The sequence below is a fragment of the Bos taurus genome, chromosome 5 (assembly GCF_002263795.3).
Source record: "Bos taurus isolate L1 Dominette 01449 registration number 42190680 breed Hereford chromosome 5, ARS-UCD2.0, whole genome shotgun sequence".
Classification (NCBI taxonomy): domain Eukaryota; kingdom Metazoa; phylum Chordata; class Mammalia; order Artiodactyla; family Bovidae; genus Bos; species Bos taurus.
In genome coordinates this window covers 81,725,161-81,797,249 of record NC_037332.1, presented here as the reverse complement: position 1 = coordinate 81,797,249, position 72,089 = coordinate 81,725,161, and positions in this window count along the sequence as shown.

Below are 72,089 nucleotides of genomic sequence, written 5' to 3'. Positions count from 1 at the left end.
ATGAACTATGGAATGAGGTTCGTGACACTGTACAGGAGACAGGGATTAAGACCATTCCTGTGGAAAAGAAATGCAAAAAAGCAAAATCGCTGTCTGGGGGAGGCCTTACAAATAGCTGTGAAAAGAAGAGAAGCAAAAGGCAAAGGAGAAAAGGAAAGATATAAGCATCTGAATGCAGAGTTCCAAAGAATAGCAAGAAGAGATAAGAAAGCCTTCCTCAGTGATCAATGCAAAGAAATAGAGGAAAACAACAGAATGGGAAAGACTAGAGATCTCTTCAAGAAAATTAGAGATACCAAAGGAACATTTCATGCAAAGATGGGCTCGATAAAGGACAGAAATGGTATGGACCTAACAGAAGCAGAAGATATTAAGAAGAGATGGCAAGAATACACAGAAGAATTATACAAAAAAGATCTTCACGACCAAGATAATCATGATGGTGTGATCACTGACCTAGAGCCAGACATCCTGGAATGTGAAGTCAAGTGGGCCTTAGAAAGCATCACTACGAACAAAGCTAGTGGAGGTGATGGAATTCCAGTTGAGCTCTTTCAAATCCTGAAAGATGATGCTGTGAAAGTGCTGCACTCAATATGTCAACAAATTTGGAAAACTCAGCAGTGGCCACAGGACTGGAAAAGGTCAGTTTTCATTCCAATCCCAAAGAAAGGCAATGTCAAAGAATGCTCAAACTACTGTACAATTGCACTCATCTCACACGCTAGTAAAGTAATGGTCAAAATTCTCCAAGCCAGGCTTCAGCAATATGTGAACCGTGAACTTCCTGATGTTCAAGCTGGTTTTAGAAAAGGCAGAGGAACCAGAGATCAAATTGCCAACATCCGCTGGATCATGGAAAAAGCAAGAGAGTTCCAGAAAAACATCTATTTCTGCTTTGTTGACTATGCCAAAGCCTTTGACTGTGTGGATCACAATAAACTGTGGAAAATTCTGAAAGAGATGGGAATACCAGACCACCTGATCTGCCTTTTGAGAAATCTATATGCAGGCCAGGAAGCAACAGTTAGAACTGGACATGGAGCAACAGACTGATTCCAAATTGGAAAAGAAGTACGTCAAGGCTGTATATTGTCACCCTGCTTATTTAACTTATATGCAGAGTACATCATGAGAAACGCTAGACTGGAAGAAACACAAGCTGGAATCAAGATTTCTGGGAGAAATATCAATAACCTCAGATATGCAGATAACACCACCCTTATGGCAGAAAATGAAGAGGAACTAAAAAGCCTCTTGATGAAAGTGAAAGTGGAGAGTGAAGAAGTTGGCTTAAAACTCAACATTCAGAAAACGAAGATCATGGCATCTGGTCCCATCACTTCAAGGGAAATAGATGGGGAAACAGTGGAAACAGTGTCAGACTTTATTTTTGGGGGCTCCAAAATCACTGCAGATGGTGACTGCAGCCATGAAATTAAAAGACGCTTACTCCTTGGAAGGAAAATTATGACCAACCTAGATAGCATATTCAAAAGCAGAGACATTACTTTGCCATCAAAGGTTCGTCTAGTCAAGGCTATGGCTTTTCCTGTGGTCACGTATGGATGTGAGAGTTGGACTGTGAAGAAGGCTGAGCGCCAAAGAATTGATGCTTTTGAACTGTGGTGTTGGAGAAGACTCTTGAGGGTCCCTTGGACTGCAAAGAGATCCAACCAGTCCATTCTGAAGATCAGCCCTGGGATTTCTTTGGAAGGAATGATGCTAAAGCTGAAACTTCAGTATTTTGGCCACCTCATTCAAAGAGTTGACTCATTGGAAAAGACTCTGATTCTGGGAGGGATTGGGGGCAGGAGGAGAAGAGGACGACAGAGGATGAGATGGCTGGATGGCACCACTGACTCGATGGACGTGAGTCTAGGTGAACTCCGGGAGTTGGTGATGGACAGGGAGGCCTGGCGTGCTGCGATTCATGGGGTCGCAAAGAGTCGGACATGACTGAGCGACTGAACTGAACTGATGGGACCTGATACCATGATCTTAATTTTCTGAATGTTGAGTTTTAAGCCAGGTTTTTCACTCTCCTCTTTCACTTTCAACAAGAGGCTCTTTGGTTCTTTGCTTTCTGCCTTAAGGGTGGTGTCATCTGAGTATCTGAGGTTATTGATATTTCTCCCAGCAATCTTGATTCCAGCTTGTGTTTCATCCAGCCTGGTATTTCACATGATGTATAAGTTAAATAAGCAGAGTGACAATATACAGCCTTGATGTACTTCTTTCCCAATTTGGAACCAGTCTGCTGCTCCATGTACAATTCTAACTGTTGCTTCTTGACCTGCATACAGATTTCTCAAGTGGCAGTCAGGTGGTCTGGTATTCCCATCTCTTTCAGAATTTCCCAGTTTATTGTGATCTACACAGTCGAAGGCTTTGGATTAGTCAATAAAGCAGAAATAGATGTTTTTCTGGACCTCTCTTCCTTTCTCGATCATCCGGTGGATGTTGGCAATTTGATCTCTGGTTCCCTTGCCTTTTCTAAATTCAGCTTGAACATTTGGAAGTTCACCATTTATGTACTGTTGAAGCCTGGCTTGGAGAATTTTGAGTATTATTTTACTAGCATGTGAGATGAGTGTAATTGTGCGGTAGTTTAAGCATTCTTTGGCATTGCCTTTTCTGGGGATTGGAATGAAAGCTGATCTTTTCCAGTCCTGTGGCCACTGCTGAGTTTTCCAAATTTGCTGGCATATTGAGTGCAGCACTTTCACAGTATCATCTTTCAGGATCTGAAATAGCTCAACTGGAATTTCATCACCTCCACTAGCTTTGTTTGTAGTGATGCTTCCTAAGGCCCACTTGAATTCTCATTCCAGGATGTCTGGCTCTAGGTGAGTGATCACACCATCGTGATTATCTTGGTCGTGAAGATCTTTTTTGTATAATTCTTCCATATATTCTTTCCACCTCTTCTTAATACCTTCTGCTTCTGTTAGGTCCCTACCATTTCTGTCCTTTATTGTGCCCATCTTTGCATGAAATATTCCCTTGGTATCTCTAATTTTCTTAAAGAGATCTCTAGTCTTTCCCATTCTATTGTTTTCCTCTATTTCTTTGCACTGATCACTGAGGAAGGCTTTCTTATCTCTCCTTGCTATTCTTTGGAACTCTGCATTCAGATGCTTATGTCTTTCCTTTTCTCCTTTGCCTTTTGCTTCTCTTCTTTTCACAGCTATTTGTAAGGCCTCCTCAGACAACCATTTTGTCTTTTTGCATTTCTTTTTCTTGGGGATGGTCTTGATCACTTCCTCCTGTACAATGTCACAAACCTCTGTCCATAGTTCTTCAGGTACTCTATCAGATCTAATCCCTTGAATCTATTTGTCACTTCCACTATATAATCATAAGGGATTTGATTAAGTCAAACCTGAATGGTCTAGTGGCTTTCCCTACTTTCTTCAATTTCAGTCTGAATTTGGCAATAAAGAGTTCAATATCTGAGCCACAGTTAGCTCCCGGTCTTGTTTTTGCTGACTGTATAGAGCTTCTCCATCTTTGGCTGCAAAGAATATAACCAATCTGATTTTGCTATTTACCATCTAGTGATGATGGCAACCCACTCCAGTACTCTTGCCTGGAAAATCCCATAGATGGAGGAGCCTGGTAGGCTGCAGTCCATGGGGTCGCTAAGAGTCAGACATGACTGAGCGACTTCACTTTCACTCTTCACTTTCCTGCATTGGAGAAGGAAATGGCAACCCACTCCAGTGTTCTTGTCTGGAGAATCCCAGGGACAGCGGAGCCTTGTGGGCTGCCATCTATGGGGTCGCCCAGAGTCAGACAAGACTGAAGCAACTTAGCAGCAGCAGCAGCTGCAGCAGATGTCCATGTGTAGAGTCTTCTCTTGTGTTGTTGGAGGAGGGTATTTGCTATGACCAGTGCGTTCTCTCTGCAAAACTCTGTCAGCCTTTGTTCTGCTTCATTTTGTACTCCAAAATCAAATCTGCCTGTTACTCCAGGTATCTCTTGACTTCCTTCTTTTGCATTCCAGTTCCCTATAATGAAAAGGACATCTGTTTTGGGTGCTAGTTCTAGAAGGTCTTGTAGGTCTTCATAGAACCGTTCAACTTCAGCTTTACTGGTTGGAGCATAGACTTGGATTATTGTGATATTGAATGTTTGCCTTGGAAACAGACAGAGATCATTCTATCATTTTTGAGATTGCACCCAAGTACTGCATTTCAGACTCTTCTGTTGACTATGAGGGCTACTCCATTTCTTCTTAGGGATTCTTGCCCACAGTAATAGATATAATGGTCATTTGAGTTAAATTTGCCTACTCCAGTCCATTTTAGTTCACTGATTCCTAAAATATCAATGTTCATTCTTGCTATCTCCTCTTTGACCACTTCTAATTTACCTTAGATTCATGTCCATCACATCAATGATGCCATCCAACCATCTCATCCTCTGTTGTCCCCTTCTCCCGCCTTCAATCTTTCCAAGCATCAGGGTCTTTTCCAATGAGTCAGTTCTTTGCATCAGGTGGCCAAAGTATTGGAGTTTCAGCTTCAGCACCAGTCCCTCCAATGAATATTCAGGACTGATTTTCTTTAGGATTGACTAGTTGGATATCCTTGCAGTCCAAGGGACACTTAAGAGTCTTCTTCAATACCACAGTTCAAAAGCATCAATTCTTCAACACTCAGCTTTCTTCATAGTCCAACTCTCACATCCATACATGACCATCAGAAAAACTGTAGCTTTGACTAGGCAGACCCTGTTGGCAAAGTAATGTCTCTGCTTTTTAGTATGCTGTTTATGTTGGTCATAGCTTTTCTTCCAAGGAGCAAGCATCTTTTAATTTCATGGCTGCAGTCACTATCTGCAATGATTTTGGAACCGCAAAAAATAAAGTCTGTCACAGCCTTGACGTACTCCTTTCCTGATTTGGAACCAGTCCCTTGTTCCAAGTCCAGTTCTGTTCTAGCAATTTCTAACCAGTTCTAGCAAGACGGTAGGAGGGGCGAAATCACATTTAGAATCAAACTCCATACCCACCAGAGATACTCAGAGAGCTCAAACAAAACCTTGTGCACACCAGGAAACCCCACAGAGACTGAGCCAGACCTGCCTTTGAGTGTTTGAGTGTCTGCTGAGGAGGTACCAGTCAGTAGTGGCCTGCCACAAGGGCAGGGGCTCTGGGTACAGCAGACCTGGGTTTGGCATAAGCCCTCTTGGAAAATGTCACCGTTAACCCCACCAGGGAGCTGCCAGAACATGCACAGGGCTGGAGAAACAGACTCTTGGAGGGCACAAAGAAAACCTTGTGCACTCCAGGACCCAGGAGAAAGGAGCAGTGACCTCACAAGAGACTGACCAAGACATGCCTGTGAGTGTCCAGGAGTCTCCAGCAGAGGCGTGGGTTGACAGTGGTCTACTATAAGGTCGGGGACAGTGAGTGCACCAGTGTGTGCACGGACCTTCTGAAGATGGTTGCCATTATCTTCATTACCTCCACCATAGTTTGGTTTCAAGTCAACAACAGGGAGGGAACACAGCCCTGCCCATCAACAGAGAATTGGATATCCTCATTAGTAATCTATTTTATATATAGTATCAATAGGGTATATGTGTTAATCTCAATCTCCCATTCCTCCCGTCCCTACTGCTTTCCCCCTTGGTATCCAAACATTTGTTCTCTACTTTTGCATCTCTATTGCTGCCTTGCAAATAAGATCATCTATACCATTTTTCTAGATTCTACATATATGCATGAATATATGATATTTGGTTTTCTCTGACTTCACTCTATGTCACTCTCCAGGCTGACTTTATTTAGGTTACATTTCTTTTAAAGGAAAGTGCATGAATATCAGTGTTAACAAACCTTGAAAAAAACGTGATGTATTCACATGTACTTTTTTATTAGTTAAGTTTAAGAGCTGTGCCAAAATGAGGCACTGCCGCACTCAGTGCCCCCGACCCTGTAGTAGACCACTGCCGACCACGCCTCTGCTGGAGACTCCTGGACACTCACAAACAAAATCTTTGAGTGGAGTGGCTTATAAACTGAACAATTGAATTATGTGAGTCTTGATTTTAGTAAATGACAAAGCAGCTAAAATTACAAAGCATCAAAATGGAGCAAGAAGGATTAAAGTACAGGTCATATCCTGAGAGCAAAAAGGTTGTGGGGGAGGAAGGGGGTGGTGTACTGGAAGGGAGTGGGTGGGGGTAATGTCCAGCTGGAAGCAAATGATGCCATGTGGTTCAGCTGGTCATTCATAGAGTACATCCTGTGCTGAGGTAGTTACTCCTGTTATAAGTTTAAAACAAAAAGACATCATGGGTAAGTAATGCAGTAGAGTGTAGTGGAAGGCTGTTAGTACTTGTAGGGGGGAGGGAGGGAAGTAGAAGATTGAAAGAGTAAAGAGACAGCTTTATTAGCTTTCAGATGGTTTTTCTAGATGGCTAGTGGCATCTACCTAATTTCTTGAATAATGCCATAGCATTATGCACGGCTTCCTTATTCTATGGCAACCTTTACTGTTATTTGTTTATACGTCTTCTACTTCCAACAAGGATTTGAAGCAGCTTATAATAAAAGACACAGATAAAATAAACCCCTCAAATAATTAACAGCACAGTAGAAGATAAGGATTAAGTATTAATAATGGTGGAGGTGGGGGGGATAATTATTTTAGAAACAAATGACTAAAGAAGTTATTACAGCTCTGAGCTTCATAATGGTCAAAATAGAAAGTTTTAGTAACTTGGAAAAAATTTTCTCATCCTCCATATAATCTTATGAGCAATTTAGGTCATGTTTTAGGATGAATATAAGCAATAATAAAGTACATTTAGAATGTTGTGAGAAAAGATTAAAGAAAATCTATTCTTACCACTCTCACAGAATCATTAACTTTATTTTTTAAAACACACTAATAGCTAGTTTTTGTGCTTATGCAAACTTTTATTTTTTATTTTTTTTGCCATGACACACAGTTTGCAGGATCTTAGTTCCGCAACCAGGGTTGAACCTGAGCCCTTGACAGTGAGAGAATAGAGTCCTAACCACTGGACAGCCAAGGAAGCCCCCAAATATATTTCACTATTAGCTGTATTTTGTACTTAGTTTTTATTTCCATAATGGCTAAATATTTTTTCAGTCTTCACTGATGACTTTACATTACTGTTTTTTTAGACTATGAAATAGTCAATCATATTTTTATAAAGTCCTTTGCTTAACCACTTCAGTTTTATTGGCCAGGTTTCTCATATTTCACTAGTGTAAAGAATACCTTTGTGGGTATAACTTATTTTTCTTCTTCTGAAGAGTTCTTTCTTCGTTCAGTCAATAAGTATGTATTGACACTTTTGTGTGTGTGCCAGTCACTATTTATGCACTGGGGACACTGAGATCAGTATTTTCCAAACACAGAGGAAAATATGGTGCTCTGTCTGGGCAAGGAGATGCCAGGATGGTCTTCACAGAGGAACTAAGTATCAAGATAGTCCTTAAGAATAAAGGCAACCCACTCCGGTACTCTTGCCTTGAGAATCCCATGGATGGAGGAGCCTGGTAGGCTATAATCCATGGGGTCGCTAAGAGTCGGACACAACTGAGCGACTTCACTTTCACTTTTCACTTTCATGCATTGGAGAAGGAAATGGCAACCCACTCCAGTGTTCTTGCCTGGAGAATCCCAGGGATGGGGGAGCCTGGTGGGCTATAATCCATGGGGTCACTAAGAGTTGGACATGACTGAGCGACTTCACTTTCACTTAAGAATAAAAAAAAGTGCTTGTCAAATTTTCATATAGGTTTTGTCAAATCATAATGTTGATATTGTTAAAGGTTTTCTTCTTTCCTACATTTTCAAACCTATACCAGTATTTGTGTTATTATTAAATTAAAAATTTTTTTTTCTCAGTTTGTTTTCATTGACTTAGATTATAGTTGAAGATAATATCGTATCTATCTATAGATTCTGTTCATGGTCTTCAAGTTTTCACTTGTATGGCAGGGAAAGGAAGGAAAAAAATGAGACTTTGGAGTCACATTTATAAGATGGCTTTGCCATTTATTAGTGAGGTAAACTAATTAGGTGATGTAAATTAGTGATGTAAACGAATTAGTAAGGTAAATTACTTAATCTTGCTAAACTACAGTTTTTCCAACAATAAAGTTAGAGTAACAATACTTAACCTTGTATGATCATGGAAAAGATTGAACCAGAGAAAGAATAAATCATCTGTAATATAGGAGGCATTTTTGTTGTTTTTCAGTCACTAAGTTGTGTCCAACTCTTTGAGACCCCATGAACTGCAGCACACCAGGCTTCCCTGTCCTTCACTCATTCCTGGAGTTTGCCCAAACTCATGTCCATTGAGTTGGTGGTGCCATCCCACCATCTCATCCTCTGTTGTCCCAGTCTCCTCCTGTCTGCATTCCTTCCCAGCATCAGGGTCTTTTTCAATGAGTCAGTTCTTTGCATCAGGTGGCCAAGCTATTGGAGCTTCAGCTTTGGCACCAGTCCTTCTGATAAATATTCCACGTTGATTTCCTTTGGGATTGACTGCTTTGATCTCCTTGCTTTCCAAGGGCATTTAAGAGTAACTATTATTGCTTTTTGGAATATTGATGCTCCCTTTAAGATTCAGGAGTTCTTTACACATGTAAACCCTGTGTCCTATTTGTTGAAAATGACTTCTTTTCTGTTTTCACTTTACAGTTTAAGAATTTCATATTTTAAAATTAAAGTTGGTTAAGTTATTGTTCTGTTAAATATCAGGGTTTCTGATAGTTACTCTATTTTAGGATTATATGCAAGTCACTAAACCATCTGGGATCTATTTGAGCATATAGAAATTTAATGTTTGACATAGCAAATATCAATTGAACTTTTATACAATTTTTTTTACAATAAAATCTGTCTCAAAGCATGAGATTGCTCGTTGAGAAAATACATTGCCAATATTTTCTTTTCACTATCTAAAATCACAGATTCCCCAATAGACCTGCAGTTTGTTGAGACTGCCTTTTAAGATGAAACTGAATACTTGATGTGAGATCAATAAAATCATAAGGACTGAGATAATATTTACAGAATTATTCATGTTGACAAACACTTAGCTCTGTTCATTGTGTATTTACTCGTCATAGAGCATTACAGAAAAGAGTAAATATTTGTTGGAATGGTCACTATTATAGTCTGAGTTTAAAACCTGAAACAAAAATTCTGGGCAATTTCAAAGTCTAACTCCTGTATCCTGTAAACTTAAATTTTATTTTTGACCTGATTCTGAAATGAAATCTTATTATTTACATTTTAGAGATAAAAGATAAAGGGATTGTTTTGTTTAACAGAAGAAAACCCTTTTGTATCCTGGCCTTATTGATTCATCTAGCTTCTGCTCCCAACAGCGTAGAAACTTATACCAGAAGTTCTCAAATTTGAGGAACTTTTTCTACTCTGTATACCTTTGCTCGTTAGTCTTTCTGTCTGCAACACAGTTTTGATTTTTCAAAGTTGATCAGGTTCTTATCCTTGAAGATTCAACATAAATACAATGACTTCTCTGAAACCTTCAGCATCATTACTAACTCTCTGCCTTGATACCCTCTGGAATTTTTATATATTTTTGTTGTTGTGTGAAACTCATGGCCTGCACCTGAGAGGCAATATTCATTGGCTTTAAATGAAGGACTTTTAAATGGGACATGGGCTTTAGTCCTAGCTCTTCCATTTCCTAGCAATGTAGCCATAAGCATGTCAGATGACCTCTCTATGCTCTCTCTCTGTCTTAGTTTTCTCACCTGTAAAATGGGGTTAACAATAGTATTTCACAGAATTATTGTGAGAAACAAATGAAATAATGTGTGTCAAACATTTAGTCTAGTTTCTGACACATAATAAAGATAATGCATTTTCTTGTTACTTTTTGGTAATTATTTCCACACCCTTCTTATCTCTTGCTTCGCGTTTACCCCAATATGTGGCGGCATAAAACAATGAACATCTATTATTTCAGTTTCTGTGGGTCTGGAATCTGGGTACAGCTTAGTTGGGTGTCTATGGCTCAGGGTTTCCCACAGACTGCACTTAAGATATCAGCTGGGAATGGATAACCAACTAGGACCTACTGTATAGCAAGGGAACCTTGCTCAATGTTATGTGGTAGCCTGGATGGGAGAGGAGTTTGGGCGTGAATGGATACAAGTATATGTATGGCTGAGTCCCTTTGCTGTCCACCTGAAACTATCACAACTTTGTTAATTGGCTATATCCCCAGTACAAAATAAAAAGTTTAAAAAAGCTATTTAGAAAAGAAGATATCAGCTGGGGCTACAGTCACTGAAGTTTTGACTGGGGAGGTTACACAGTTAGACCCTTGCTGCTTATGGGACTTAACTTTCCTCAGAGCCAGTGAGAGAATGAGAGGGGATGCCCAAGACAGAAGCTATAGCTTTTTGGTCACTAATTTGGATGTTACAGCCCATCGTTAGGTCTGGCCCATGTGTGCATGGGTGCTAAGTTGCTTCAGTCCTGTCTGACTCTTTTCAACTCTATGGACTGTAGCCTGCCAAGCTCCTCTGTCCATGGGATTCTCTAGGCAAGAATACTGGAAGTGGTTGCCATGTCCTTCTCCAGGGGATCTTTCTGACCCAGGGATTGAACCCTTGTCTCCTGCATTTCCCTCATTCTGGGTGGATTCTTTACCACTGAGCCACCAGGGAAGCCCAGATCTGGCCCATACTCCAGGTGAAAAATAATCCCACAGAGGCCTGACTACCCGCAGGAGGAAACCACTGGAAACCATCTCAAGGGCTGCCTAGCACCAGGGGTGTTGCAGCTTACTTACTGGTTTTTGTATTTTCAACGTTATTGTTGTTGTCTTTGTTTAGTTGCTATGTCATGTCCTACTCTCTTGCGATCCTGTGAACTGTAGCCCACCACGCTCCTCTGTCCATGGGATTTCCCAGGCAGGAATACTGGAACGGGTTGCCGTTTCCTTTTCCATTTTCAATGGAATCTGTCTCCATAAACCCTTACCTCTATGGCTAAGAACTTTTTCTTAGTTCTGGAAAGTATGAGAGATTCTTACTTATCAGCTGTTCATGCAGTGTTGTTTTTGTTGTTCTTCCTTAGGGGAAAAGCTATTAGCAAAGCATGACACCCACGAAAGGTGGAAGAATGTTGGCAGCAGCTTGTTCCATTCTGGTGTTATAGGAAGGATGGAATGCCAGGTAGTATGTGTGAAGAAGGATAAAAAATGGGGGGAATTTGCACATATCAGTTATTTATCTAAAATTTTTTTTCACTCCCATAACCTAGTCCATCTTTAGATTATGGAAAGAAGAGAATGTGCTTTGTGTTCTTTCTAAAAATTATTAGATGCTGCTGCATTTAAGGGAAAGAGAAATCAAATGATAATTAACCAAGTAAGACAAATATCTTTTATAGTATAGCACCTGGTTGTATACATCTGATTGTAACCATGGTTTGTGTTGATCAACATCCTACCAGCTGGCTAAGTAAATTCCCAACATGCCAGGCTTCTGGGATGAACCTCCTTTGGAGAAACCATAGGTTCCATGCTCCTAAGCAGGAATCTTTTTCCCTCTGATGTCACTGAGTGTAGCCAGATGTTGCCAGAAAGATTGTGGTTAGCGGCCACTTATTATTTTTTTATTTTTATTTTAGTCTTCTTAAATGTAACCCCAAACACTTATGCAGGCCACTAAGAAAAACAGGCCTCCAGTCTCAGCAATTTCCATTTTCCCCCATGTTCTTTTGAACATCTTTCATGTTGATGGCTGGAAGTTATTCAAGCATCTCCTGATTGCTGTTTTCAAATCTTTTGCCATTGGTAGGTAGAATTCTTTTACAATCTTAGGCATAGGAATGGTACACAATAGATCTCCAATGAATGGAAGCTACTGAAATAATATTATTATCACACTTTTCTCAAAATGATCCTCCCATAGGATTGTTTCAATGCAGCTAATGATCATGCCATTATTTCTGTGTTTGTGTGGCCAGAGTACCCCAGAGTAATAAGCAGGATACATGAAAACCCCTCCGTAAATAGGTACCCAGTCTGTGGTGCAGTCTTTTTTTACTGTGCACAATTCTGTTTTCTTCTGTTCTTCTCCATACCTAGTCTCCCATCATTGTGCAAGGACTCGCCAACTGGCAATTCATGTAGCTTTTTACCATCAACCTCCCCTTACTGTTCCAGAATGCTTTCATTGCTCTTACATTGTCACTTCAGATGCAAGGCTGCAAAACTCTTTCTTCCCTTTTGGAGTCTTGGAGCACCTATTGCCATCCACACGCCTATCTCTTGGTACATCCAATTTTTATTTTAAAGCAACAAAGATATTGGGTTCAAAGAGCTTGCAGTCTAGCAGGGATGATAAGACCTGGCATGAATAATGGTAGCACAGAGCAGGAGGGGAGAGGCAGTGTGTGGGAAGAGTCCATGCCCTAGGGTTTGGGGAGGGAAGGTCATTGACACCCAAACTGATCAGGAAAGATGTCGTGGAGACTGTGTGGTAGAGAGGATCCCGACTGCTGGAAATGGTGAGGGAGACATTCCACTGGGTGAGGAGAATATGAAAAGAAGTGTGGAGATGATGGGAATAAGTCATGAGAGGAAGGTGGGGAAGAGTCCAGTTGGCCTGGGAGCAGAGAGTGGGGGCAAGACCACTGGGTCTGAGGCATGCAGGCTGGCTTTGGGTCCCAGCCCTGCTGGATGAGGAATATAAACTGGTGTCAAACTGGGAGACAGATGCTGAACATATGACTTGATCTTTCCAAATCTGTTTCTTCACCTGAAAAGTGAGGTTGTTTACCTCGCAGAAGTGTGAGAATCAAAGCAGACAATGAACGTATTGTGGTGAGATAATTAAAAGAATATTAATTTATTATGTCCACTCCCACTTGGCATTACAATTTTCCCTTCTCTGTCCCTCCCTTGGCTCTGTGCCTTGGGGCAAGAATGCAGCAGATCGGAAAGAGAAGGAAAAAAAAAAGAAGAAGAAACATCTTCCTATTTCAGCCTGCAGGCAATGGAAAGGACTGGAATGGGATGGAAAACATGGAGTTATCCAAATTGCTGAGAAGCTGATGAATGTTAGGATTCTTCATGTTGTCACCTGCATCCCCCCTGGGAGAGAAAGGCTGGGGATAATGAGGCACAGGGTCACGGGGAGCAGGTCTCTGCACCACCTCCTTGACTGGTGAGCTGCCAAGCCTAAGCGGACTTTAGAGCTCCCTGAGGCCATATGGCCTTAGAAGGAATGGTTCTGCAGCGAGTCCTGGCAAACAGGGCCAGAGCCCCACAGAGAGTCCTACAGTCCACCCTAGTAAGAAAGCCATTATTCCATGGCTTTCTTTCTAGGGTAGACTGTGCTGCTCCAGAATGGCACCAGAAGTGGCGTGGAGACAGGAGCTAGAGCTGTCTCAGGGCTGAGCCCAAGATCAGTGCTTGAAGGTTCACAGATTGCTCAGCAAAGACAGAGCGCATGGAGAACCCGGTTTATCCTCAGACCCCACAATAGCTTGATAATGTGGGGACTCTCAGATCTCCCATAAAACCTCGTAGAGAAGTGAATTCCAACTGAACCAATAATTAAATTTCTGCAGCCCCCAGGAAATAGGAACTCATAATAGAAATTAAGTTGTTGTAGGGAAAAGAAAAACTAAGTATTTTCCTTGCTCCTCAAGGTTATGGATTGAGAAGTATATCCATTATAGTAACTTTAAAAACTTTAAATTGACCTGCCACATTAAGAACTAAAATGAAGAGAAAGCTGGAAAGGCCGCCACGTACTGGAGTATGAGTGGCCCTGGAATAGCATCCTGGGAGGGTTCTGAAATGGAGTTATTCACATTCTTTAATTCCCTATTCTCAGCCCCAGAACAGTCAAAACTGTGACACAGCTGTTCTGGTTGTAAAGGGCAGCTATGTAGGGCAGTATTCCCAGAAGCTTTCTTTGCTCCCAAATCAGCTCCATAAAAAAGTAAGCATTCTAAATATCAGGCACGTTGATACAACAACCACAGCAAATTCAGTGCCAAATGTTTTTATCTTTGTGGCAGATGGTGGCCTGTTTGTGAAGCAGCACTTCATAGGGAAAGGATGCCCTTCAACACTTGAAATGGCTGAGCCTGCTTCTAATCCTTCAACTCAGAAGAAGCATCAAACTCTGAAGAAAACCTCCAGGGCAACTTAACTCTTAAAACCAGCTGCCAGGTGGTAGCAGGCCATTGTTCCGTGTCTGGCCCTTTCTGTCATTCTGTAGCTGAGCATTGTTCATTGATTCCATTAATTAATATTTGTTGAACACCCTCTCAGCTGGACAACACGAGAGGTCCTTCTTACACCAGTAAGAAGGCAGGACACCTTTCCTCCAGGAACTTAAATAATTACAACAATACGTGCTAGTCACAATGGATCTCTAAGGTAAGTGGTAGAAGCCCCCTCAGTCTACAGATAGAGGAGCCGAGATTTAGATAAATGAGAGAACTAGCCCAAGAGCACATAGCTAGGAAAGGGAAGACCAGAATTTAGATAATTCTGGATTCAAGATTCATGCTTCTAACCAGCATATTCTGGTGTCCAGGGAGGAATGAAGGAGAACAGGTTGGGAATTATGTACAAGGCAGTGTGATGGGAGCTCTGATCAGGTGTTTTGTGGGAACTAGAGAACCCCCTTCCCTGCCACAGCAGATGGGGAGGGTTCCCAGAGGAAGCCCCATCAACCTAAGGATTGTCAAACTGACTCCTCAATCAAAGGATTTGCTGTGGGCCCTAGTCATGGACATTAGAATCAGTTCCTCATCCTCCTATCTACAAAATTTTCACCCAAAGCACACATTTTCTCATATTCTTTTCCTCTTTGGAACAAGGATAGTAGGTTTTCATCAAGCCTGGGTTCTTTATTGCCCCTCTTTTAAGATTTTTTTTTTTTTTTAATGTGCACCATTTTTAAAGTCTTTATTGAATTTGTTACCATATTGCTTCTGTTTTATGTTTTGGTTTTTTGGGGCATGAAGCGTGTGGGATCCTAGCTCCCTGACCCAGGGGTCGAACACATATCCCCTACATTAGAAGGTGAAATCTTAACTACCCACTGCCAGGGGAGTCCCATTACCCCTCTTCTTAGGTTGCAAATCTACAGATGGGCTGTTTTCGCTGATTGGCTATGGATACAACCTAAGGAGTAAGTCAGTGGAGGGGCCTGCACGACCAGGGCCACGACGAGGTGCCAAGGCCGCACTGTGGCTGTGCCTGGAACAGAACTCTGAGTGGGAGGACCAGCCATCCTGGTGGGCCAGCCTTCAGCTGAGTCATGTGAGGCCATGCTGACCTGGTAATTCTGGGCCAGCAAGTGACCTCACTGAGTGTTTGTGGGGACACAGCAAGGGAGGAAATGTGCTAGAAGAAAGCAAAGTAAAGCAGTAAATGGCTGTCATTAGCGCTGTACCTCTGAGAGGGAGAAGGAGTGCCTATGTTTAAGGTAATGTTTGACAAAGACCTGGGCTTCTCTGGTGGCTCAGATGGTAAAGAATTGGCCTGCAGTGCAAGAGACCTGGGTTTGATCCCTGGGTTGGGAAGATCCCCTGGAGGAGGGAACGGCTACCCATTCCAGTATTCTTGCCTGGAGAATTCCACGGACAGACAAGCCTGGCGGACTTGAGGTCCATGGAGTCACAAAAAGCTGGACATGACTGAGCGACTAGCAATTTCACGTTCTAGTCTTAAGTCCTGGAAAGGGTTCATTCAGCATTATTATTGCCACCCACCATCTTATCTTCTAAGCTCTGTTTTTCCTCAGGCACCAAAATTTAAGATAACGAGGACCAGTTATTAATACTTGACTACATTATCAACATTGTTTCATTACAAATATCCTGACACATTGCAGAAATGACTACGTATACTTATTTTTTTTAAGTATAGTTGTAAGGTAGAGGTTTAAATACACATCTAACATTTTAAAGGCAATTTATGGTACAATATCGTTTTATCTTTTTGATTGCTAATAGTATTTCAGCTACAGGGAGACTGAATACATTTGGGAAAGAAGATAGTCTGGGAATATCACCACTATTTGTAATGTTTCCTTGGAAAATATTAGAAATTAAAGTAACCACTTTATAATCAAATTTTAGTAACACATTAAGGAAGGAATGGCATGCATATGCTAAAATGGCTATGATTTAACACCAGCCTGCTTTGTTTGGTATATGTGACAAGTAATCCAGTGACATGGCACCAGATTGACAGTAGTTCTTCCTCTGTAGCTACTGATGAAAAAAGGACCCACTCTAGCTCCCTAGACATGAACAGAGTCGTTTAATGCTCGGAGAGGAATGGGGCCACCCTCTGGGCCTTTGCGGCTTGCTTATGATGTTTTAAAGCAGCCTGCCAGGAACAACACAGGCAATATTTGCGTAATTGTAAACAGATCCTTAGATCTTTTATAGCTGGGATAATCTGTACAAGGAAAGGGGCTGCCTTTAGTCTTTATAATAGAACCAGCACCTTGTCCGCTCCCTCTGTAACTGCCCACTGAGGCTGTGCCCGTGCAGCCCTGTGTTCTGCAGAGCAAATGGTAGTAAAGCAATAAGCCTCTAATCAGCAAAGTCTTCCTGAACCAGCAGCATGAGGCAGGTATCCCAGTAAACTGAAAGGAGTATGTCTTGGGTCAGGCAGGGTCTCTGCGGGAGGTCAAGGTGGGGCCCGGAGAATTTGGAGGCGGCCTCAAGAAGGCAGGTTCCAGACCTTTCACACTTTACAAATGGCTCGGCTTGGCCTAATCCCTTCATTTTTTAAGGAGCACATTTCCTGGGTCTATAAAGTATATTAGAACAGCCTTTTACAACTGAGGTGGTTGGTAATATAGTTTGGTGGCTAGGAAAACAGACTCCAGAATTTGCCCTCTGGAGCTCCGGCCTGGCTGTCACCCACAACTTTGGGACCTTCCGCATACCTCTTATCAGTTTAAGTAAAGCAGGGCCGCAGGCTATGTCAGCCGGCAGCTCTGAGGGTTGAATGAGTTAATACAGAGAGTTTAGCACACAGTCAATTGTTTATAAAGAGACGTTCCCTATTATGGTTACTGTTGTGCTTTCAGGAGCCCGATTCTACAAACACAAAATTTGAATGTCACGTTACAGTATATTTTTGATTAGTAAAAATAACATGCGAACAAAAATAAGTGTCATGCTCACGTGTAGCTCTGATGACAATCTTTCAATTTGGGCTGCTTGTTTAATTTTTCTAGGTGTAATCATTGGGACAAAGATTCTCTTGCTAGAACTAGTGACTGTAATAATATCGATGAAGAATCCTGGTGTTTCTTAATACTTGGGTCTGCACATGGACCCCCGGGCAGGGTTGTCCAGCATACTGCACTGTGGCAGCATGCGTGGCAGAATCTCAGTTAAATGGAAAAAAAAAAAAAGCCAGCCAGGTCTGGGCACTTCAGGGTGGTTGAGGAAAAGAAAGTGGACCTCTGACAAGTCACACTGTAAACCAGATGGTATGATGGAGAGTTTATGCCTTTTATGCTTCTGACTTCCGTGTTTGTCATAAATCAAGGTGTTAGATATGGTTAGTGATTTGAAGTGAAAAACAAATGCTCTGCTTTTCTTCTATAAGCTTCTGCATCAGTTAGAAAGAATCCTGACCTTCTAAGCAGATCTACTACAATCCCAGTAACAATAAACTATCATTTGCAACTCTTTACTGATTGGAATCAGAATTTCCTCAGTACTGTGAAACCAAAACAAGTTCAAAATAAACTGGACTCTGAGGCTCATCTAAGCATGCAACTCTCACTCTCAATATTATTTTTTTCTTTTTATGTGATCACTGAAAGGGCTTTATTTTTTTCATTGCCTTGCTTAGTGATAAATGAAAGTTATGAATTTGTACTAGTAAAGTGCATTTACAGTGGCAAAACAGAGCTTTTATTATTTTTCGTAGTCCCAATTTGTCTGGGACTGTCCCAGTTTTAGAACTGAAAGTTCTTCATCCTAAATTCTTCCTTTATCCTGGTCAAACTGGGATCATATTGTCACTCTGTCTATATATCAGAACCCGGTGTAAGACTTGGTTTTTAAAAAGGATTCTGCTGCTAAAATTGTTTGAAAATCACTGTGATAGATGAAGTAGCATGGTGAATAAATGGTTTGTTATCCATCCTGGACACCCTTGAGAGTGAAAGGCTCACAGATTGGACAGTAAGCAAACCCTATCCTAAAATACCTCTTATTCTGAAAGGCTAATACTCTGTTTAATTGCAAATAAATAAAAACCTTTTGGTAGCAATTGTCCGAATATCTCATACCACTCTTTGCTTAAGGATCATGGATTTGGGCATATGTTCATATTTTTCATTTGATCATAAATATAAAAGGTGAATGAGATGAGCCAGAAGAGATCTTTACTAATACCTGGTTATACCTTGGGATCAGTTGGCTAAAAAAATTAATCCCGCATGTCAAAGTACTTGTGATTCACTTTACTTCCCATCAAAGCCAATGCAAAAGAAAAAATGTTAATTAAAGGTTGTAGTAAGTTAGACTGCAGTTGACTAATGCTTTATTTTGTCTAAAACAGTCTCTAGGGTGAATAAACATTAACCATTTCATGAGTGAACAAAATTCATGTGATCTGTGACCTCTGGAAAATCTCAAGGAAAAAATACTTTAAAAATCCAGCAACTTTCAAACTTCCTGTCCTGAGAAGGATTGATGGTGGGAGGGACCTTTAGGGGCAAGCCAGCCCTGCTCCCTGTGCCCAGACCAGCTGCTTACAATGCAGTAGGCAGGATCCAGTCTTCCAGCAAATGTGCTTTGTCCGATCCTATCCACACACACTTGGCTCTTCATTGACTTTTCTCACACTGCTTTATTTCAGTAATTATTACCAACTTCCTTAGCTCCACATCAGCAAGTTCCCCCACCCCCTGTTTTTCTGGAAGGATGCTCAAAGATCATCCATGTTAAGGTACAAATAACGCATGGTGGCAGTGGCACTGATGCTATCACTTCAAAGCAGATGAGATGCCCTTGATGATTCTGGAACATGTAGTCTCTCTCACTCTCAATCTTTTACCCTAACTATGATTAAGGCACTTTTCAGTAATGGGAAGACCTTGTTCAGTACTACTCAACAATTTATACTCTACTTCTTTTTTTTATATAGCTGTATCTACTTATTTTCTTTAAATATTTTTAGGAACAAGGGGTCTTTTCTGGTGAATTACACATTCATGTGATAATTTGGGGATATGCTTTACATTTTTAATCTTTTTATGTTGAACATCAGAAAGTTCCATAAATGACGACAAACGAGCATCACATGCAAATCCTTTCCTTGGTGCTTCATTGCTGTCAGCATTCGCATAGATCTGCATCCTCACTCTGATTCATTGGCTGATTGATCTATTCTGTATTTGTTCTCTTTCCCCCATCTTTTCAACAACCCACTCAGGACTGTTTTAGGTAATTTTAAGACTCGTATTCTCTGACGGGAATCACTTTCATAAAATTCCTGAAGAACGGTGAGTTTGAAGAACGTATGTGCAGTTTATATGTGGAATTAGATTAATATCAAAATGGATAAAGCCATTTTTTGTAGGGCTAATAATTCAGCTATTGGTAGGACCATAATGTAACAGGGAGGAACTTGTTTTAAGTGGTTGAAAATAAGCACACACATAGATCTACTATGTCTAAGGTCACATTGATGACTGAGTAGAGCTTGATCACAGATAACAAAAACCCCTCATGATTACTGAGTGACCAATAAACTGTGGAAAATTCTGAAAGAGATGGGAATACCAGACCACCTGACCTGCCTCTTGAGAAATTTGTATGCAGGTCAGCAAGCAACAGTTAGAACTGGACATGGAACAACAGACTGGTTCCAAATAGGAAAAGGAGGATGTCAAGGCTGTATATTGTCACCCTGCTTATTTAACTTAGATGCAGAGTACATCATGAGAAACACCGGGCTGGAAGAAGCACAAGCTGGAATCAAGATTGCTGGGAGAAATATCAATAACCTCAGATATGCAGATGACACCACCCTTATGGCAGAAAGTGAAGAGGAACTAAAAAGCCTCTTGATGAAGGTGAAAGAGGAGAGTGAAAAAGTTGGCTTAAAACTCAACATTCAAAAGATGAAGATCATGGCATCTGGTCCCATCACTTCATGGCAAATAGATGGGGAAACAGTGGAAACAGTGTCAGACTTTATTTTTTTGGGCTCCAAAATCACTGCAGATGGTGACTGCTGGAAGAAAAGTTATGACCAACCTAGACAGCATATTCAAAAGCAGAGACATTACTTTGCCAACAAGGGTCTGTCTAGTCAAGGCTATGGTTTTTCCAGTGGTCATGTATGGATGTGAGAGTTGAACTGTGAAGAAAGCTGAGCGCTGAAGAACTGATGCTTTTGAACTGTAGTGTTGGAGAAGACTCTTGAGAGTCCCTTGGACTGCAAGGAGATCCAACCAGTCCATTCTAAAGGAGATCAGTTCTGGGTATTCTTTGGAAGGAATGATGCTAAAGCTGAAACTCCAGTACTTTGGCCACCTCATGCGAAGAGTTGACTCATTGGAAAAGACTCTGATGCTGGGAGGGATTGGGGGCAGGAGGAAAAGGGGACGACGGAGGATGAGATGGCTGGATGGCATCACTGACTCGATGGACTTGAGTTCGAGTGAACTCTGGGAGTTGGTGATGGACAGGGAGACCTGGCGTGCTGTGATTCATGGGATCGCAAAGAGTCGGACACGACTGAGTGACTGAACTGAACTGAACTGATGTAGACACTGATCTGCATATTGTGCTTTATATTGTGCTTTTTATCTTCATACCATTATTGAGGTAGGTATGCTATGGTCCCACAGAAATAAGTACCTTACATGAGTTTTCCCAGCTGACAAGTTGTAAAGCTAGGGTAACCAAATGTCCTGGTTTTCGTGGAACTGAGGGTACTCTCGGTAAATGGAATTTCCAGTACTAAAATCAGAGAAGTCTCCAAAGTGGTCTCATTTTTGATATGGCCAAGAACTGAACTCAGGAAACTGGTCTTCAGAGTGCACACTTCTAACTCTCACCTTATGACACCTCTCTTGGGTAAGTTCAGTAGCAAGTCAGAGTTTGCAATGGGCATGCCTAAACTTTTTCCAAAGTAAATATTTAAGAACTTAAATAAGCCATTGATTCTAGGGTAGACTTGGGGGCATCCTCAGTGACGAGGGTTCCCTGCTTCTCTTTGTAGTTGCATAAACTTGAACCTGTAAAATGTTCTTATGCAAGTCAACTCAAAACTATTATTTTCCCTTTTCATGGTATAATTTTTTTGAATCCTTTCTCTTGTTTTTCCTTCTTTACAAACCCCAATTCCTAAAGCTTAGTGCTTCCAAGCACCACTTTATCCCTGCATAAAGAGGGAGCTTTTCTAAAGTTGCCCTGCGCTATAGAGCTCTGCTGGGTATAGTGGAGTGTTTTGGCTCTGTGTGATTTTAATCTCCTGGCTTACGTGACTAAGCATGCAGAAAATTCCAGGGTTTTCTCACAAATCCCTAAAAGAAGAGGGCCAAAATGCTTGCTTTCTTCTCAAAGTGCTGTTCCTCCTTGAATTCTGAACTCTAAATTGGAGTTAATTTTCCCTTTTCCAAAGGAAGAGTTCATTGTACAGAGATCCTTACAGACACACCCTTTGCTAAATATCGCCCATGTTCAGGTCTTCAGGAGTTTTAGAGGCAACCCTTTACTTTATTTTTAAAAGAACTAATTGTGGCAAGTTTTTCTTATATTGTGCTGAGATTTGTCCATCTGTAGTCAACATTCAGAGAATGAAGATCATGGCATCTGGTTCCATCACTTCATGGCAAATAGATGGGGAAACAGTGGAAACAGTGTCAGACTTTATTTTTGGGGGCTCCAAAATCACTGCAGATGGTGACTGAAGCCATGAAATGAAAAGACGCTTACTCCTTGGAAGGAAAGTTATGACCAACCTAGATAGCACGTTCAAAAGCAGAGACATTACTTTGCCAACAAACGTTCGTCTAGTCAAGGATATGGTTTTTCCAGTGGTCATGTATGGATGTGAGAGTTGGACTGTGAAGAAAGCTGAGAGCTGAAGAATCGATGCTTTTGAACTGTGGTGTTGGAGAAGACTCTTGAGAGTCCCTTGGACTGCAAGGAGATCCAACCAGTCCATTCTGAAGGAGATCATCTCTGGGATTTCTTTGGAAGGAATGATGCTAACGCTGAAACTCCAGTACTTTGGCCACCTCATGCGAAGAGTTGACTCATTGGAAAAGACTCTGATGCTGGGAGGGATTGGGGGCAGGAGGAGAAGGGGACGACAGAGGATGAGATGGCTGGATGGCATCACTGACTCGATGGACATGAGTTCGAGTGAACTCCGGGAGTTGGTGATGGACAGGGAGGCCTGGCGTGCTGCAATTCATGGGGTCGCAAAGAGTTGGACACAACTGAGTGACTGAACTGAACTGAACTGAGTGTTATTAATCCTATCTCCTATGTTCTGAAGCAACCAGCATAAACTACTTCAGGTTCAGATGTATGAAGGCAGCATGAATGTCTCCCTCTAACTTTCTTCTCCAGACCAAAGATCTTGGTTTCAATTACTCCTTCACATCAGTGATTTTCACATATTTTTTCAAATGAAATCTTATGTTGAAATGAAGGATAAAACCATTCATGTGTTTAATCAGTATATAATTATTCTATACACTTACATTTATGTTTCCTTACTATCAAGTCAGTTAAGAATAGTAATGGGACTATACATTTTTTTAAATTAGAAATCTAGCATTTTATTCATATGAAGTCAAACAAGTGGAATCAAGATGTCATACATTTTTTAGCTAGGCAAAAATTCAAAAGTTTTCTAAAATATTAATACAAATTACATTGTACATACTGTATATACAATAAATGTATATAAAAGCTTTTCTACTATACTTGATAAAGGCCTGAGAAAGAACAAAGAACAAAAAAAGGGATGGAGAAAATGGAAAACATAAGCTAAATGAAATGGCAGCATTGAATATGAAATAGAAAAGGCAAAACAAACTAGATAAAAGTAGAAGATCATCATATAATCCAGTCTTTTTTTTTTTTTTAAACATGGCTGCTCACTAGAAGCACCTCTGGGGAAAAAAAGAAATACATCTGGAGCTTAGGAGAAAAAAAGTAATGCCTGAGCATTTGTATATTAAAAAAAAAATCCAAGATAGTTCTGATATGCATCTGGATTTTAAAATGTGATTACAGAGTTTTCTATTAAAAGGCAGTTATAATGATATATAATTATATTGTTTTCTGTTGACCAGTCATGATACAATGGTATTAAGCAAATTACAGTTACGTAATCACAATAGAAAAGATGTTTATCAGTTTCCACAATCAATAGCCAGACAGAAATGGGACTATACATTTAAAACTGAAAAATACACCCAATGTTTTGCAATATCTATAAGGAAAAAGAATCTGAAAAAAGAATATATATATATTTGTATATGTATAACTGAATCATTTTGCTGTATACCTGAAACTAACACAACCTTGTAAATCAACTAAACCTCAATTAAAAAAAATAAAATCTTTGGTGATGTTAAACAAACAAAGCAAAACAAAACAAGTAAAACCAAACACCATCCCTCCCCAAATTGAAATGGAGGCTTATAGATTATTGCTACGAATTTGCATCAGTGATGAGGAGTTCCTGAATTGCAAATAGTTTTTAAATACAGTTCTCCTTGTAATCTGAGGATTTTCTTTAATTAAATTGATGCAAATATTTGAAAGAGGATTAAGATGACAATTCTGTTTCAAAATTTAACAGCTAATAGTATCTATCAGCTGCTTGCTTTTCTTATGATGCATACATAAGTCATATAGAAAGCTTACAGTATGTGCCAAAACTCTCTCTCACATGATATCACCATGACTCAATAGATCATGGTAGTCACTTCCTTTTATACAAATCATATTATATACACCCTGACAAGGGCGTACACTGAATGGGTGTGCCGGAGCCTTACCTGACATTTAAGTATTGCATACCTGTGTACTCCTTTCTATACAAGAGTAATGTACTCCTAGAGTAATGTAATGTACTCCTTATATCTAAGCAGATATATGCAGAATTGCATTTTGTGTGCGTATTTGTGGTCAGGGGTTCTAAGGGATTTTTATTCTATCATTTTCTGAATTTTTTGAATGTTTCAGTAAGCATATTACATATTACTTTACTCTCAGAAAGTATATATTTCTTATTTTTAGTTATCAAGTTATGGCTGTTTCAGTACTCTAATAATGTAAAAAAACTACAGAACAAGAAACTATAGAGAAATCATTAATATAACAATGGGGTAAGAAAGAATGTTTCTTCCTACTACTTTTCAAGTTTTTTTTTTACAAGAATATGTAATATCTTTGGTGATAGTGTATTCATCTTTGTTTAATGGGATACAGGCAAAGAATTGCTATTAAACTTAGACATTTTATTCAGGACTGCAGTAAGGAAAAAAGACTAGTAAAAGCTTCAGCATTTCTGGTAATATTTGCAGATAATCAATATATATGTGCAGTGATGTGAGAAGTTTTGTTCTGAGAAGCACACAGTGATGACATTAATGCAAATTAATGGAATGAGGGTCTGTAAGGGTCAGATTTTGATACCTAATATATTTGATTATTGTCATGATAGCATTGAAATATTTAAAATATAATTTACAGTCAAATTCAAATTAGGCAATTGCAGAACCCCCAAATATCACCATATAACCTAAGTAAAAAAACCCATGATCTGTCAATACAGTACAAAATGGCTATTACATCAAGAAACCCAAATTATATTTTATATCTCTAGACATCATTTGAGATTATGGAGTGAATTCACTTGTTAAAGCTGCCGCAACAAAGTACCACAGTCTGGGTAAAAAACAGAAATTTATTTTCTCAGAATTCTGGAACTAGAAGTCTATTAAGGTGTTGATGGTGTTGGTTTCTCCTGGGGCCTCTGTCCTTGGCTTGTAGATACCCTCCTTTCCTGTGCATCTTCACGTGGTCTGTGTGTATGTGTGTCTGTGTCCACAATTCTTCTTCATATAAGGACATCAGTCATATTGGATTAGGGCCCACTCTAATGATTTCGTTTGAACTCAGTCATCTCTTCATAGCCTCTGTCTCTAATCACAGCCACATTCTGAGGCATTGGGGAGTAGGACTTCATCACATAAATTGTGTGAGGGACACAATTTAGTTCGTAACGTGGAGTTTCATGATTTTCTACACTCTTGTTAAAGAAACTTCTTCCCATTACAACAAGCAATATACAACTTCCCAGTATTTAGTCATGTATTTGTGTGTAGACACATTTATAGAAATAAAATATAAATGTATTTATGCACCACTTACTTTGCACTCACACAAAATTGCTAAATGTCTTTGAAGAATCATTTGACATTTTAAGGGGAAAAAAAAGCTGTTTTGGGGGTTCTGGAATGATTTCTCCTTTGGCTATTTGCAATTATCACACGGACTTGTGTAAACCAACCAGTATCAAGTTAAAAGAAAATCAGATCAATGGTTAGAAAAATCAAAACAGATGCTCATTAGATTCGTCTAAGTCAGAATTAACTCCACCTTTCAAATTTTGTGGGAATCGTGCTTAACATCTGCAGAACAAAGCAAATACATTTAATTCACCACAGCCTTGAGTTTATAGTTCAAATTTGGCCTCTCTGATCTATTATATTTGTGCTAAAAAGCTAAGGAAGTAAGTTATAAAAACAGAGAAACTAGAAATATTAACTTTTCTACTCCAAGATCATCATCCCCCCTAGGTTTCATTTTGTGTAACTCGGGGAAGTTTTTGGTATTAAAATAGAATATTGTCCATTCTCAACTTATAAACCAGATACGTTCCAAAAGTTCATTTGAAAGTCAGTTATTAGAGACTTTCAAGAAATTTTCCCATAGACATAATGTTATTTATGATAATTACACTCTGAGGCCAGCCCATAAAACCTTGTTTAACTCCCATCACACAAAGTATGGTATTGACAGTATAGTGCTATGAAAACTCCTAACCACCTGAAACACTGCCTTGATGGAAAAAGAAATAGTGTCATGAGGATAAGATATACTTTAAAATCTATCAGTGTGCTCTTCTTGTTTCTCCTTCCCTCTGATTTGCCAGAAACATCCATTTGTATCAAGGGGAGTTAGGATTGTTGCCACAGGAATGCCAAGAGTCTGTATTCAGCTTTGGACAACGGGCATAGAATATTTGAGACTAGAGTCATGAAATCCAGGATTTATCCAGAGAAGAAGAGTTTTTAAATTTCTTGCCACTCATTACATAGCCACACATCTCTGAAGAGTTAGACCTTGAAGGCAGTATGAGCCAGGGCTGGAGTGAGCTCAGAGTACCACAGGAGACACCTTCCTGCTAGAGGAAGGGCAGGGGACAGGGCAGGAAAGACAGGAGGAAGGCAAGCTGTGAGCCTAGAATGTAAAATACCGAGGAGGGATTTAGAGGAATGGAAGGCAAAGCCAGAGGAAGGGACACAGTTTCATTTCACCTGCCATTTTGAATTCCAGACAGGAGATGATGATACAGTGGTCCTCCATCAGGACCAACTGGGCTGAGAGAGGTCAGACCTCAGGCTCAGCAGACTCCATTCAGCCTGCCGGCTCCAGGGTCTCGCCTAGACATTTTGCAATAGACAGCTGTGAAAGCCAGGCTCTGGGCACAGATCTAAGACCTCTATAAGGCACAAAGTTACTGTTTCTTGACATTCGTGTTTGATTCATTTTTCTTCATTGCACCTCACCTCCAGCAGGGTGGGGACTCATTTGGGATGTTAGACTAGTCCATAGAAATAAAGAAGCTTCATTTTCTTTGCATATCATTGTACATTTTATATATTTTAAATCATTTATCATTTTAAAAGCAAAGGTGTGCTTAACTTGAATTAATCATGAGAAGAGTCCTATGAGATAATTATTATACCTCTACCATTGAGGACATTGAAGTAATCTTGTCCCAAATGACACAGCTTTTGAATGGAACAGTGAGGGTGTGAATCAAGATGAGTCAAGCTCTGGAAAGTCATGCTTTCCCAAAGAATTCACTTATAGTTTGGAGTGTCTGGATCACATATTCCCTTTGTCTCTCTCTCTCTCTCTTTTTTTTTTTTTTTTTCTGGGTTGGGGAAAGAGTGGCTGGAGACGGCAGCTCTCAGGACCTGGGGCTGAGAACAAATAAAAATCAGAGCCTCTTGATGAAGGTGAAAGAAGTGAAAAAACTGGCTTAAAACTCAACATTCAAAAGACTGAGATCATGGCATCTGGTCCCATCACTTCATGGCAAATAGAGGGGAAGAAAATGGAAACAGTGGCAGATTTTTTTTTTTCTTGGGCTCCAGAATCACTGTAGACAGGGCCTGCATCCATGAAATTTAGACACTTGCTCCTTGGAAGGAAAGCTATGACAAACCTAGACAGCGTATTAAAAAGCAGCGACATCATTTTGCTGATAAAAGGCCGGATAGTCAAAGCAATGTTTTTTTCAGTAGTCATCCACGGATGTGAGAGTTGGATCATAAAGAAGGCTGAGTGCTAAAGAGTTGATGCTTTCAAACTGTGGTGCTAGAGAAGACTCTTGAGAGTCCCTTGGACATCAAGGAGATCAAATCAGTTCATCCTAAACGAAATCAATCCTGAATATTCACTGGAAGGACTAATGCTGAAGCACCAATACTTTCGCCACCTGATTTGAAGAGCTGACTCCTTGGAAAAGAATTTGATGCTGAGAAAGATTGAGGGCAGGAGGAGAAGGGGGCCACAGAGGATGAAACGGTTGGATGGCACCGCTGACTCCATGGACATGGGTTTGAGCAAAGTCCAGGAGCCAGTGAAGGACAGGAAAGTCTGGTGTGCTGTAGTCCCCGGGGTCACAAAGAGTTGGACATGCCTGGGTGACTGAACAACAACAACAAGGCAAATATAGAGTGAAGAGCAAGACCGACCACACCTTGTGTATGATATACTCTCCTAACGATGTCTTCGAGTCTAGGCTGCTCTCTTATTTCTTCAGGGATTCACTTATTTGCTTTTTGTTTTCATTGCCATCACCTGACCAGGGCCTCTTTCTTCTGTTATTCCTAAACTCATTTCATTTAATCTGCTTTTGCCATGTGGCAGTATTCTGAAGGGTGCACAATTCATAGGACATTTGATATATCTTTCCGGAGATTCAAGTTTACTCAGTGATAATTGACACTCTTTTAAAAATATTCTAATCAGGCACCAAAATAATGAGGGGGAAAGCAAGTTTGGTGTGAAACTTTGAGGTATAGACAAGATTGCTAGTGAGAGATGCCTGGCCTACAGCTCCAGACCCCTGGGGTATACACTTAATTAACTCTGCTGTTTACACTAGTGTATTTTGATTTAAAAAAAAAAAAAAAACTTTGAGAATCAGAGTGTTAATGGAAGCATTTTGAATTTTTCTTAGAGACTTATCTGCTAACAATAGTAGGCAAGCCAGGATCGTCCCAGGAGAGTAACTAGGGCAGGGATTTACCCCAAGAAACCAAAATGTAGAGGGAGGGTGACAAAAAAAATTTAGCAATAATTTTAAAAGCTTAATACCAAGTTTCTAAATTAGCTAAAACAGAAATAATTAGCCAACACAGGAAGTTACCAGATGGCCCAGCCTTGTTATTAAAACCCATCTGTGAGCCACATTATAAATCTAACTGCTCATTTGAGGAAGTTTTGTTCTCACATCATCTGCAGAACTGCCAGTGAAGACCCTGTTCCCCTGATCCCTCTGGTCCTAGAGCCCATCTTTTCTCCTCTACCCTCCCCAAACCTGGTTTGCTTCAGAAGGTTTTTGACGAAAGGCTAAACTTAGGACTTTGTATACACAAAAGAGGGCTTCCCTGGTGCCTCAGTGGTAACAAATCCACCTGCCAGTGCAGGAGACTTGGGTTCAGTCCCTGGGTGAGAGCTCCTGGAGAAGGGAATGGCAATTCACTTCAGTATTCTTGCCTGGAGAATCCCATGGACAGAGGAGCCTGGCGGGCTACAGTCCACAAGGTTGTGAAGAGTTGGACATGACTGAAGCGACTTAGCATGTAGGGTTGCTATTAACTAGACACACCGGATCCTCCTTAACTTGTATGGGGCCAACATCCTGCTATGGATGTTGCTGTTGTTGTTGCGTTAGTCACTCAGTAGTGTCTGATTCTTTGCGAGCCCATGGACAGGAGCCTGACAGGTGTCCCTGTCTGTGGAATTCTCCAGGCAAGAATGCTGAAGTGGGTTGCCATTTACTTCTCCAGAGTATCTGCCTGACCCAGGGATCAAACCCAGGTCTCTTACACTGCAGGCAGATTCTTTACCATCTGAGCCACCAGGAAGCCCACTATGGATCTACATGTGTTAATTTGTCAACATGAAAACCAGGATTATAGGAATTTCTTGGCAATTTTATTCCACAAATTTGATAACTCCTAGAGCTTCAGGCTAATGTGTCTATGCTTACTGGAATGGGTATCTGTCACATTCCTGTCATCTTTTTTTTGGTTGTTGTTTCCTTTGTAATAGCATATCCATTGTGGTTCAGAGAACAGCCCTATCCCCATGAGATTCAGCCTTGCTGGCATAATTAAAATGTTTTAATTCCCCTGGTCAACAGAGAAATACCTTTAATGTCTGCTTCCTGGAGTCAAAGAGCTATCCTGGTTCCTGTTGATTCAGAGATCTGGTTTTTCAACTTCCCTTTTAATTCTGAGTTATTTAATATCCTTCTAACAAATTTCCATCTTTGTTTATGTTAGCCAGATTTCCTCCACTAGTACATTTAGATGTCCTGTTTTCTAAGAATCTGTTTCAGTATTCTCAAGGCTGTTCATGCAGAAGATAACATAAGCGCCCTAATATAGTTGGAAAAATTAGCAAGTAGACATTGCTCCAAATCTTTGAAGCAGTAACTTCAGCTTTAAATATCAAGAGGCTATCTATTACCTAAGGTGAAGTGTGGTTGTTTTTTTTTTTTTTTTTTGCCAAAAAGACAGTCTACCTGGCGAGGCATATGAGCTGAGTTCAAACCCAGCTTCTGCAACTTAATACATGAGTAACCTTGGGAAAGTTCTCAAATGTCTCTTTGCTTCTGCGACGTTGATAATAGCACGTACTACAGAGGCTGTTTTCAGGAGTATAAAAGAAGACATGTAAAGTGCCGAGAACAGGGCTGGGCACATAGTAAGTATAATCAGTCAAGAAAATATCAGCTCGTGTAGTTTAAATAAAAGTTCCCTTAACTTGGAATTTTATAAAAACTATGTGGTTTAGATACTCTTCTAATGACTCATCAGAAAATTAATGTGCAAGATAATAAAATTTTGCTTGGTATAGTAATGATTATTTTTGTATCTTATTCTTATTTGATTATAAACTCCCTAAGAGTAAGTCCTTGGTGTTGTAGAAGACACCTGCATGCCTAAAGTGTCTTGCACATATATTGTGCTTGCTTGCTAAGTCACTTCAGTTGTGTCTGACTCTTTATGACCTTATGGACTATATCCCACCAGGATCCTCTGTCCATGGGATTCTCTAGGCAAGAATACTGGAGTAGGTTGCCATTTCTTTCTCCAAGGGATCTTCTTGACCCAGGGATTGAACCTGAGTCTCTTAGCAAGCAACTGTATTAGTCATTTGATGATATTTACTGAATGAATTAGTTTACATCCTTCACTTGGGTACTCACCATGCACTAGACATTGTGCAAGGAATGGAGGACCCTGAGAGCAGAGCAAGTCCCTGTGAACAAGGAGCTTAATTCTGGTGGGGATGATACACACATACTGAATGGTCTCGCAAATTAGATTCTGGCAAGTGCCACCATGCAAATGTGTTCACTCACTTCATCACAATCAATCGTTCAGCAAATGATCATGTAGTGCTGACCTGGTACCAGGCCCTGTGCTTGGAAAGGAAATAGTGAACAGAGGGATGAGGCCCTGGTCTTTACTTTCTAGAAGCTAAGTGCTATGGGAGTACAGGTAAGAGAGTCTTCTGTTCCGACTTTGATGTCAGAGAAAGTTTCCCAAAGGAGATTGTGTTGAGAAGTAGAGTTTTCTGTTGGCAGTGGTAAGGAGAAAAGAGCACTGCAGGAAGGGAGAACAGTCCCCAGTGCTGTGAGAATCGATGACCTTTGAGAATCAGTTAAAAGTTGGTGTTGCTAACAGTCAGGACAGCTTCCCTGGTGGCTCAAACGGTAAAGCATCTGCCTGCCATTCAGGAGACCCGGGTTCATTCCCTGGGTCGGGAAGATCCCCTGGAGAAGGAAAAGGCAACCAGCTCCAGTATTCTTGCCTGGAAAATCCCATGGTTGGAGGAGCCTGATAGGTTACAGCCAATGGAGTCAGACATGACTAAGCAACTTCACTTTTCACAGCACTCAGGACACTTGAAAAGAGCTCTTATGAGGTTTCTACAGTTCGAGAGACTATGTTTCTTCCTTCCTGTGGCGGTGGCATTTAGAGTGCTCAGTACATATACGGATTCAATATATTTGTTGAATAAATGGCTGAAGTAGGAAAACAGAAAATTTGAGTGAAAAAAAAAATGAGGTGTAGATCACAAGTTTCTGAGAATACTGTACTCAGGCTGTTGGATTTATTCTGAAGCCACTATTAGGGGATCAGAGTCTTGAGTAGGAGAGTAAAAGTCTCAGATGAAAATAGACAGACAACTGTATGTTGAAAAACAGAAATGAGCCATTTTCCATAACATGGGTTGTGTGTGTTATACACTGAAAATGTTAAAGCGGAGATGAGCCATCTGTTGGGGACAAGGCATAGAAGATGCTCGCTCCACTGAGTGGGAGTTTGGATCAGATGGCATTCCTATACCTCACGCTAAGAAGTTCGGTTGGCTTCTGAAGAACGAACTCTTTTCTTAGACTCATTGGAAACAATCTCATTGTTCTGTACCTGTTTGCACCTTCCTATTTTCTGATGCAATCAAAAGGCAATAACCTTTTTAAAGGGGCAGAGTCCTTTAAAAATAACATGAGTAATGAACTCAGGGAAAAATTTGGACAGTAGCACCTCACTTGGTACTGTTTTATGCAAAGTACTAGAAAGGCCTGTGACAACTGAATGCTGTATTTGGGCAGTGATTGGTTCATTTTTCAGCTTACCAGGAAATGGGATGATCTTGGCTCTAAGGATGATGCTTTTGTATCAGGAGCCTTGGGTGAGGGCTGGCCAGGTAGAAGGGTTGAGCAATGAACTTTACGGAGCCTCAGTTTTAAGTCTTATAGTGCCTCACCAGTGCAGGGCTTAGGCCAGATATTCTGAGCTTGAGGTGTCAGCAGTGGCCACAGATTCTCCACTTTCCCCTTTTCTTTCTCTCTGTCCCAACTTCCATTTCTTCCAATTAACAATAAAACATGGATCGAAGGATAGAAACTGTCATATCCACATACCATTTTTGTGCCCAGTTAGACTAGAAATTCACAATGGATGTCATTGTAGATATCAGCTTTTCACTCAAGACACACAATGCCTATCATCTCTCCCAAGGAGAAGAGCTGACAGAGACCACACAGTCCATTCAAAACAGAAGATGAATACAACTCTGACAGGGCACGCTTGCTAGCCAAGAAAGACATCTCATCTAATACTGATGAATTTGTTCCCATGGGAATTGTGAAAATGAACTTCAACTCCCCATTTCAAATTTTCTCTAGAAATTGTATAAAGGAAGCACATTTATACCAGTGGGGTAGGAAAGGTAAATAGCAATGAAAACAGATTACAGACAGGAAAAAAAAAAAAAAAACTTCAAAAAACATAACAAATTTCCCTAATTTAATTTTACTTTATGGCAATGAAAAAGAGGTAGACAAATGTGAAACTAGAAATAAATTGTGGAGCTTTCCAGTTTAAAACTAAAAAAGACCCTCACATTTTCTCCCCAAGTTATATCCTTCAATTTTATCAGCGTGCGTAGTATGCAGAGATACACAATAGATAGAAAATTCAGCTTTAGAAATGTCTGGATCTGGGTAAATGCAGAGCTTTATTGTGTGTTTATGAACACATTTCTCTTGGTCAAAAATGCCATGTTAAAGGAAGGCTTAATTCATGCACCATTATCTTTTTGGTTAAAGTTGTTTCTTTTAATTAACTTTTATTGGAGTATAGTTGCTTTACAATGTTGTGTTAGATTCTGCTGCTCAGCAAGTATGTATGTATGTAGATACAAATATGTATGTATGTATACATGTATCCCCTCTTTTTCAGACTTCTTTCCCATTTAGATCACCATAGAGCACTGAGTGGGGCTTCCCAGGTGGCGCTAGTGGTAAAGAACCTGCCTGCCAAAGCAGGAGATATAAGAGATGTGGGTTTGTTCCCTGGATCAGGAAGATCCCCTGGAGGAGGGTATGGCAACCCACTCCAGTATTCTTGCCTGGGGAATCCCATGGACAGAGGAGCCTGGTGGGCTACAGTCCACAGGGTTGCAAAGAACCAGACATGACTGAAGTGACTTAGCATGCACACGTGCACAGAACACTGAGTAGGGTTCCCTGAGTTATACAGTAGGTTCTCATTAGCTATGCATTTTAAAGATTGTTATTTTTAAAGGAACTATTTGGGTCTGCATTGCTTCCAATCATAATGATTAATGTCATGATGAAAACCTTGACAGGTAGCAACTCAAGACTTACAGAAGTCCTAGTTTAGAACAAGACTGCAGCCTTGGTTGTTGCCTGCTCATTCCAGGGTGAAAAAAAAGGAGTCCAATATAGTTCTCTCCAGAGCCTGCCTAGCATCCTCTTTGTAGCCTATGCCCTGATGCTGTTCTTCCCCTCCGCAGCACCCCTGCTACCCCCACCCCCACTCTCCTGTGGGTGGGAGGGGCTCCTCCCAGACCACTTCTTGCAGGAATTCCCATCCTGGGGATCAGTGCTTTCCACCTTGGAAATGGCCTTGTTCTTCTGAAACCTGCTGGCTCCATTCCTCCTACTTTAGGCTGAAAACCTTGAACCTGGTAAACTGATGTGATCACAGGTGTTCATGTGTCATCCTCTCAGGTAACCATATTGACATTTTAATGTGTGCCTGGCTTCCCTAGTGACTCAGTAAAGAATCTGCCTGCAGTGCAGGAGACCCGGGTTTGATCCCTGGGCCAAGAAAGATTCCCTGGAGAAGGGAGTGGCATCCCACTCCAGTATTCTTGCCTTGAGAAGTCCATGGACAGAGGAGACTGGCAGGCTACTGTCCATGGGGTCGCAAAGAGTCAGACACGACTGAACAACTAACACTTTCGGTTTTCCTGGAAATTTAACTCTGGGGAGTGACTTAATGGCGGTGGGGAGAGGTTATTCAATATCAGCCACTGTGGGAAGATATTCTGCATCAAAAGCCTCCAGATGAAATGTTTCTGCCATTCTTTGCTTGGTTTTAGACCCATTACTGCCCAAAACCAGACTGAAAAGGAAATTTTCACAATGGAATGATCTTTTGTATCTGTGTCATTCTGTAGAACTTCGCCATCATCATTCTCAGCTCTGGTGGCGGTGGCTATACCTTGCCCTTCTGTCCATCACAAAAAGGATTTAGCAACCAAACTGTTGGACAGGTGTCAGCATGTAACCACTGGACTAACCTAACAGCCTGGGATGGTTTTGTATTAGGCTCTTAATGAGGTTTAAAATCCCCACCCTCTGATTACCTATCTTCTGGTGTAACTCTTCCACCTAAATGGATTTCAGTTTCCCTGGGGTTTTATTAAAATTGTTTAGCTCATATGACAGCTAATAATTCTAGTTTGTGGGAAGGAATTAAGGGGCTTATGTTGTACCTTGGCAGTAGTACATTTGGAAATAAAAGCAGACTCAAAGCACTCTGATTAATCTAGGAAAACGAGCCTCCTTCCCATTTGGTATGCCTTCTGCTTTGGCAGACTTATTCCTGATGCCAGAGCCTGATCTTAGGGTTTTTTTTTTTTTTTTTTCCTTCTTCTTTGTTGTTGTTTTCTTGGAAGAATAAACTGAGCACTACAGCCATGGCAATTTTCCTGTATTGAATTAGGTCTGTGCCTTCGTTCTTTCTGGGCTCCTTTGATCTGGATGTTTGGCTGCCCTTGGGGTAAGAATCGAGCAACCGAAGCACACTGAGCAAGGCTCTGGGGGATGCTACCTGTGCCCCCACTGCCTCGCTTACTTTTCCAGGGATGTGAATGTACCCTTCACATGGGACCCACACACCCAAGCTCACCATGAGAAAAAAGGCACAGTACTCACTGAGCCTATTCCGAGCAGCATGGTAATTTGGACTGCAGCTGCTACAGTTAGGCTAAATCTTACCAGATGACAGGAGAAAAACTAAGTTAAAATAAATAGGCCTGAGCCCATGGATCCTTGCTGAGAATAATGGATTACATAAGGGGTGCTATTTACAGACTCTAAAATGCTAAAATTTTAGCTGCAAATATGGTACTTCTTCAGTTCATTTCAGTTGTGACTTTGTATTGCTTGCAAATCTTCGTATGAATTACAATAAATAGAAAGGGCAGTTCTGAAGAGAGCAACATTGCATGTCCTGTCAAGAGACTTGAGGGATTAGCAGAGCTTCTGTTTGGGGAATAACTTGGTAGTTTGGAAAACAGACACCAAAGCTTTCATGAATAGGTCATCAGTGTAAATTCAGCACAGCCAGTGCTTGATAAATGTCACTACCCATATGGCTTGAGTCTTTTGGAAATGTCTCCCAGTTCTGGCCTTATAACACAACACACTGGCTACGATGTGCTGTAGTACCAGGGTTACAAGAAACAGGGAGGAAAAGCCTAACTTTGGTCCTAGTAATCTAGCTGTCTTCCCTTCACCCTTTTATCTGATTTGAGAATCACATTAACATTATTATATCTTAACATCACCATTTAGAGATGAAGAAAATGCACTCCAAAGAGATTAAGCAATGCGCCCTGCTTCACATAGCTACATGACACAGATACAGTCAAACCCAGGGTTTCCAGATGCCTACCTTGGTTCTAGTCCAAATCAAGCGGAGTATTATGTTTCCTCCCCAACTCTAAACTTTTCAACTTTTAGGTTGATCCAAATTTGTGAAAACTCTAGTGCTGTTATCAGGAATCTATGAATTCATTGGTGTACCAAATATGCCTGTGGCTTGAAAATCTCTTCCTTATATATGCATTGCTATTTTTCAAATATATATAGATGTTCTTGCTAACCTGCTCACTTGCTCTGTCATGTCCAACTCTTTATGATCCCATAGACTGTAGCCTGCCAGGCTCCTTTGTTCATGGAATTTTCCAGGCAAGAATGCTGGAGTAGGTTGCTATTTCCTACTTCAGGGGATCTTCCCAATCCAGTAGTCAAACTCAAGTCTCCTGCATCTCCTGCACTGGCAGGCAGATTCTTTTACCACCGAGCCACCTGGGGATCCCTATAGATGTTCTTATGATTAATTTAAATAGAAATTCATTTAAATATTTCTTCATACCTAGTAGTAGCCTCTGATTATATATTTTCCTAAATAACACACACCAAAAGTACAGTGGCAGTTGTGCATGGGGTAAGGCATATGTGTTTGTGACTGATTTTTAAATTACAAAATGGTCTTTATGTGAAAAACATTGAGAATCACTGATATAGTATAACAGTGTTAGAATTGGAAGTTAGGTTATTTTGTTGCATCTTTTCCCTTCTCTTTGTTCCTCAGATATGTTGCCAGGAGGAAGCTGCATTTTTTTTATCCTCCTTTTGTACAAATTCCCCCCAATGAACAATGATGAAATCAGTCATTCCACAAGCCTGGGAGAGGAACTAGGAAATGGACGATAAAAGAGAAGATTCTCCCCGTCCCTTGTTAGCAACCGGAAACATATGCTGGGAAAGTACACCTGATAAAAACTCACAGTGTCTTTCACCATTCTCCATCACCAAGTGTCTTCATACCTGAGGATCAAGTCCCACCCTGCAACCTCTGATCGCAGACAGGAAACTGAAGGCAGGCTGAGAGAGGTGGAAGCAATTCCTAAAACAAACAAAGAAATAAAAACATAATAGATACAGACACAAATAATTGATGCACACGAGCCCGAGTGACTTGGTGAGGCTGTTTTCCCAAATTCAAATTTTGTAATGTGTCCATGTTGGGCAGTCATAGAAAAAATTTTAAAAAGGCTTTTTAAGAGTTCCTTAACTTCAAAGTATTGGAAAGCCAGAAAGATCTTTCTTCAAAAAAATATCCAGTGTTTTGAAGCCAGGAACTCTGTGTGGCAATTTGGGTGTGCTGTATTGGACAAAGATGGGAAAAACCTACTACACCCAGAAATTAGCTTCAAACATGCCCGAGGACACCCACACATATAAAAGACATCAAGAAAGTCTCTGTGGAAAAGAGATGGTGTTCTCCAAGACTGCTGAAAGAAATAGCTACACTTTCTGATGTCCCTCTTCTGTTGAATACAGGATTTTCTAAATCCAAGTCCATAAGTGGCTGAGAGGGAAAAAATAACCAACCAATCCATTACCTTGCATCAGGGGGTTAAAACTACCATCCAACCTGGAGTCTCTTTTTACCTAAAATGTCAATCTAATTTGAACTTGCTTCCTTATTTCAACATAATATTTCACTGTATTCTGCCTGTCGGCAAATGATAGTGGTGTGGCTTGTTCCTCGATTCCTGGCACAAATATAAATAAATGCAAAAAGGCTTGGAGTTCACGGGAATTTCAGATACAAGGACTTTGGTCTTTTAAGAGCATTTCCTGTTTGTTTTCTTTTAAGAGCAGGGTTATGTCAGTCTTGCTCACTGCTTAATCCCCAGCACCTAGAAGACTTGCCAGGCCCTGGCATATACTAGGCACTCAACAAATATTTGTTGAGTGGATGAACGAATCCATCTCAGTCACACATCTCTTATGCTTATGAGATGAAAAACGCAGGGGAGGCCTGGCAACCATTGTGAGACTGGGCTGGTTTTTGCTGGCATCCTCTTCAGCTGCAGAAAGGATAACTCATTGCCAAAAAGGCTGATTCATCCAGCCTTTCATCATGAAGACTGCCATCTTGCCTCTTTTGCCAGGGATCAAATTAGGTGTGATGAATTAATCAAATAGTTGTGAAGTGAATATTAGGTGTCTGATATTGGGTGCTCATGAGCTCTCACGTCCAGTCTTTTGCCTTGGTGGGGTTGAGCCCAGAAGAATCTGAGTTTGATCCTGTACTGAAAACATTTTTGTAGAATTAAAGTCATGATTTTCTTGTATTTAGATATGTTTACCAAATCAAAACCATCCCATCCATTATGGAAAACTTAATTTGTTCTGATATATTTTTATCTTTTCTAAATTAGTTATATCATGGGTATAATTTTCTAATTAGAAAAAAATGAAAATATCACCCACTGCACCTAGGACTTCATAGAAGATGTGGCATTTAGAAGGCATCTGGTGATACAGCAGAGAAGGAAACCAACATGCCTTCCTGCCAACAGTGCGGGAGGATTCCCTTTTCTCTAATTCCCTCCAGCATTTATTGTTTGTAGACCCTTTGATGACAGCCATTCTGACTGGTGTGAGGCAATACCTCCTTGTAGTTTTGATTTGCATTTTTCTAATAAGTGATGTTGAGCATCTTTCATGTGTTTATTTGCCATCTGTATGTATTTGAGAAATGTCTGTTGGGGGAGGAAATGGCAACCCACTCCAGTGTTCTTGCCTGGAGAATCCCAGGGACGGGGGCGCCTCATGGGCTGCCATCAATGGGGTCACACAGAGTCGGACATGACTGAAGCGACTTAGCAGCAGCAACAGCAGCAGCAGATAAACATTTTTTAATTGGGCTGTTTGTTTTTCTGATATTGAGCTGTATGAGTTATATATTTTGGAGACTAATCCTTTGTCAGTTGCTTCATTTGCAATTGTTTTCTCCCATTCTGAAGGTTTTAATCTTGTTTATTGTTTTCTTTGCTGTGCAAAAACTTTAAAGTTTAATTAGATTCCATTTGTTTATTTTCATTTTTATTTCCATTACTCTAGGAGGTGGGTCAAAGAGGATCTTGCTGTGATTTATGTCAAAGAGTGTACTGCCTATGTTTTCTTCTAAGAGATTGATAGTTTCTGGTCTTACATTTAAGTCTTTAAACCACTTTGAGTTTATTTTTGTGTATGGTGTTTGGAAGTGTTCTAGTTTCATTCTTTTGCATGTAGCTGTCCAGTTTTCACAGAAACACTTATTGAAGAGGCTGTCTTTTCTCTTTGTATATTCTTGCCTCCTTTGTTAAAGATAAGTGCCCATAGGTGCGTGGGTTTATCTCTGGCCTTTCTATCTTGTTCCATTAGTCTATACTTCTGTTTATGAGCCAGTACCATACTGTCCTGATGACTATAGCTTTGTAATATAGATATAGCCATTATGGAGAACAGCATGGAAATTCCTTAAAAAACTAGAAATAAATCTAACATATGACCTAGAAATCCCACTCTAGGCATATACGCTGAGAAAACCACAATTCTAAAAGACACATGAACCCCAGTGTTCATTGCAGCACTATTTACAGTGGCCAGGACATGGAAGCAACTAGATGTCCATTGACAGATGAATGGATAAAGAAGATGTGTTGCGTATATACAATGAAATGTTACTCAACCATAAAAAGGAATGAATTTGAGTCAGTGGTAGTGAGGTGATGAAACTAGAGCCTGTTATACAGAGTGAAGTAAGTCAGAAAAAGAAATATTACATGTTAATGCATATATATGGAATCTAGAAAAATGGTATTGAGGAACCTATGTGCAGGGAAGGAATGGAGATGCAGATGTGGAGAATGGACTTGTGGACACAGTGAGGGGAGGAGAGGGGGGATGAATGGAGAAAATAGCACTGACATATATACCCTATCATGTGTAAAACAGATCGGGAGTTTGCTGTATAACACAGGGGGCCCAGCAAGAAATGGGATCACTTTAGCAACTGGCCTGAATTGGCATTTGTGACAGTTGTTCTGTCAGGGTCTATGGTCACACTAGCCATTTTGATAAAGGGAAAAATGCTACATTTTATGGAAATTCTGTTACACAGAAAACACCGGAGACCAGATAAAGTACAACTACATAAAGTACATTTCCAAGCACTGTAAGGTATGAGTGAAGAGAGTATGGATTCTGGGATTATGTGCTCGAATCCTAACTTTCTTATTTATTGCTCTGTGATTTTGGTAACGTTTTTTTTAGCTTAAGTGTACTCATCTGAGGGCTTCCCGGGTATCACTAGTGGTAAAAAGCCCACCTGCCAATGCAGGAGACCCAAGAGTCATGGGTTCTATTACTGGCTGGGGAAGATCCCCTGGAAGAGGGCATGACAACCCACTGCAATATTCTTGCCTAGAGAATCCCATGGAGCCTGGTAGGCTACAGTCCATAATGTTGCAGGGTTGGATGAGACTGAAGCGACTTAGCACATGTGTACTCATCTGAAGAGAGGGCATTATTGTAAGGATGAGATGCAATAATATATCAGAAGTACCTATGACAAAACTTGGACCACTGTAGACACTTGATATATGTTCATTCTTTTTTTCAAATACTATTTTTTATTGGAGTATAATTGCTTTACAATATTGTGTTAGTTTCTATTGTACAATGAAGTGAATAGGCCACGTGTATACATATATCCCCTTCCTCTTGAACCTCCATCCACTCCCCCCACCCCATACCACCCCTCTAAGTCACACAAAGCACTCCATAAGCATGTTGCAGATGACAGGGGAGACATACTGTGTCTATGATGCCTCCCTAAGGAGGGCAGATAATTGGGAAAGATAGATCCTAAAATCTTTGCCTTCATTTAGTAACTAAAAAACTGGTACCTAAAAGCTGACTATGGTATTTTTTTTTTTCTTCTTGATATATTCAGTGACTATGGTATTTTGAAGTTTCATCTGTGTGTATGTGAGAAAGACAGTCAGTAATGGTTCAAATGGAATACATTAGTTTCTCATTTCTCCTCAAGATGTACAATAAACCTTTAATTACAGGAGAAGGACCAGCCAGCAGTTTCAGTTTTTACCTCTCCTAGGCTGAGGAGGTTCGGAGAAGGCAATGGCAACCCATTCCAGTACTTTTGCCTGGAGAATCCCATGGACAGAGGAGCCTGGTAGGCTTCAGTCCATGGGGTCACGAAGAGTCAGACACAACTGAGTGACTTCACTTTCACTTTTCACTTTCATGCATTGGAGAAGGAAATGGCAACCCACTCCAGTGTTCTTGCCTGGAGAATCCCAGGGATGGGGGAGCCTGGTGGGCTGCCATATATGGGGTCGCACAGAGTCGGACACGACTGACGTGACTTAGCAGCAGCAGCAGCAGGCTGAGGAGGACATGCATTAGAAAATCTGATGATCCTGCACTCCCTGGAGGGAAATGTAAGGAAGAGGTCAATTAGTTTCTGATTGTGTGTGTGTGTATGTTAGTCACTCAGTCAAGTCTGACTCTTTGTGACCCATGCACTGTAACAGCTCACCAGGCTCCTCTGTCCATGGAATTCTGGAGTGGGTAGCTATTCCCTTCTTCAAGGGATCTTCCTGACCCAGGGATTGAACCTGAGTCTCTCACATTGCAGGCAAATTCTTCACTGTCTGAGCCACCAGGGAAGCCCTAGTTTCTGATTAGATACGTTTATTCTTGCTCTTTAGCCAGTTGACATGATAATAAATGGACTCACAATCCATTTATTCACAATTATAATCATTCACAGATATTTTAGTAAGCTAAGACCAAAACTATTCCTATTTTCAGGTGAACTCAGAGAGAATAAAGGATATTATAAAAATGGGGGAGGAATTGAGTGAATAAATCTGGATGTAAAAAACATGAGTTTGTGAGAAAGTTCAAAGTGGCAATTGTTTAAAAATAATATTTTTTTAATTTGCAAATGAATCAGAAATAGAGTTTCTCAATTTTAATTCCCTTTAAGTTTTTTTAATATGTTGGCATTTGTTTTTGTTCCTCAGAATCTGGACCCCTTCTGGTCAGGGTGCAGATGACTAGGGTTGAAACATGTGATTGATGCTTAGTCACTTGGATTCTCCACAGGGGACCCTGAATTTTGAGGGGGTGGTGCAAAGACACAGTTTAAAAATTATTCCACAAGCTGCAGTTGCTATTGTTTAGTGTATGATATCCAACTGTGGCCATGGTGGAGATATCTGTGGGGATGCTTTATACAGATTCTTCACCTGGATTGCTTCATTGGTTTCCATGATTCTAACTGCCTTGGTTCTGGCCTTTCCCCCCCCAAACTTTTGTTCTCCAGCCTTCCTATTGACTGGGGCCCCTAAATTATGGACACGTGCTAAGTTGCTTCAGTCATGTCTGACTCTGCGACCCTACGGACTGTAGCCCTCCAGGCTCCTCAGTCCATGCGATTTCCCAGGGAAGAATACTGGAGTGGGTTGCCATGCCCTCCTCCAGGGGATCTTCCCAACCCAGGGATGGAACCTAGGTCTCCCACATTGCAGGCTGATTCTTTACTGTCTGAGCCACCAGGGAAGCCTACTTCTAGTAATTTCCTTTCTTGCTTAAGTCAAAATGTATTTTTATTGCTTGAAACCAAGACCTGACTAATAAATATTATGAGGTTTTAAACATTATATTTACATTCAACTTTTCAAGAATACGTGTTTTGTGAGGAAAAAATCCACTTATGTTTAAGTATTAAGGGAATATAAAAAGAATGGACAGGATGAAGTGAAGTTCACCTGCAGGAACTTACCAGATATACCCAGTAAAAGGGTTTGGAAGGCATTAGTGGGTGTGGATTATCCTGGAGAGGGAGGGAAGGTAGGGCAGGTGCTAGGCATAGCAGTTGTAGCCAGCCTGATTCTAACTCTTGAGGACATAGGTCATCTTTAAAAGAAGCAGCTCTTTTAAAGAGAAAGAGAGCTGCTGCATGACCTCAGAGAGAGATCTCCAGTCTGACTGGTTGCGTGCCGTTTCCTATTCGGCTGTCTTAGCAATAGCTTCACCAGCTACCACTGTTTCAAACCATGCATCTCTGGGAAACACAATAGAAGGCAGAAGTTGGCTAACTCAAAGAAACACCTGGAGACCCACAACATCTTTTTTCAATTATGCTTTTGAATTGGGCAGGGAGTGAAAATTCCACTGAGGGCCCAACAGGTGATCTCCTCTGGGCTATGGACAAAGGCCACATGCTCGTGCGACTAGTTAAGCTACCTGCTTTGTGTCCCAGCCAAACATAATACACTACCTATCTGAATAGAAGACGGTGAGTCATGCGGCCTCAGAAATTCACTCTCGTGAGAGGATATGTACCTGTGCCTGTGTCTGTCATCTGTCCTTGACACAAAATATTACTTGCTTTCTGAAAGGCAATTAAAAATCATGTCCCTAAGGGTTTGGGAGAATCCCTCAAAGCTGCTAGGAGAAATCATAAAGTATCAGGACTTACAGTGCCACTGAGGAATGACGATTTCTACAGGCAGCTAAAACATCAGCCCCTCCTGGCTGTTCAGCGGCACGGGGAGGGGGGCACATAGAGCATCTGGAGAGCACGAGGCTTACTTCCTCCTTGGTGTTTGCTCTGTGGTCCTCGGCAGCTGTCAATACCTTAAGTCAAGTTACCTAGGACTGGGAACAAGGGATTTTTGTTTGAATCTTAAGATTTTTAAGATATAGAAATGGCAACTTCAAGCGATGACAGGGCACGCCATTGCTGTTGAAAGTCAACAGGAAACAGCATACACTAGAGTCTTTGCTTTCCTGTTTCTCTCACGATGTATCCGTTTATGGATGGATGAAAGCTTTGATGTCAAGGTATTCAGGAGTGTTTAAGCATACAATAGGTGTGTGTTTAAGGCAATGGTTAGTTCCTCTACTCTGTGTTAAGTTTCTCTAAACTTTTACTTTGTTATAATTTCAAAAGTATCAGAAGTTGTAAAAAATAGTATAGGAATTCAGATAGACCCTTTATCAAAATTCTCTGTTTATATTTTGTTCTATTTGGCTTATCATTATCTCAGTGTATGTCTTTCTCTCTCTACATATATATACATATTTATACAAGTATATATGGAGAGAAAAATGAATACACACATGCACATAGAGAGAAAGAGATATAATAACTTTATTTACTTACGCCTATCCCAATTTATTTCCTAAACTATTTGAAATCAAGTTGGAGGCATATGCCTCTTTAAGCCTGATTATTTCAGCATGTAAGAAGAATATATACTATATAACCATAATACAGTTATCAAGTTAAGAAAATTGACATTAATATTAAACTTTAATCTAATATATAATCCATATTCCAATTTTTAACTGTCCCAGTAGTATCCTTTACAGTATTTTTTGTCTACCATAGAGTCCACTCCAGCATTATGTATAGCACATGTATACTTTGTCTTTAGTTTCCTTTAATCTGTAATTATTTTTCAGGTTTTCTTTATCTTTCTCAACCTTGCTATATTTGAAGAATCTCTGCATTACTCTTAAAAGTAGGTGCCCCTACTTCTGTCCTCTTAACCTCTCTACTTCTAATTGCTAAATTCCTGCTGTGTAATTCAACCATTGACCCTTTTGGCTCCCTTATCTATATTAATCTTTCTGATTTTCTATTTCTTCCTTCTTTCCAACCTGTAATTAGATTTTCTTCACTCCTAACAGAGAGAGAGGAAGTTGTTCCTATCAGGGTACTAAAATACAATAGAAGGCTGTAAAACAGTCCATGTGCTTACAGGGACCTAATTGTCTTACTCTCTTCCTTTAATAGATCAAATGATTTAAGGTAGAGCTGTCCTTTAAAGTACAGAAGTTGATCTACCAGGAGAATCTTGGTTTGCATAGCAGCCTGGCTTTCTCTCTAAGATTATGCCCATTTGTAAAGATTTCAACAATTAGACATGTTAGAGATGTGTATTCCAAAAATTAATTGGGATCTGAACTCAATTGGGATAAATTTCTAAAATCAGGTAAATGCAACCACCTGAACATTCCGGATCTTCACTTCTTCACACTGAATAAATGAGGCAAGCTGTCTGATTTAGTTCCCTGGAGTATTCTCCTTACGCAATTTCTCTTCTTAGAAACACTTGAGAAAAGGGCCAACTCTATCAGTTGGAAATGATGGTCATTTGGCATGTCTCATCCTCACTCCACATTTTCTTGAGAGCCATGATAACCGTATGCAAGATTCAATTCACCATTCCAGGGTCAGTAAACAGCAGAATCACACACACATTTAAAGGCTTAATAATTACCATTGTTTCTATGAAATTTGAGTGTGATCAAGATGTTCAGAGTCAAATGAAAAGAAAGCTCTTCAGTTTTCCCTATGGTCTCTGTGAGAAGTGGGACTCAGTCTTTTGCATGGGGAGCCTGATTTCTGCTAAAAGCCAAAACTTCCTGAGTAGTCTGAGTAATACTTTGCCCCCTTACTTTCTTCCTCTGTAAAATGGGATTGATTGTATCACAGAGATTATCTATGAAACAGCTAGAAAAGTGACAGCAAAGACCCAAGCGCAGCAATCGTAAATATCCAATCAGGGCTGTGACCATTTATGAGTTTTACTGCGAACCACAGGCACTGTTTCACCAGGAGTAGCTTATGGTTCACCTCTGTTTATTTAAAGCAACCTCTTAAAGAGATGATAATGGACAATAAACCTCTAGCTTTGGCAACCCACTCCAGTATGCTTGCCTGGAGAATTCCTTGGACAGAGGAGCCTGATGGGCTATACAGTCGATGGGGTCACAAAGGACTCAGATACAACTGAGCAACTAAAGTTTTTGCTGTCAAACATTCTGGATTAAGCAGCAGTATTCAGAGGACATTGTGTTGAAACTGGCCTCTGTCTTAGTTGATTAAAGAATGAGACTAATGAGCACTCAGCACAGAGTGGAGCCCTGGCTGGGCTGTTAAATACTATCTCCTCCTCCCTGCAGCCCTCAAATGTGATTCTGGGTTGCACTGCACACGGTGGGAAAGCACACACATGTGTGCACATCACACTCGTGCACACACACATACCCTCCATTCACTATGTACCAAATGCGGCCTTTCTTTCAGTCTCTTATTTACACCACTTTCCAATTGCTCTGCCCTCTACAGACCACCACCCAGTCTGCCTCTCTTGGCGCTGCTCCTCCTTTAAGCTGTCTAGTAACAACCATGTGTGAGCTTTCACACCTTCTTTTTCCCATTAAACATAGCCAGCTCTGGTCTCAGCCCTGTGGAGTCTTCTTCCAGAAGACTTTAAACTAATTAGCTCTAATGAAATAATGAACAATACTATGTGTTTCCCCTTGCCTTATTTCAACAACATTTTCTGTCAGTGCCTTTCAGTATCATAGCAGAATGAATCAGGAATACTTTTGGCAGGTGGAACTTCCTTTTTGCTTTTAAATCACACTGCTTAGGATGGTGGCCCACAAGAAACTGGCCATCGGTCTCACTGCACTTGGTTCCTATTGAAGGAAGCAATCTGATTTAAGGCAATTTTTGAAATAGGACAGCCTCCATCATTCTTGGCAAAGGAGAACTTGGAATTCAAGTCCAAAATGATAGACAGTGACCGTGATGCACTTTGTTCTAGAGCTCCCAGATCTGGACACTTCTAGATGTTCTATTGCTCATCAAGGATAATAATGTTCACGTCTTACAAGAGTAAAAGTAACTACTAAGCTAGACACTCACAACAGTGTCAGTAAATCCTCTGTTAGGTCAGAGTGAGTTACTTTTTTGATACTATGAAAAAAATGACAGTGAAATTGCTAATTTGAGCTGTTGAGTGTTTTAGAATGTCTCTATATAATGACTGTCTTCGATTTTCAGGATTAGAAAGTGGATTCATTTTCTTCATTCAATTATTTTTCCTGTATCACCACCTTCTTTCCTTAATAAATCCTGCGCTTTCCCTTCCCATTTTGCTTGCATGTATTTCCCTTGTATCACTCCTCCTCCCTACACTCCCTGAATTCCTTTCTTCTTTTCCCACAGTTCTCCTCTTTGCTTTTACAGAATGCTTGCCACCTTTATAGCTGATTCCCTGGTTCTTGCAGGTGTTGGTTCTTCCATCTAATTTAAATGCATCATCCAGACCCACAGAGGGTGGGGCGCACTCTTCTCTGCTTCATTAGAACAGGTTGTCCCTCAGACAGGAAATAGCACAATCTACACTGGCCTGAGTACGTCCTTCTAAAATAAAGGTGCCCTGATCAACATGCTGGCCGTGAAGGGCATTGCTGTGTCACACCATGGTTACCTTGCTGCCTTTGTGCAAGCATGTCCAGACTTATCCACACCCACTCAGACACACATGTATACTTAAAAATGGGATTTATTGTACCCACATATACTTTTATAAATGGGATTAGATTTGCAGTTTGCCTTTAATTTGCAGCTTGCCTTCAAGCAATTTCATTGTAGTGCTTTTAGATATGCTCCCTCAACTGAATCCGTTTTAATAAAACATAAATTAGTGGATGGGGCTTAAATTTGCCAATCCAGATAAAGTGTACAGGATCATTGTAATGTGAACTTTCTAAATAAGAATTTTCTGGAATAAATATGATGCCTTGGGGAAAAGTTGGCAATGTCATCAACTAATTAAGAAGAAAGAAACAGTGACACCACCTTTGGAAGGAATCTAAGATGCCATATAATTCCACTTGGTTCTTGGGAAACCTTGATTATTATGGCATAGGGGATCCAGATAAAACATTAGTTTCAAGACCTTGAGGGTGGGAGAATATGACTTGTTTTTCAGCTCCAGAGCATATCAGTGGTGGCATCAGGACTTGATCTCAGTCCCTGGCAATTTGCAATACAGAAATTTGGAATTTCTTTTTCCCTGAAAATGTTACCTTAAAGTTACTATGAACTTCCTTATTCTTAAAAAAAAACATCTCCGTGCAGTCTCAGAAGAGAAGCACATTTATGGTGGCTATCTGGCCACCCAAATCTAGTATTCATTGAGATGAATTCGTATGAAGGCCCGCGGTAGGAAACAAAACGCTTGGAACAGTTTGATCTGACACTGTTAGCATGTTGATGACATGAGCTTTTTTATTTCTGGCAACTCAGTCTCACTGGACCTGATACATCTTCAACTTCTGTTGAAAGGAGAATAACAACTTTATTTGAAGTTGGGCAAAAGTTCACCGGCCTGGAAATTATTAAGTGGTTTGTCTCCTACTTACACGGTGAGCAATCATGTATATATAGGTAGTGATAATAGGAAGTTTCCTACAGCAAATTTTGAAGTATACTGTAATTTAAGTTCATTGGTTCATATTTGTATGTTTTTAAAGGTTTGGGACAAATTCAGGCAGATTATAGCAAGCTTTATGTTGACTCATTAGGTCAACCTAACAAATTCATGAATATTAACAATTCTAAATGCAAGAGTGAAAAGCAGAATTTAGAGCAAGAAGGGAACTCCTTGTTCACGTGGCTTGACCCATCTTTAAGATGCTGAGGCCCAGAGAGCTTGCGTGAGGTCTTTGAGGCTCATACTCTTCTCTCTGTTGCCTGGTAAGAAGATGTTACTGAATAAATAAAATTGTTCTGACATTAGAAGGATACTAGTAATTGCTTTTGCATAGCTGAGGACTTTTTTCTCCTCAGTCTTGCTTTAAAAGAGGACTAACATCTGCTAGCTAATTGCTTGGGACAAGATATACAGGATATGGCCATAGAACAAGGAGTATTTACTATGCAGAGTTCACTGGCTTAACCAGAAATTGCATCCTTGATTTCATACTCAGTTGACAGCTAAGTTTTCCCACAGCTTGGCCTGTGGGGCCAGATATCTATGAAACACTTGATATCCATGAAAATGGGCAAGAGATAGACATACTCTAGGAAAAGAAGAAACACAAATAACTTTGTGTTTGGCTTTTAAATGCACTGAATCTGAAAAATCCACAGGATTAAGCTGATTTTCAAGTCCAAAGAAAATCCTTACACCATTCTATTAATAAACATAGCTAGAACCATATGAAATTGTCTTTTTTGGTAGGTCAAAACTGGTCAAGTATTGGTCATGTCTTACAGTTCTAACTAATATTATGTAATAAAGATCTGTAGGTGATTAGAATATGTCTATACCTTTCAAATAACTATTTTTTTGCATTAATATTGGTCTCCTTAAAATTAATTGATATTGTCATTGTTTCTTTTGTTAAACTAATAAGCAAAGCAATGGTATTTTGTTTTTATTTATTTTTTCTAGTGTGTGTGGTTATATATTTTATACAATTATTCATTTTATAGGTATATTTAATATGTATAATATCATATATGAAACAAATTGCCAGTCCAGGTTTGATGCATGATACAGGATGCTTGGGGCTGGTGCACTGGGATGACCCAGAGGGATGGTACGGGGAGGGAGATGGGAGGGGGATTCAGGATGGGGAACACGTGTATACCCGCGGTGGATTCATGTTGAGGTATGGCAAAACCAATACAATACTGTAAAATAAATAAATAATTAAAAGTAAAAAATAAAATAAAATAACTTCCTTTCAAAAAATTAACTGGACTATAGGCTCTACTTGGCTGCAGTGAATTGACAGTGGTCCTGAAAAATGGAAGACTATGGATAAGCCATGTCCTGGTCTGTCCTTCATGTGTGTCTAGACTGGTATCACTGAATGTTTGTACCACCATCAAGATGTTCATCTCTTAAGATAATCTCATGGTATTGCAAGGAAGCCTGCTACCTACTTCAGAAGAAATCATGCCGCTGTTTCCAGGCAGTATGTCTCCCTTCATGCCTTGTCTTTCAAGGCAAGTGCCTTTCACTGATGTGCCCTTAGAAATCCTGCTTTTTCTCTTTGTGCCTACATGCTCTGACACTTTTGTTGGGTTAAATGATAGCTAATAGCAGGGGGATAGGCTGCTAGCTACTATGAGTGCTCTGTGTGGAGCCTATCTGGACTTTTTATTATATAAAGGTGTTAAGCTGACTATTAGGGACAAGAAGCTGAAAAGAAACCATATGAAGAAAAAAGTGGCAAAGCCAAACCTACTTGTAAATCTGCTGACCTTGAGTTGACTCGGAAGTAAGCACTTCCTCATTGTGGATGACAGAGGAAAAGAAAGGTAAAGGCTTGTCACCTAATGATGACCTTGTGTTGGCACCAATTACAGGTTTTCCGGATTAACGTTATCAGGATGTTGATTTCTGGAGCTCAGACCAGACTTTAGTGGTCAAGAAAGTGATTTACTCACAGATTGATACAGAAAAGCTGATTCAAATGTGGACTTAGCAGAAAAGGGCAATACGATTTGGTAATTTAGGTCTTGATCTCAAGTCAAACAGGTGATGTAACCTCAGACAGTAAAAGAGCTGCCATGTGAATGTCTAAATTCTACTTAGGTGCTTCAAGTTCCCCTCCACCAAAAGTTAAATTCTAAGCTCTGCTTGCTTTTATCTCTTTCCCTTTTCTTTACTCATTCAATATATAATAAAAGTTTTGTTTGAAAAAACACCAAACTTGCTTCAGCAAAGGATAAGAAAAACTTGTTTGGACTTTTCAAAATGTATCTTGCCCCTACCCTCTAAGCCTTCACTCAAAGCACTCACTAAACCAAACATTTTTTGAGGTTTTAAAGTGTCTGGTTCACTTTTTTTTATTACTATTTTTCCTTTGGGCACACCTCTGCATTTCAAGATATATTATTATAAATATTATCATTTCCAGGCCAAACACAGGCAAAAAGTCCTGGAAGAACACAATTTTGCAGACTAGAGATTTTCAGGAAAAATTGGATAAACTGTGTATAAGTATCTAAATTTGGGGGTACTTAAAATAGAAAGTATCAAAATGTATCACTAGCCCAAATCCTCATTTGAACCACATCTTTTCATGGTTATAGATCTTGAAGGTTGCCCTCCATTAGTCTGTCAAAGACCCCCATATTCTATTCAAGATTGATTTCTTGGTTTTATGAAATACAAAGGTCAATTTCTCTAAGGAAGCTGCTGTTTATTTGGTAAGCCTTACTAATCCTTTTCCATTATACCAAAAAAGACAATACGGTTTATCAAAGAAGTGAAAACAGACTCTTGCCGGATATTTTCACATGCTAACTGGCACTAGAGTCTTGTACATTCTGTTTTCATGAGACATCTAGGTTACATGAATAATACACTGGGAGGTTTGGGTGATTTCTCAAACATTATTGTTGGTAGTTACAGAAACCAAACCCAAGAAGAGTGTATATGTTTGTGAACATTTGATTACATTTCAATGGCATTGAGAAGGAAACATCATTGGATCAATACTTAAAAGCACCTTGTTAGGATAAAGCTAACCTGCAGTCTATACGTTTTGAATCAGGTTCTTGTTACAGCTTTTTAACCTTTTTGATACTGTCATTCAAAAATATTTTGTATTCTTTTCTTTTTCTGTTTATCTGATTTGACTCCCATCCATTTTGTGGTGTTGGCTGAGTTTTTGGTTTGAGTCAAATTTTCCATACAACCCCAAACTCCTTTGCTCTCTCTCTCTCTGAGAATGTTCCTTAAATCAAGAATAGAGAGCTGAGGAAGAGCTTGTATTAACCTGCCTGGGAAGCAAGTTTGTGTCTTTTTCTTCTTTATTCCCCCTGCCCCACCCCTTTCTTTTAATAAAACTAATAACCAGAGGTCTTAGCTGGAATAGTTAGAGATATTAAAAGTGGATATGAAAATTCATGGTAGCTACTAATTATGCTGAACTTTCTAGTGGCTCACTTGCCTAATGCTTTCTAATTGATGGAGCATATGTTTGGGGTATTTGGAGATGAACCGGTACACGCCTAGATTTATGTGGCCCTGAGGCTAAGTCTGTACATGTTAGCTAGCGGGAGAGCAGAGGGGTCTCCCTCAGCTGGGATGGGGGCTGAACTGCCACTGTGAAGTTCATGCAGGGAGAAAAGTCAGTTTCTAAAGGGCAGTTCAGTCTGTAGCACAACCACAACTTTCTGATACCCCAGTGCAGAACCGATGTAATTATCTAGGTAAATCGAACCACAGAGTGTTTCATACTCCAAGGTCACCATGAAAGGCTATTGATGGTGAACCCATGCAGTTTCTTTTCTTGCCATGAGCTTTCTGTTGCCCCAAACTTCATCTTTTAAAATTCCCCACTGTTTTCTTAAAAAAATGCACAATCTCTTTCCGGTTCCTAACCCACAGCCTCCTGGGGACTTGTGAGTTTGGGGGACTTACTGCTTCACCTTTCTCCACAAAAGACCTGTAGTTTTCTTTAAAACAACAGGAAACTAACCAAGCCCTATATTTTAATGTACTAATTTTGAAGTGGGGTAACTAGAAGAGAAAAAAGAGGGGGAAAAAAGAGAAAGGGGAACAGATATTTCTTGAGTGATTGCCATGAATCAGGTATTTTGTGAACAGCATCTCATAAACTTCTGTAATATAATTAAGATATTGTAGGTTTAAATCATGAGGGTAATTATTTCTCTATCTCAGTTTAGTAGGTAGATACAGCTTTGTGCTTTTAATCCTCCTCTGGATGGCATCCTATGGATTAGACTCCTCAAGACAAACAAATATTAAATTGTAGCTATTAGAAATAAGATCAGAAGTTGGATCATTGAAAAAACAAGAGCAGAAAAACATGTACTTCTACTTTATTGATTACGCCAAAGCCTTTGACTGTGTAGATCACAACAAACTGTGAAAAATTCTTCAAGAGATGGGAATACCACCTGCCTCCTGAGAAATCTGTATGCAGGTCAAGAAGCAACAGTTAAAACCAGACATGGAACAACAGACTGGTTCCAAATTGGGAAAAGAGTACATCAAGGCTGTATAATGTCACCCTGCTTATTTAACTTAATGCAGAACACATCATGCGAAATGCCAGGCTGGATGAAGCACAAGCTGGAATCAAGATTGCCAGGAGAAATATCAATAACCAGATATGCAGATGACACTACTCTTATGGCAGAAAGTGAAGAAGAACTAAACAGCCTCTTGATGAAAGTGAAAGGGGAGAGTAAAAAAGCTGGCTTAAAATTCAATATTCAAAAAGTGAAGAACAAGGCATCCGGTCCCTTCACTTTATGGCAAATAGATGGGGAAACAATGAAAACAAGGAGAGACTATTTTGGGGGATCCAAAATCACAGCAGATGGTGATTGCAGCCATGAAATTAAAAGACGTTTACTCCTTGGAAGAAAAGTTATGACCAACTTAGACAGCATATTAAAAAGCAGAGATATTACTTTGCTGACAGAGGTCTGCCTGGTCAAAGCTATGGTTTTTCCAGTAGTCATGTATGGATGTGAGAGTTGGACTATAAAGAAAGCTGAACACTGAAGAATTGATGCTTTTGAACTGTGGTGTTGGAGAAGACTCTTGAGAGTCCCTTGGACTGCAAGGAAATCAAATCAGTCAATCCTAAAGGAAATCAGTCCTGAATATTCACTAGAAGGACTGATGCTGAAGCTCCAAATATTTTGGCTACCTAATGCAAAGAACAGATTCTCTGGAAAAGACCCTGATGCTGGGAAAGATTGAAGGCAGGAGGAGAAAGGGACAACAGAGGATAAGATGGTTGGATGGCATCACAGACTTGATGGACATGAGTTTGAGCAAGCTCCAAGAGTTGGTGATGGACAGGGAAGCCTGACGTGCTGCACTCCATGGGGTCGCAAAGAGTCAGACACGACTGAGCTACTATACTGAACTGAACTGTACTGATCAGAAGTAAAACCAGTTTTTAAATTACTTTGCATGCACAAACTTAGCAAACGTAATAGTTTATGGAGGCAGTATATCATGGTGTGTGACAGGGAGAAAGGCCTGAATTCAATTTACAACTTCGATACTGATGAGCTGTGTGAGTTATTCAGCCTCTCTACCCTTCTGTTTCTCATTAGTTCAGTGGAGGTAAAAATAGCACCTACCTTATGGGGTTGTTGTGAAAATTAAATGGCACCCAATAAGTAGTAGGCATCTTTATCACTGATTCTCCAATTCAATAGCATAAGCAGATACTTGTTCTTAGAATATAAAGCTAAAAGTGAATGTAAGCAAGGTTATTAAATCAAAGAAATGGGTTTTGGGAAGGACTACATACAGAGGGACAAATACATCATAGAATTTCCTCAGAAGTCTTTCAGATTTCTTCTTTCCTTTCTGCTCCCATGGTTAACTGAATGCTTACCACCTTCCGTCTGAATCAGATGATGTCTGAGTATACCAATAATTTCTAAATTTTATTCACTTTTCTCATCATCCTAAAATGTACTTTTTTGTTGTATCATTCTCCCTACTAAAAATCCACATACAATTTTCATTTTGCCTTTTTGTTGAAGCCCACATTTCTCAGTAGAGTGGTAAAAACTGACTCTATGCTCCAATTATTCTGGATCCCGTGCTCTCTAGCACGAAACCCCTTCTTCACTTGATTTATAGCTGAACTATTTCAACTTCATCCTCTCAGTCCCACAGGGTACATCTACAACCATACATTAGTCCTTTACTTGAAGTTCTTTCCCTTTAGCTCTTTGTCTACCCAAATTCTATCCATCTTCCAAGGTCCATATCTTTTGTGTTTATGCCCTAATTGCTGAGATAATGGAGTGAGTGTGGGCAGGAGGTGTGAATAGCATGGGATAGTCACTTCCTTGATAAGGTTATATTATAAGCAAAAGTAATAGAATAGTCATTCCTGTGATAGCCTTACATTAGTGATGACTCTTTAATAGACTGACGTGAGAGATTTAAAGTGAGAGAAATGCCTACCTGGTGTCCTTGCAGAAACAAATTGCCATGTTGTAGAGGGGAGTGTGTGACAAGAAAGTGAGGGTGGCCCCTAGGATCCATGAGCAGTGCCCAGCTGATAGCCAGTAAAGATGAGGGAACCTCAGTCCTACAATTACAAGGAAATGAATTCTACCAACCACCAGTAGGCTTGAAAGAGAACCCATTTCTAGCCTTTTTCATCTGTCCTGTTGATTCATCAGAAGAGATCAGGATCCCAGCAGACACCTTGGTTTCAGCCTTATGAGACTCTGAGCAGAAGACCTAGCTAAAACATGCCAGACTCCTGCCCCACAGAAGCTGTGAGTTAATAAATTATGCTAGTTTAGGCCACCGATCTATGGCAATTTGGTTCACAGCAGTAGAAAACTGCTGTGACAAATAGACTCAAGGTATTAGATCTGATAGAGTGCTTGAAGAACTATGGATGAGGGTTCATAACATTTTACAGGAGGCAGTGATCAAAACCATCCCCAAGAAAAAGAAATGCAAAAAGGCAAAATGGTTGTCTGAGGAGGCCTTACAAATAGCTGAGAAAAGGAGAGAAGTGAGAGGCAAAGGAGAAAAGGAAAGTTATACCCATCTGAAGGCAGGTTTCCAAAGAATAGCAAGGAGAGATAAGAAAGTCTTCCTAGGTGATCAGTGCAAAGAAATAGAGGGAAAAAACAGAATGGGGAAGACTAGAGATCTCTTCAAGAAAATTAGAGATACAAAGGGAACATTTCATGCAAAGATGGGCAAAATAAAGGACAGAAACCGTATAGACCAAACAGAAGCAGAAAATATTAAAAAGAGGTGGAAGAATACACAGAACACACACACACACACACACACACCTTAATGACCCAGATAAGCACAGTGGTGTGATCACTCACCTAGAGCCAAACATACTGGAGTGTGAAGTCAGGTGGGACTTAGGAAGCATCACTGCAAACAATGCTAGTGGAGGTGATGGAATTCCAGCTGAACTATTTCAAATCCTAAAAGGTGATGCTGTCAAAGTGCTGCACTTTATGCCAGCAAATTTGGAAAACTTGGCAGTAGCCACAGGACTGGAAAAAGTCAGTTTTCATTCCAATCCCAAAATAAGGCAATGCCAAAGAATGTTCAAACTACCGCACAATTGCATTCATTTCACAGGCCAGCCACATAATGCTCAAAATTCTCCCAGCTAGGCTTTAGCAGTACATGAATTGACACTTTCCGATGTACAAGTTGGATTTAGAAAAGGCAGAGGAACCAGAGATCAAATTACCAACATCTGTTGGATCATAGAAAAAGCACGAGAAATCTAGAAAAACATCTACCTCTGCTTCATTGACTACATCAAAGCCTTCAACTGTGTGGATCACAACAAACTGTGGAAAATTCTTCAAGATATGGGAATACCAGACTACCTTACCTGCATCCTGAGAAACCTGTATGCAGGTCAACATTTAGAACCAGACACGGAAAAACAGACCTGTTGCAAATCGGGAAAGGAGTACGTCAAGGCTGTATATTGTCACCCTGCTTATTTAACTTCTATGCATAGTACATCATGTGAAATGCTGGGCTGGATGAAGCACAAGTTGGAATCCAGATTGCCCAAAAAAATATCAATAACCTCAGATATGCAGATGTTACCACTCTTAGGGCAGAAAGCAAAGAGGAACTAAAGAGCCTCTTGAAGAAAGTGAAAGAGGAGAGTGAAAAAGCTGGCTTAAGACTCAACATTCAAAAAACAAAGATCATGGGATCTGGTCCCATTACGTCATGGTAAATAGATGGGGAAACAATGGAAACAGTGAGAGAGTTTATTTTTGGGGGCTCCAAAATCACTGCAGATGGTGACTATAGCCATGAAATTAGAAGATGCTTACTCCTTGGAAGAAAAGCTATGACAAACCTAGACAGCATATTAAAAAGCAGGACATTACTTTGCCAAAACAGGTCTGTATAGTCAAAGCTACATTTTTTTTTTTCCAGCAGTCATGTATGGATGTGAGACTTGGACCGTAAAGAAAGCCAAGTGCCGAAGAATTGATGCTTTTGAACTGTGGTGCTGGAGAAGATCCTTGAGAGTCCCTTGGAATGCAAGGAGATCAAACCAGTCAATCATAAAGGAAATCAGTCCTGAATATTCTTTGGAAGGATTGATGCTGAAGCTGAAGTTTCAATATTTTGGCCACCTGATGTGAAAAGCTGACTCATTGAAAAGACCCCGATGCTGGGAAAGAATAAAAGAGGAGAAGAAGGGGACGACAGAGGTTGAGATGGTTGGATGGCATCATCAGCTTAATGGATGTGAGTTTAAGGAAGCTCTGGGAGTTGGTGACCGACAGGGAGGCCTGGTGTGCAGCAATCCATGGGGTCACAAAGAGTCAGACATGATTGAGTGACTGAACTGGGTAGAAAACTAACACAGTGGGTGACTGAAGGTTTCCTAGATCATGTTTGTGAGCTTTTTGCCTCACCTCTTGGCATGTGAGATATTATTTCCACACCAGGTATCTAACCCAAGCCCCCTGCATTGAAAACACAGAATCTTAACCACTGGATCACCAGGGAAGTCTCAGGTTTGTGAGTTTTGATGTTTAGTTCCTGGAAGTACAAATGACTAGCTCATTGATTTTGTGTATATTTTCCCATGTATAACAAGGGCATTGTTTTGGTGTAGAAACCATTTGGAACAACAAAGCAACTATAAGTGTTATGAAATAAAGAATTTATAATAGGAATCATACTTCATGTGAGAAAAACTGGGGAAATTAAGGTACAAAAGGGAAACTTGGAGAGTTAAAAGAATAAGTAACTAGTCCTGAAGAACTGGCCAGGGTAGACTTCTTTCTTAGTGATAAAAAGAGTCAAAGAGAACAACTTGTTCACCTTGGAACTCTAAAATTTTTGCTGAGATGGTAGGCTCAGATTTTTTTTAAACAACTTCATTGAAGTGCTGTTGACTACAATAAATTACAGCCATGTTGGTGTACAGTTTGGTGAGTTTTGATGAATGTATATACTTGAGTGGATTTCCCAGGTGGCACTAGAGATAAAGAACCCCCGTGCCAATGCAGGAGACATGAGATGTGGGTTTGATCCTTGGGTCAGGAAGATCCCCTGGAAAGCATGGCAACCCACTCCAGTATCCTTGGCTGGAGAATCACATGGACAGAGGAGCCTGGAGGGTACAGTCCATAGGGTCACAAAGAGTCAGACATGACTAAAACGACTTAGCATGCACGCATGCATATACTCGAGTAACCAAGTGTCACAATCAAGATATATATAGAACATTTCTACTACCTTAAAAATTCCTTTGTAGTTGATAATTTCCTACCCCTGGGGCTCGGCAACTATAATATTCTTTTTGTCACTATCAATTAGTTTTCCCTGTTTTAGAATTTCACATATATGCAATCAAACCCCATGCCCTATTTTATCAGATCAGATCAGATCAGATGAGACGCTCAGTCGTGTCCGACTCTTTGTGACCCCATGAATCGCAGCACGCCAGGCCTCCTTGTCCATCACCAACTCCCAGAGTTCACTCAGACTCATGTCCATCGAGTCAGTGATGCCATCCAGCCATCTCATCCTCTGTCGTCCTCTTCTCCTCTTGCCCCCAATCCCTCCTAGCATCAGAGTCTCTTCCAATGAGTCAACTCTTCGCATGAGGTGGCCAAAGTACTGGAGTTTCAGCTTTAGCATCATTCCTTCCAAAGAAATCCCAGGGCTGATCTCCTTCAGAATGGACTGGTTGGATTTCCTTGCAGTCCGAGGGACTCTCAAGAGTCTTCTCCAACACCACACTTCAAAAGTATCAATTCTTCGGCGCTCAGCCTTCTTCATAGTCCAACTCTCACATCCATACATGACCACTGGAAAAACCATATCCTTGACTAGACCTTTGTTGGCAAAGTAATGTCTCTGCTTTTGAATATGCTATCTAGGTTGGTCATAACTTTCCTTCCAAGGAGTAAGCGTCTTTTAATTTCATGGCTGCAGTCACCATCTGCAGTGATTTTGGAGCCCAGAAAAATAAAGTCTGACACTGTTTCCACTGTTTCCCCATCTATTTCCCATGAAGTGATGGGACCGGATGCCGTGATCTTCGTTTTCTGAATGTTGAGCTTTAAGCCCACTTTTTCACTCTCCACTTTCACCTTCATCAAGAGGCTTTTGAGTCCCTCTTCACTTTCTGCCATAAGGGTGGTGTCATCTGCATATCTGAGATTATTGATATTTCTCCCGGCAATCTTGATTCCAGCTTGTGTTTCTTCCAGTCCAGCGTTTCTCACGATGTACTCTGCATAGAAGTTAAATAAACAGGGTGACAATATACAGCCTTGACGTACTCCTTTTCCTATTTGGAACCCGTCTGTTGTTCCATGTCCAGTTCTAACTGTTGCTTCCTGACCTGCATACAAATTTCTCAACAGGTAGATCAGGTGGTCTGGTATTCCCATCTCTTTCAGAATTTTCCACAGTTTATTGTGATCCACAGTCAAAGGCTTTGGCATAGTCAATAAAGCAGAAATAGATGTTTTTCTGGAACTCTCTTGCTTTTTCCATGATCCAGCGGATGTTGGCAATTTGATCTCTGGTTCCTCTGCCTTTTCTAAAACCAGCTTGAACATCAGGAAGTCCACAGTTCACATATTGCTGAAGCCTGGCTTGGAGAATTTTAAGCATTACTCTACTAGCGTGTGAGATGAGTGCAATTGTGCGGTAGTTTGAACATTCTTTGGCATTACCTTTCTTTGGGATTGGAATGAAAACTGACCTTTTCCAGAACTGACTTTTAAAAATTCTTCCATGAGGTGTTGTTTGTTTGTCTGATTCTTTCTTATTGTTGCTTGTGTCAAGTTGGTTCTTTTTATTGCTAAGTAACATTCCATCATGCAAACATACCACAATCAGTTTATTCATTCAACATTTGATGAACATTTGGGTTTCAAGTTTTTTAATATTATGATAGAGCTTCTATGAATTTTTATGCACATTTTTTGTAAGAAAATACTTGGTTGGAATGACTGGATACTATGAAAAATGTGTTTAATTTTGAAGAAATTGCCAAACATCTTTTCAAAGTGATTATAGAAATTTACATTTTCATCAGCAAAATATGAGAGTTCCAGTTGCTCTATTTCCTAGCCAAAATTTGCTATTGTCAGTCTTTTTAATATTAGTCTCAGTAAACATAAGATAGCATCTCATTGTTTTCATCTTTATTTCCATAGTAACTAGGGATATCAGCTATCTTTTAATGTACTTACTGGCCATTTATGTAACTTCTTATGTAATGCATTTTTTCCCCAAAATCATTTCCCTATTTAAAAAATTAGATTGTCTTATTTGGGGTTGTGAGAAGTTTTTGTATATTTTGGAACTAAGTACTTTGTACTGTAAGGATTATCTCCTGGTGTGTGGCTTTGCTTTTCAAGTTCTTAATGGTGTCTTTCAAAGACATGTTTTTATATTTGATGAAGTATAATTTTTCAGTAATTTTAATATGATTAGTGTTTTGTGAAATGTATCTAAGAAATCTTTGCCTATTCTAAGGTTGCAAAGATTTTTTACGATTTCTTTGAGAACTTAGCTCTAGCTTCTATAATTGATCTATGATCTATTTTTGAGTTAATTTCATATATGGTGAATGGCTCAGCTGGTAAAGAATCCACCTGCAATGCGGGAGACCTGGGTTTGATCCCTAGGTTGGGAGGATCCCCTGGAGAAGGGAACGGATACCCACTCCAGTATTCTGGCCTGGAGAATTCCATGGGGTCACAAAGACTTGGACAAGACTGAGCAACTAACACACACATACATGGTGAAAGCAAGAGGTGAAGAAACTATCCTTTCCTTGTTGAATTACTTTGGTAAGTTTGTCAAACATCAATTGACCATGTATATGTGGGTATATTTCTAAGCTTTTTATTCTGTCCTTTTGATTTATCTGTATGTCTAATCACATGCCAATATCACACTATTTTGATTACTTTAGCTTTATAGTAAATCTTGAAATCAGGTACTGTAAGTGTTCCAAATTCATTTTTCATAATTATTTTGGTTAATATAGGTACTTTTACACTTTCTGTTAATTTCTAGAGTTGGACTCCTAATACCTAAAAAACAATATTCTATTTAGGGTTTTTTTTTTAATTTAAACTTATTTACTTTAATTAGAGGCTAATTACTTTACAATATTGATTGGGATTACTGTCGTGTTGGAGAAGACTCTTGAGAGTCCATTAGACAGCAAGGAGACCCAACCAGTCCATCCTAAAGGAGATCAGAGCTGAGTTTTCATTGGAAGGACTGATGTTGAAGCTGAAACTCCAACTCTTTGGCCACCTGATATGAATAACCAACTCATTTGAAAAGACCCTGATGTTGGGAAAGATTGAAGGTGGGAGGAGAAGGGGACGACAGAGGATGAGATAGTTGGATGGCATCACTGACTCAATGGACATGAGTTTGAGTAAACTCTGGGAGTTGGTGATGGACAGGGAGGCCTGGCGTGCTGAAGTCCATGGTGTCACAAAGAGTTGGACATGACTGAGCGACTTAACTGAACTGAACTGATGGGATATCTGAAAACTTTACTTGGGGAGAATGATTGCTTAACAGTGCTGAGTCTTTGAGTTCATTAATGCATCTCTACAATTCTTTAGGTCTCCTTTAATTTCTCTCAACATTGTTCTGTGGTTGTCAGGGTACAATACATGTTGTTAAATATTTCCTTAGTATTTAATGTCCTGAGTATTAAAGTAATAGTATTTTGCACATTTAATTTTTTACTACCAGAATATAGAATTATAAATGGTTTTGATATATTGACCTTGTATACTGAAACTTTGTTAAAATAATTTGTAACCTTTAAATTTTTTTCTTACAATTTTTACATATACAGTCATTCAAATGAAGATTTTTTTAAAGCTTCCTTTCCACATTTATGACTTTTACTCATTTTTCTTGCCTTATTGTCTGACTAGGGCTTCCAATACAGTGCTGAATATAAATGGTGAGAATGTACACCCTTGCTAGTTTCTGATGGGGAAAGCATTTTTTCTCTTACCATTGTTATGATCCTAGCAGTAGGTTTTTGAAGATGCCTTTTATCATATGGAAGAAGTTGACTTCTACTTCTAACTTGCTGAGAATTATTATCATAAATAGATGTTGACATTTTTCAAATGCTCTTTTATATCTCCATTTTTTTGGTTAATATGGTGCTTTTTCAAAGTTAAACTAACCCTGTATTCTTGAGATATATTCCAGTTGGTCATGATGTATAGTCCTTCTTGTAATGTTGCTGGATTATATTCATTAACAATGGTTAAGAAACTTGGTTTATGTTCATAAGCAATATTGGACTGGAATTTTTTTTTTTTAAAGACTTTGGTTTTGGTTATCAGGGAATTCTGGCTTCACACAACATGTAGGAAGATGATCTATCCTCCTCTATTTTCTAAAAGAATTTATGTAGGATTATTATTTCACCCTTAAATATTTGATAGAATTCACCACTGAAACCAACTGGGCTTGTAATTTTCTTTGTTGAAATATTTTTGATTTCAAATTAAATTTCTCTGGTAGATATATGACTATTCTTCCTATTACTGATTTCTAATTTATTTCATTGTGGTCAAAATTCACATATGATTTTAATAATTTTAATTATAGTGAGCCTCAATTAATGACCCAGAATATAGTCTATTTCGGTCATTATCCCATATCCATTTGTTTTGAGTATGTACTCCATTGCATGTAGTGTTATCTACATGTTAATTAAGTCAAATTTGATGGACAGTGTTCAAGTTTTCTGTCTTCACTGATTTTTCTATCCACCTGTTCAATCAATTGCTGAGCGAGGTGTATTGAAGAACCCAGCTAAATTGTTGATTTGCCTATTGCTGTTGTCAGTTTTTGCTTCATATATTTTAAAGTTCTGAAATCAGTTACACACATATTAGGATTATTGAGTTTTCTTTATGAATTGACTCATTTATCATCATGAAATATCCTTTTTTATTTCAGGTAATATTTCTTACCTAATTTTATCAGGTATAATCACTACAGCTTTCTTATGATTAGTGTTTTCATGGCATATCATTTAACATCCTTTTGATTTAAATTCACCTACGTCTTTATATTTCAAGTGAGTTTCCTATGGACAGCATATAGCTGGATCTTTCTTTTTGGTTTAAAAACTATGACCTTTCAGTTGGTACTTTTAGTGCATTTACATTTATCATAATTAAAAATATGATTATAGTTAAGTTTAAATGTCTTGTCTTGCTATTTTCTATTTTGTTAGCTTTTTCTTTTCAATCTTTTCCTACCTTCTTTTTACCTCTTTTATGGATGTGTCAGCTATTCCTCTTTGCTTTATTAATATTTTTTGTGTGTGCTCAAGGCTTTAAAATATACATCTTTAATTAATCACAGTCTACCTTTAAAGAATATTATACCACTTCATGTATAATTTAGGAACCTTAAGAAATTATGCTTCCATTTCCCCCATTTTTTAATGTTACTGTTGTCATATTACGTATGTTATGTTATCACAACATTGATGTATGTTATCATCCCCTAATACATTGCTAATATTTTTTACTTCAATTACTTGAAATAAATTTTCAATTAATCTCTCTAGGAAGTAAAAAATGAGGAAATATGTATTTTATTTTACTTATATATTATCAATTTCTGTTTCTTTTTTTCCCTCTCTATGTAAATTGTTTCCATGTGATTTTTTTTATCCTTATCTTCAAGAAATCTTTTCATTTTCTTATGATACATGGCTGCTGATGATAAATTCTCTAAACTTTGTCAAAAAACTTTGTTTCTTTCCTTTTGGAGAGCTGGTTTCATAGGATATAAAATTGACTTTTTAATCACTTGATACTGTTTCACAAACAGGCTTTGTTAATTTTTTCAGTCTTTTTTCTCCATTGTGTTTACATTTAGATAGTTTCCATTCTCTGGTTGATAATCTGATAGTTAAGCTTGTAATTATACAGTTACAATCTGATTATGCAGTTAGATTATTTTCTTATGGCTGCCCTAACAAAGTATCACAAGCTAGATGGCTTAAAACCATAGACATGTATTGTCTCACAGTTCTGGAGGAATGAAATCAAGAAATCAAGATGTCAGCAGGGCTATGCTCCCACTGAAATCTGTGGGGAAGAATTTTTTGTCGTCTTTTTAGCTCCTGGTATTTGCTGACGGTTCTTGGCATTCTTTGTCTTATAGATGAATTCCTTCAATTTCTGCCTGCACTGTCACATGGCAAACTGCTCCCTGTGTGTTTCTTGCCTCTTCCTTTAAGAACAGTAGTCATAGTGGATTAAGGACCCATTCTACTCCAGTATGATCTCATATTAAGTATTTACATATGCAGTAACCCTATTTCCAAATTAAGTCACATTCCTAGGTACTGGGATTTAGAACTTCCATGTATCTTTTGGGGAAATACAATTCAATCAGTCAAGTTTTCATTTAGGTTTTTCATCTCTAGAAGTTCCTGATCCTTTTTATAAAAGTATAGATTTTCAATTTCTATCCTCTTATTTACGATAGCTATTTTAAAGTCATTCATTGTCTGCTAATTCTATGAGCTCTAACATTTCCACCTGATTTTTTTCCCCTTGACAATAGATCATGTTTTCCTTCTTCTTCCTGATTGGATATCAGGAAGATGTCCTGGGTGGGCCAAGATAGCCATTAGTCAAGAGCTAGTTTAACCTTCCTACTAACATGTGACTCTTCTGGAGTCTATATTGAATGCTCTCAGTATTCAGTGAAGTCTCTCTCCTCTGGTTAGAACATGAATGGCTTCCTACTTTGTGTGAGCACTGGGGTTGTTTCATCCTATCTCTCTCCAATAGCTCCTCTTTGCCTGGTCTCACAAATTCACTCTATGCATTTATAGCTTATTAATTAAAAAATTCGAGGGGAATGCTATTCAGGTTTCTAGAGCTCTCTTATTCTCTCTGCATAGCTCCCTTCTCTCTGGCACTTAGCATCGGAAATTCCAGATGGTTCATCCTCCTCAAATTTAAATTTCTGTCTGCGCAACCAGCAAGACTAGACTGATATGTTTGGTGCTGCAGGCTGCAAGCTGCTTCCAGGCAGGAACCCATGGCCATGCTGGGTCTTACTTTGTTGTTCTTTTAAGGATCTGCCTGTTGTCACAATGTCTAAATGCTGTTGAACTGATTATGGTGGCAGAAGAGTAAATCTTATACAGATTACTTTGTCCTAGGCCCCTAAGTTGTCTGGGTTTTATATCCCATCTTCTAGCACATATAGTTCTTTCCAAGGTTTCCAGAGTAATTGTTACTTCTTAACCACTACATCCAATCAGCTTGCTCTCTTCAGTATATTTAGAAAACGTTTGTTCTGTGGAATGGAGAGGTGACCAGACCTATGGACTAAGTTATGACTGAGTCAAGAGAATTAACGTAGCTCTGAACAATTAAAGAACATTGAATGTATGTTGGTGACTTTTCAAGTTGAAAGCAAAAAGTGTCTGATGATCTTTACTAACAAATTAAAAACAAACAAAAATAACAAACAAACCTTGTTCCAGGAAAGAAATTACATTTATAACAGCAAAGTACAGTTTGAGTCACCACTTGATTAAGTTTCTAATCATATAGTCATTCTCCAGAATTTGTCTGTCTTATGCACAGACTTGCTACTGCTAAGTCACTTCAGTCGTGTCCGACTCTGTGTGACCCCAGAGATGGCAGCCCACCAGGCTCCCCCGTCCCTGGGATTCTCCAGGCAAGAACATTGGAGTGGGTTGCCATTTCCTTCTCCAGTGCATGAAAGTGAAAAGTTAAAGTGAAGTCGCTCAGTCGTGTCTGACCCTCAGCGACCCCATGGACTGCAGCCTTCCAGGCTCCTCTGTCCATGGGATTTTCCAGGCAAGAGTACTGGACTGGGGTGCCATTGCCTTCTTCTATGCACAGACTTAGGTTATCTGAATAAGGATGTGTTAAGAATCACCACCTTTGCATCATTCAAGTCCTTGAGAATGGCACTAATCTCTACAGTTCTTCCAGGTATGTGGTATTGCTTTTGGTTTCATAGTTTGGTAGGTAGAGGAAAAGTTCTAGGGATTTCCACCTGACCTTTTTTACCATAAGGTCTCCCACTTTGCAGATCAAAGAATCAATGTGAGGGTTCTGCAAGTTCCAACTATGCCTACTGAAAATTTGAAAATAACCATGGAGAATTTTGAGGTTTCCCAGGTGGCACTAGTAGTAAAGAACCCACTTGTCAATGCAGGAGACTTAAAAGAGGCAGATTCGACCGCTGGGTCGGGAAAATCCCCTGGAAGAGGGGATGGCAACCCACATCAGTGTTCTTGCCTGGAGAATCCCTGATCAGAGGAGCCTGGTGGGCTACAGTCCACGGGGTCATAAAGAGTTGGACACGACTGAAGTGACAGCAGCAGCAGCATGAAGTATTTGGGACACCACTGGCCCATTTGTGAGACATACCCGAGTTAAAATCACACTGATCACTTTGCAACCGAGTAGGACCCTATGGCGGAGAAGGCAATGGCACCCCACTCCAGTACTCTTGTCTGGAAAATCCCATGGACAGAGGAGCCTGGTAGGCTGCAGTCCATGGGGTCACTAAGGGTCGGACACGACTGAGCGACTTCACTTTCACTTTTCACTATCATGCATTGGAGAAGGAAATGGCAACCCACTCCAGTGTTCTTTCCCCGAAGAATCCCAGGGACGGGGGAGCCTGGTGGGCTGCTGTCTATGGGGTCGCACAGAGTTGGACACGACTGAAGCGAATTAGCAGCAGCAGCAGCAGCAGGACCCTATGGGGCCTTCCCGGGACACAGCCCTCCCTCCATTTTCTCTGCTTTAGCTCCTCTCTGAAGTACCTAGATGACAGTATCCAATGTACATTTCCTGAGTCGTTTTACAGATGCTAAAATCACCTCCAAATGAAAGAAGTTAACTGCTTTAGGGCCATGAGTACGTAGCCCTGAGACCTACTAGAGTCTGAGGATTGTTGCTATTATCAACAATAGCAACCCTTGACACCACCTGTTATCTCACCATCAACCAATCAGAGAATTGTGCTTGAGCTGATTACATACTCTGCAATCCTCTCCATCATCTGGCCTTTAAAAATGATTCCCTGAAGCCCATCAGGGAGTTTGGTTTTTTGAGTATGAGCTGTCTGGCCGCCTGCAATAAATGCACTTTCCTTCACAACAACCCAGTGTCGATAGATAGACTTCATTACATTTTGGTGAGTGGACACAAGTTTGATCTGGTAACAACTTGACCTCCATTAACCCTGAATGCTGAGTCAGTATCTTTAGGTCACAGGAATTAGTGTCAGTTCAGAGTCAGTGCTCAATAATTTCCATCCCCCCAACTGGCCATTTTTCCTTCCTTAGTGTACAGTTACCATGATAAATGGCTGTGGGGACTTGGGGAATGCCAGGAAAAAGAATTACAGTATAAATTGTTGGCAGCATATCAGGGTCCTTCCTCCAGCTGAGTGTTGGCTTCTCCTGGAAGCACAGTGTCCCCAGGCTACCTTCATCCCTGGTATCTTCATGCTTGTATTGATATTTCTATATGCTCTACCCCAACCAAGCTCCTTTTTCAAGGTGGGAGACGGTGGTAAAATGCAATTATGTGAGTCTGATCGCTTCACCTACATACATCATCATTTCTTCATCTCCAAATCTTCCATACTAGTTGATGAAGGCTTTTGCTTTCTTTTCCTCTAGCATATCCTTTTCTAAGTGGCATCTAATCCTTCTCCTCTGTCTAATCTATAAAGGTTGATGAAAGAGAATGTGGATGGACTTACATATCAGGAAAGACGCAATAGTATTATTCCCATTACAATTTTACTAAAGCTTTCACTGCACTTTTGATTTAAACTAGAATACATACTCAGAAGGAAAGATTCCTTATTTTGTCCTAGTATCCTTATACCTACTATAATTTTGGCACATGATAGGCACTAATTAAATTTTGTTGAATACAGAGCATGAATGCTTGAGCGCAAATGTAAACTAGTATTATCATCAGCGAAAAGCTCAATTGTAAAATTAAGATGATTATCCTGGGTTTGTTGTGACTGTGGGCCACTGCATTGAGAAGTTTTTTCCTAGGAAATTAATCAAATCAAGAATCCTTCACTGTAGCCCAAGGAAGACAGTCTTGATACCCGGAAACCAATTATGTGAAGAAAGAGTTACCAGAGTTATTAAAACAAAGGTAGCCCTGGCCCCCCCAGCTTTCGGAGGACAGAACTCAAAGAAGCACTAATAGATTTAATGATTCTGTGTTTGAAGTCTGAAGTTCTACAAATGATTCACCCTTAGCATATTTAAATATATTAATTCATTGCTTCTGGCAATTTATTTTTGGAAGCCTCTTCCTTATGATCCAGTTGGGGAGTCTGGTACACATGTATACAGCAGGGTGAGAGTTCTAGGATCAAAGGAAAATGACTTCCTTTTCTGTGTCTATTTCCCACATATCCTACACAACTTCTGTGGGTGGTTCAATTCTACTAAGGAAAACAACTCCAAAGTTGTTCCTTTCAGGAAAGAGAGAAGCAGTATGGGAGGAACATGTAGGGAATATGGCGGAGCCAGGACTTGCCTCATATAGTTATAAAAAGCCTACAGTTGAGAAAAGTACATCCTTTCTTCATTTGAATTTCATCTAAGGCAGAGGAATGAGGCACTAGAAGGAAAGAGATTGAGGTTCCCCTGAAAAAAGGGAAAATAAAGTTATATTGCAATTTCTCTACATTGTGTCTCAGATTTTTCACTTTCTGTTTCAGGGTGTTCAATCCAAAACTGCCATGACAGCTGGGAATATGCCTATCTTGAAAGTGAAAGTGTGAGTTGCTCAGTCATGTCTGACTCTTTGCAATCCCATGGATTGTAGTCTGCTAGGATCCTCTATCCATGGAACTCTCCAGGCAAGCATACTGGAGTGGATCACCATTCCCTTCCCCAGAGGATCTTACCAACCCAGGGATCAAACCTGGGTCTCCCGCATTGCAGACAGATTCTTAACTGTCTTAGCCACTGAGGAAGCCCCATATCTTACTCACCATTAATCCCCAGAACCTTGTTCATATAAACCAAACTTTAACATATTTATTTGACTTAAAATTTTAAATTAAACATATATACATGCATTTTTAAAAGGCAAGCAGTACAGAAAAGTATAAAATACAAGGTATTTTCCTCACTTTCTTAACTTTTCATTCCCATCCCCCAGTCTCCCAAACCAGCAAATGATTTCTGGTTTTACTTCTTCTAGTGACTGCTCTTTTATTTATTGACTTATCAACTGCATGTAATATCTTCAGCTCTGCATTATAAATGATGAGGAATTTATTTAACTTATACAATTCCCCAACTCTCCCCATCAGGTCTCAGTTTTTATAGTTATGTTACTATTTTTGAACAACAAATGCTAGTTGTAGGGTGAACACAATTAATTATCCTTCTTCATTTCTTTACCCAAACAATGGTACCCTCATTTCTAAACTACTGGAAGCCAACCTTCTGCCAAACAGTGAAAGAGCTTCCCATGCTGGGCCATTTGGCTATTTGTTGGTAAGTGCTCTCTATCATGCTAACGGATCTCTAGGTTAATTGTAAAACATTACCCTACTCAGAAGCATCTGAGTTTTAACAGGTCCCCAAAACTGGGCTTCCCTGGAAGCTCAGAAGTTAAAGAATCTGCCTGCAATGCAGGAGACCTGGGCGAGATCCCTCTGTTGGGAAGATCCCCTGGAGAAAGGAATGGCTACCCTCTCCAGTATTCTTGCCTGGAGATCCATGGACAGGGGAGCCTGGTGGGCTGCAATCCATGGGGTGCAAACAGCTGGGCACAACTAAGTGATTAACACTTTCACACTTTCCTTTCAAAGTCATTAGCTGAAGGTGGAAGTCCTGCCACTAGAGCTTTAAAACGGGTAGGCTTGCTCTTTAAATCCTCCAGGATGTCTTGTAACTTCTTAGTGGGCTGCTGATTTGAACTGGGCAAAACTAAGACAGTGGAACGTATGCTTAGGGACTATGGATCATCTTAGGGACTATGTTTTTATTATGTCTGTATTCTGAGGCTTTCTCTTTGGCTGTTGTCTGATGTATCAAAACAAAACATCTCCAGGAAAAAAAAAATCAAAGGACCTAAAATTAATGTGTTATTTCGGATTTCTTCTAGGCCAGTAAAAGAATGTCCCTCTTTGACTAACGTCTGATAATACAAGCCTCGCAGGCCAGCCCCTTTAACGTGCTGACTTAGGGCTCATGCCCGTTTTCCTCTCTCCTCTTTTCATCTTTGTCTCTCTGATGCAATCAGCATGCTGGCCTTCGGCTCACCTCGGTTTTGTTTTATTTTTTAAGGCAGAAAAACCTTTTGGTTTTTCAATTGAATTTAAAATTAAACTCTTCTCCCCTTTTACAGCAAATTCCCTGAATCTTAGATGTTGAAAGTCTTTTTTTTTTTTTTTTTTAAATCTTGCCTTCCAGAGAGTGGGGTCACAGAGAGGCAAATTCTTAGTGAAGCACTTTGTAGCACTATTTGATTCTTAGCTGTGAAGTCCTGGGAAAAGCATTCAACTCGGAATGGAAAAGCCTTGCTGGAATCCTTGCTGTGTGACTATGAGTGAATATGTTAGTTGCTCAGTTGTGTCGGACTCTTTGCAACCCCAGGGACTGTCATCCCACCAGGCTCCTCTGTCCATGGGATTTCCCAGGCAAGAATACTGGAGTGGGTTGCCATTCCCTTTTCCAGGGGATCTTCCTGACCCAGGGATCAAACCCGGGTCTCCTGCATTGCAGGTGGGTTGTTTACTATCTGAGCCATCAGGCAAGCCCTGGTGATTATGAGTAGGTTACCTCATATCTCTGTCCCACACAGAGTCATCTCAACAGAAAAATGAAGATATTATCAGAGGACTTAGCTCACAGAGCTGTGTTTCTGGTGCATGATGGGAGCTTAATGAACTTGACTCATTTCAAGCTGACTGTGTCGAAAATCAAATTTCTGATCTTCTACAACCCTGCTCCTTTTTCAGTTTTTCCCATCTCAGTTGATAGCGACCCCAATCTTTTGGTTCCTCATGTCATGTTTGACACTCTCTCTCACTTCAGATTCATTATATCAGCAAATCCTCTTGATTCTGCTTTAAAAATATATTCTCAACCTGCTGCCTTGCACTACATCTCCAACTAACACCACTGTCCAAGCCACCATCATCTCTCACCAGATTACTACAACAGCCACCAAGTGGGTCTCCCTATTTTCATTCCTGCCTCTCTAGGCTGTATTCTCAACACTTCTGCCAGAGCAATCCTTTAAAAAGTGAATCCAATCCTAGCACTCAGCTGTCCTTTCTTGTTAGCAATGATCTCCAACTGGCTCACATTGGAATTGGGCTACCAGTTCTTTTCCTTTTGGTAGATGGCCCCTCCCCCTGATCCCCGTCCTCTGAAATTCACCAGGGGATGTCTGCAGAATGCACTGGCTCAGGGGTAATGCTTAGCACTTCAGGGAGGCTTCTAGGATGCTGATGCTATGCTGTGACCAGACATCCATGCTGACGGTTTAGTATTTGTGCTGTCTTTGCTGTTAAATATTTTGAATAACATCCATGTTTGTCATCTCATTCAAAACAAGAGCCAAGTCCCCATGTTTGTCGGATTCTTTCCTACATTTTTGCCTATATTTCCTACATCCTACACTTACTCATTTCATAGAAGCCATGAGTGCCTCTTGGAATTTCCTCAGTGAAACGAAGCATGTGTCTGCCTCAGGGCCTTTGGACTTACTCTTTCCTCTGCTAGCAGTGCCCCTGCATCAGATACCCGTCTGATTTATCTCTGGCAGCTATCTGCTCAGAAGCTACCTTCTCAATAAAACACTTTTTGACTGCCCAAGGTAAATAGAAACCCTTTCCCCTTCTTCACTGGTATACTCTCATCACTCTACTCAATCATAATTTTTCTCCATAGTATTTATCTTCATCTGACATGCTATATATATGGGCTTCCCAGGTGGCTCAGTGGGTAAAGAATCCTCCTCCAATGCAGGAGACACAGGAGACGTGGGTTCAATCCTTGGGTCGGGAAGATCCCCTTGAGGAGGGCACGGCAACCCATTCCAGTAT